Source organism: Gorilla gorilla, chromosome 10 (assembly GCF_029281585.2).
Source record: "Gorilla gorilla gorilla isolate KB3781 chromosome 10, NHGRI_mGorGor1-v2.1_pri, whole genome shotgun sequence".
Lineage (NCBI taxonomy): Eukaryota > Metazoa > Chordata > Mammalia > Primates > Hominidae > Gorilla > Gorilla gorilla.
Genome location: NC_073234.2, coordinates 43,232,615 through 43,304,703, shown reverse-complemented (window position 1 = coordinate 43,304,703; position 72,089 = coordinate 43,232,615). Strand labels below are relative to the sequence as shown.

At 40.5% G+C, this 72,089-nt stretch overlaps 1 long non-coding RNA gene across 1 annotated transcript; it reads right to left on the bottom strand.

The window, feature by feature from the left end:
* Positions 1 to 35,547: 35,547 nt before the first annotated feature.
* LOC129526056 (uncharacterized) lies at positions 35,548 to 52,305 on the bottom strand. The gene is made up of 4 exons (XR_008670648.2): positions 52,133 to 52,305; positions 44,909 to 44,939; positions 43,806 to 43,937; positions 35,548 to 35,774 (listed from the first exon to the last, which is right to left on the bottom strand). It is a non-coding gene; the product is annotated as an uncharacterized lncRNA (long non-coding RNA).
* Between the last annotated feature and the right edge of the window lie 19,784 nt (positions 52,306 to 72,089).

Sequence of the window (72,089 nt, the reverse complement as noted above, 5' to 3'; positions counted from 1 at the left end):
GAGAAGTGTCTTTTTATGTCCTTCACCCACTTTTTGATGGGGTTGTTTGTTTTTTTCTTGTAAATTTGTTTGAGTTCATTGTAGATTCTGGATATTAGCCCTTTGTCAGATGAGTAGGTTGCAAAAATTTTCTCCCATGTTGTAGGTTGCCTGTTCACTCTGATGGTAGTTTCTTTTGCTGTGCAGAAGCTCTTTAGTTTAATTAGATCCCATTTGTCAATTTTGTCTTTTGTTGCCATTGCTTTTGGTGTTTTAGACATGAAGTCCTTGCCCATGCCTATGTCCTGAATGGTAATGCCTAGGTTTTCTTCTAGGGTTTTTATGGTTTTAGGCCTAACGTTTAAGTCTTTAATCCATCTTGAATTGATTTTTGTATAAGGTGTAAGGAAGGGATCCAGTTTCAGCTTTCTACATATGGCTAGCCAGTTTTCCCAGCACCATTTATTAAATAGGGAATCCTTTCCCCATTGCTTGTTTTTCTCAGGTTTGTCAAAGATCAGGTAGTTGTAGATATGCGGTGTTATTTCTGAGGGCTCTGTTCTGTTCCATTGATCTATATCTCTGTTTTGGTACCAGTACCATGCTGTTTTGGTGACTGTAGCCTTGTAGTATAGTTTGAAGTCAGGTAGTGTGATGCCTCTGGCTTTGTTCTTTTGGCTTAGGATTGACTTGGTGATGCGGGCTCTTTTATGGTTCCATATGAACTTTAAAGTAGTTTTTTCCAATGCTGTGAAGAAAGTCCTTGGTAGCTTGATGGGGATGGCATTGAATCTGTAAATTACCTTGGGCAGTATGGCCATTTTCATGATATTGATTCTTCCTACCCATGAGCATGGAATATTCTTCCATTTGTTTGTATCCTCTTTTATTTCATTGAGCAGTGGTTTGTAGTTCTCCTTGAAGAGGTCCTTCACATCCCTTGTAAGTTGGATTCCTAGGTATTTTGTTCTCTTTGAAGCAATTGTGAATGGGAGTTCACTCATGATTTGGCTCTCTGTTAGTCTGTTATTGGTGTATAAGAATGCTTGTAATTTTTGTACATTGATTTTGTATCCTGAGACTTCGCTGAAGTTGCTTATCAGCTTAAGGAGATTTTGGGCTGATATACAATCATGTCGTCTGCAAACAGGGACAATTTGACTTCCTCTTTTCCTAATTGAATACCCTTTATTTCCTTCTCCTGCCTAATTGCCCTGGCCAGAAATTCCAACACTATGTTGAATAGGAGTGGTGGGAGAGGGCATCCCTGTCTTGTGCCAGTTTTCAAAGGGAATGCTTCCAGTTTTTGCCCATTCAGTATGATATTGGCTGTGGATTTGTCATAGAAAGCTCTTATTATTTTGAAATATGTCCCATCAATACCTAATTTATTGAGAGTTTTTAGCATGAAGCGTTGTTGAATTTTGTCTAAGGCCTTTTCTGCATCTATTGAGATAATCATGTGGTTTTTGTCTTTGGTTCTGTTTATATGCTGGATTACATTTATTGATTTGCATATATTGAACCAGGCTTGCATCCCAGGGATGAAGCCCACTTGATCATGGTGGATAAGCTTTTTGATGTGCTGCTGGATTCAGTTTGCCAGTATTTTATTGCAGATTTTTGCATCAATGTTCATCAAGGATATTGGTCTAAAATTCTCTTTTTTGGTTGTGTCTCTGCCCGGCTTTGGTATCAGGGTGATGCTGGCCTCATCAAATGAGTTAGAGAGGATTCCCTCTTTTTCTATTGATTAGAATAGTTTCAGAAGGAATGGTACCAGTTCCTCTTTGTACCTCTGGTAGAATTCAGCTGTGAATCCATCTGGTCCTGGACTCCTTTTGGTTGGTAAACTATTGATTATTGCCACAATTTCAGATCCTGTTATTGGTCTATTCAGAGATTCAACTTCTTCCTGGTTTAGCCTTGGGAGAGTGTATGTGTCGAGGAATTTATCCATTTCTTCTGGATTTCCCAGTTTATTTGTGTAGAGGTGTTTATAGTATTCTCTGATGGTAGTTTGTATTTCTGTGGGGTTGGTGGTGATATCCCCTTTATCATTTTTTATTGCATCTATTTGATTCTTCTCTCTTTTTTTCTTTATTAGTCTTGCTAGCGGTCTATCAATTTTGTTGATCCTTTCAAAAAACCAGCTCCTGGATTCATTAATTTTTTGACGGGCTTTTTGTGTCTGTATTTCCTTCAGTTCTGCTCTGATTTTAGTTATTTCTTGCCTTCTGCTAGCTTTTGAATGTGTTTGCTCTTGCTTTTCTAGTTATTTTAATTGTGATGTTAAGGTGTCAATTTTAGATCTTTCTTGCTTTCTCTTGTGGGCATTTAGTGCTATAAATTTCCCTCTATACACTGCTTTAAATGTGTCTCAGAGATTCTGGTATGTTGTGCCTTTGTTCTCACTGGTTTCAAAGAACATCTTTCTTTCTGCCTTCATTTTGTTATGTACCCAGTAGCCATTCAGGAGCAGGTTGTTCAGTTTCCATGTAGTTGAGCGGTTTTGAGTGAGATTCTTAATCCTGAGTTCTAGTTTGATTGCACTGTGGTCTGAGAGATAGTTTGTTATAATTTCTGTTCTTTTACATTTGCTGAGGAGAGCTTTACTTCCCAGTATGTGGTCAATTTTGGAATAGGTGTGGTGTGGTGCTGAAAAAAATGTATATTCTGTTGATTTGGGGTGGAGAGTTCTCTAGATGTCTATTAGGTCTGCTTGGTGCAGAGCTGAGTTCAATTCCTGGATATCCTTGTTGACTTTCTGTCTCATTGGTCTGTCTAATGTTGACAGTGGGGTGTTAAAGTCTCCCATTATTATTGTGTGGGAGTCTAAGTCTCTTTGTAGGTCACTCAGGACTTGCTTTATGAATCTTGGTGCTCCTGTATTGGGTGCATATATATTTAGGATAGTTAGCTCTTCTTGTTGAATTGATCCCTTTATGATTATGTAATGGCCTTCTTTGTCTCTTTTGATCTTTGTTGGTTTAAAGTCTGTTTTATCAGAGACTAGAATTGCAACCCCTGCCTTTTTTTGTTTTCCATTTGCTTGGTAGATCTTCCTCCATTCTTTTATTTTGAGCCTATGTGTGTCTCTGCACCTGAGTTGGGTTTCCTGAATACAGCACACTGATGGGTCTTGACTCTTTATCCAATTTGCCAGTCTGTGTCTTTTAATTGGAGCCTTTAGTCCATTTACATTTAAAGTTAATATTGTTATGTGTGAATTTGATCCTGTCATCGTGATGTTAGCTGGTTATTTTGCTCGTTAGTTGATGCAGTTTCTTCCTAGTCTCGATGGTCTTTACATTTTGGCATGATTTTGCAGTGGCTGGTACCGGTTGTTCCTTTCCATGTTTAGCACTTCCTTCAGGAGCTCTTTTAGGGCAGGCCTAGTGGTGACAAAATCTCTCAGCATTTGCTTGTCTGTAAAGGATTTTATTTCTCCTTCACTTATGAAGCTTAGTTTGGCTGGATCTGAAATTCTGGGTTGAAAATTCTTTTCTTTGAGAATGTTGAATATTGGGCCCCACTCTCTTCTGGCTTGTAGAGTTTCTGCCGAGAGATCCGCTGTTAGTCTGATGGGCTTCCCCTTGAGGGAAGCCCCTGACCTTTCTCTCTGGCTGCCCTTAACATTTTTTCCTTCATTTCAACTTTGGTGAATCTGACAATTATGTCTCTTGGAGTTACTCTTCTGGAGGAGTATCTTTTTGGTGTTCTCTGTATTTCCTGAATCTGAATGTTGGCCTGCCTTGCTAGATTGGGGAAGTTCTCCTGGATAATATCCTGCAGAGTGTTTTCCAACTTGGTTCCATTCTCCCCGTCACTTTCAGGTACACCAATCAGATGTAGATTTGGTCTTTTCACATAGTCCCATATTTCTTGGAGGCTTTGTTCGATTCTTTTTATTCTTTTTTCTCTAAACTTCCCTTCTTGCTTCATTTCATTCATTTCATCTTCCATCACTGATACCCTTTCTTCCAGTTGATCGCACCAGCTCCTGAGGCTTCTGCATTCTTCACGTAGTTCTCGAGCGCTGGTTTTCAGCTCCATCAGCTCCTTTAAGCACTTCTCTGTATTGGTTATTCTAGTTATACATTCTTCTAAATTTTTTTCAAAGTTTTCAACTTCTTTGCCTTTGGTTTGAAAGTCCTCCCGTAGCTCAGAGTAATTTGATCGTCTGAAGCCTTCTTCTCTCAGCTCGTCAAAGTCATTCTCCATCCAGCTTTGTTCTGTTGCTGGTGAGGAACTGCGTTCCTTTGGAGGAGGAGAGGTGCTCTGCTTTTTAGAGTTTCCAGTTTTTCTGTTCTGTTTTTTCCCCATCTCTGTGGTTTTATCTACTTTTGGTCTTTGATGATGGTGATGTACAGATAGGTTTTTGGTGTGGATGTCCTTTCTGTTTGTTAGTTTTCCTTCTAACAGACAGGACCCTCAGCTGCAGGTCTGTTGGAGTACTGGGCCCTGTGAGGTGTCAGTCTGCCCGTGCTGTGGGGTGCCTCCCAGTTAGGCTGCTCGGGGGTCAGGGGTCAAGGACCCACGTGAGGAGGCAGTCTGTCCTTTCTCAGATCTCCAGCTGCGTGCTGGGAGAACCACTGCTCTCTTCAAAGCTGTCAGACAGGGACATTTAAGTCTGCAGAGGTTACTGCTGTCTTTTTGTTTGTCTGTGCCCTGCCCCCAGAGGTGCAGCCTACAGAGGCAGGCAGGCCTACTTGAGCTGTGGTGGGCTCCACCCAGTTCGCGCTTCCGGGCTGCTTTGTTTACCTAAGCAAGCCCGGGCAATGGCGGGCGCCCCTCCCCCAGCCTCGCTGCCGCCTTGCAGTTTGATCTCAGACTGCTGTGCTAGCAATCAGTGAGAATTTGTGGGCATAGGACCCTCCGAGCCAGGTGCAGGATGTAATCTCCTGGTGCGCCATTTTTTAAGCCCATCGGAAAAGCGCAGTATTTGGGTGGGAGTGACCCGATTTTACAGGTGCTGTCTGTCACCTCTTTCTTTGACTAGGAAAGGGAACTCCCTGACCCCTTGTGCTTCCCGAGTGAGGCAATGCCTCCCCCTGCTTTGCCTCGCGCATGGTGTGCACACCCACTGACCTGCACTCACTGTCTGGCACTCCCTAGTGATATGAACCCGGTACCTCAGATGGAAATGCAGAAATCACCGGTCTTCTGTGTCGCTCAGGCTGGGAGCTGTAGACTGGAGCTGTTCCTATTCGGCCATCTTGGCTCCTCCCCTCTTCAACATTCTTAAAGAAAAGAATTTTCAACCCAGAATTTCATATCCAGGCAAACTAAGCTTCATAAGTGAAGGGGAAATAAAATCCTTTACAGACAAGCAAATGCTGAGAGATTTTGTCACCACCAGGCCTGCCCTACAAGAGCTCCTGAAGGAAGCACTAAACATGGAAAGGAACAACTGGTACCAGCCACTGCAAAAACATGCCAAATTGTAAAGACCATCAATGCTAGGAAGAAACTGCATCAATGAACGAGCAAAGTAACCAGCTAACATCATAATGACAGGATCAAATTCACACATAACAATATTAACCTTAAATGTAAATGGGCCAAATGCTCCAATTAAAGGACACAGGCTGCCAAATTGGGTAAAGAGTCAAGACCCATCACTGTGTTGTATTCAGGAGACCCATCTCACCTGCAGAGACACACATAGGCTCAAAATAAAGGGATGGAGGAAGATCTACCAAGCAAATGGAAAATAAAAAAAGGCAGGGGTTGCAATCCTAGTCTCTGATAAAACAGACTTTAAACCAACAAAGATCAAAAGAGACAAAGAAGGCCATTACATAATGGTAAAGGGATCAATTCAACAAGAAGAGCTAACTATCCTAAATATATATGCACCCAATACAGGAGCACCCAGATTCATAAAGCAAGTCCTGAGTGACCTACTAAGAGACTTAGACTTCCACACAATAATAATGGGAGACTTTAACACCCCACTGTCAACATTAGACAGACCAATGAGACAGAAAGTCAACAAGGATATCCAGGAATTGAACTCAGCTCTGCACCAAGTGGACCTAATAGACATCTACTGAACTCTCCACCCTCAATCAACAGAATATATATTCTTCTCAGCACCACATCACACTTATTCCAAAATTGACCACATAGTTGGAAGTAAAGCACTCCTCACCAAATGTAAAAGAACAGAAATTATAACAAACTGTCTCTCAGACCACAGTGCAATCAAACTAGAACTCACTATTAAGAAACTCACTCAAAACCGCTCAACTACATGGAAACTGAACAACCTGCTCCTGAATGACTACTGGGTACATAACGAAATGAAGGCAGAAAGAAAGATGTTCTTTGAAACCAGTGAGAACAAAGGCACAACATACCAGAATCTCTGAGACACATTTAAAGCAGTGTATAGAGGGAAATTTATAGCACTAAATGCCCACAAGAGAAAGCAGGAGAGATCTAAAATTGACACCCTAACATCACAATTAAAATAACTAGAGAAGCAAGAGCAAACACATTCAAAAGCTAGCAAAAGGCAAGGAATAACTAAGATCCGAGCAGGACTGAAGGAGATAGAGACACAAAAAGCCCTTCAAAAAATCAATGAATCCAGAAGCTGGTTTTTTGAAAAGATCAACAAAATTGATAGACCACTAGCAAGACTAATAAAGAAGAAAAGAGAGAAGAATCAAATAGATGCAATAAAAAATGATAAAGGGGATATCACCACCGATCCCACAGAAATACAAACTACCACCAGAGAATACTATAAACACCTCTACGCAAATAAACTAGGAAATCTAGAAGAAATGGATAAATTCCTGGACACATACACCCTCCCAAGACTAAACCAGGAAGAAGTTGAATCCCTGAATAGACCAATAAGAGACTCTGAAATTGAGGCAATAATTAATAGCTTACCAACCAAAAAAAGTCCAGGACCAGATGGATTCACTGCTGAATTCTACCAGGGGTACAAGGATGAGCTGGTACCATTCCTTCTGAAACTATTCCAATCAATAGAAAAAGAGGGAATCCTCCCTAACTCATTTGATGAGGCCAGAATCATCCTGATACCATAGCCTGGCAGAGACACAGCAAAAAAAGAGAATTTTAGACCAATATCCCTGATGAACATTGATGCAAATATCCTCAATAAAATACTGGCAAATGAAATCCAGCAGCACATCAAAAAGCTTATCCACCATGATCAAGTGGGCTTCATCCCTGGGATGCAAGGCTGGTTCAACGTATGCAAATCAATAAACGTAATCCAGCATATAAACAGAACCAATGACAAAAACCACATGATAATCTCAATAGATGCAGAAAAGTCCTTGACAAAATTCAACAGCCCTTCATGGTAAAAACTCTCAATAAATTGGGTATTGATGGGACGTATCTCAAAATAATAAGAGCTATTTATGTCAAACCCACAGCCAATATCATACTGAATGGGCAAAAAGTGGAAGCATTCCATTTGAAAACTGGAACAAGACAGCGATGCCCTCTCTCACCACTCCTATTCAACAGTGTTGGAAGTTCTGGCCAGAGCAATCAGGCAGGAGAAAAAAATAAAGGGTATTCAGTTAGGAAATGAGGAAGTCAAATTGTCCCTGTTTGCAGATGACATGATTGTATATTTAGAAAACCCCACTGTCTCAGCCCAAAATCTCCTTAAGCTGATAAGGAACTTGAGGAAATTCTCAGGATACAACATCAATGTGCAAAAATCACAAGCATTCTTATACACCAATAACAGACAAACAGAGAGCCAAATCATGAGTGAAATCCCATTCACAATTGCTTCAAAGAGAATAAAATACCTAGGAATCCAACTTACAAGGGATGTGAAGGACCTCTTCAAGGAGAACTACAAACCACTGATCAATGAAATAAAAGAGGACACAAACAAATGGAAGAACATTCCATGCTCATGGATAGGAAGAATCAATATCGTGAAAATGGCCATACTGCCCAAGGTAATTTACAGATTCAATGCCATCCCCATCAAGCTACCAATGACTTTCTTCACAGCATTGGAAAAAACTACTTTAAAGTTCATATGGAACCAAAAAAGAGCCCGCATTGCCAAGTCAATCCTAAGCCGAAAGGACAAAGCTGGAGGCATCACACTAGCTGACTTCAAACTATACTGCAAGGCTACAGTAACCAAAACAGCATGGTACTGGTACGAAAACAGAGATATAGACTAATGGAACAAAACAGAGCCCTCAGAAATAGTACCACACATCTACAACCATCTGATCTTTGACAAATTTGACAAAAACAAGAAATGGGGAAAGGATTCCCTATTTAATAAATGGTGCTGGGAAAACTGGCTAGCCATATGTAGAAAGCTGAAACTGGATCCCTTCCTTACACCTTACACAAAAATTAATTCAAGATGGATTAAAGACTTAAACGTTAGGCCTAAAACCATAAAAACCCTAGAAGAAAACCTAGGCAATACCATTCAGGACATAGGCATGGGCAAGGACTTCATGTCTAAAACACCAAAAGCAATGGCAACAAAAGCCATAATTAACAAATGAGATTTAATTAAACTAAAGAGCTTCTGCACAGCAAAAGAAACTACCATCACAGTGAACAGGCAACCTACAGAATGGAAGAAAATTTTTGCAATCTACCCATCTGACAAAGGGCTAATATCCAGATTCTACAAAGTACTCAAAGAAACTTACAAGAAGAAAACAAACAAACCCATCAAAAAGTGGGTGAAGGATATGAACAGACACTTCTCAGAAGAAGACATTTATGTGGCCAACAGACACATGAAAAAATGCTCATCATCACTGGCCATCAGAGAAATGCAAATCAAAACCACAATGAGATACCATCTCACAGCAGTTAGAATGGCGATCATTAAAAAGTCAGGAAACAACAGGTGCTGGAGAGGATGTGGAGAAATAGGAACACTTTTACACTGTTAGTGGGACTGTAAAGTAGTCCAACCATTGTGGAAGACAGTGTGGTGATTCCTCAAGGATCTAGAACTAGAAATACCATTTGACCCAGCCATCCCATTACTGGGTATATACCCAAAGGATTATAAATCATGCTGCTTTAAAGACACATGCACACGTATGTTCACTGCAGCACTATTCACAATAGTAAAGACTTGGAACCAACCCAAATGTCCATCAATGATAGACTGGATTAAGAAAATGTGGCACATATACACCATGGAATAGTATGCAGCCATAAAACAGGATGAGTTCATGTCCTTTGTAGGGACATGGATGAAGCTGGAAACCATCATTCTTGGCAAAGTATCACAAGGACAAAAACCCAAACACGCGTGTTCTCACTCATAGGTGGGAATTGAACACAGGAAGGGGAACATCACACACCGGGCCTGTCGTGGGATGGGGGTGGGGGGAGGGATAGCATTAGGGGATACACCTAATGTAAATGATGAGTTAATGGGTACAGCACACCAACATGGCACATGTATGCATATGTAACAAACCTGCATGTTGTGCACATGTACCCTAGAACTTAAAATATAATAAAAAAAAAAAAAAGAAGGAAGTCCTGCAAAGGGCCCAAATTTCCCTTCAGAATCTCCACCACAGTACTCATCTATATTTTCAGTCCTTAATTAAATCTGCTTTCTGCTGTGCTTTTCATTCACCATTTAGTAAAAATGAAAACCTTTCTTAATAAATTTCAGAGATGGGAGATTAAATTACTTACATAAATGCTAATATGGCAATGGAATTTTTTACTAAATTTTTTCTTGTAAATACATGATATGGCATCAATATAAATGAGTATGAATGAGTTTATTGGGCTAACCTGGGTACCTATCTGCATCTGTAATACCATTTTTATGAGCAAATGCATTCTATCTTCAAGCAAACAGACTTGCAAGCTGATTTCTGGAAATCTAGTTTTGGAAAGTTGAACACTGTGTAATTCAATAAAAATATTCTAATGAGAATAAAAGCTAGACAGAGGCATAATAATGCTTTTCCTAATTTTTCTACCTTTCTTTTAGTTACCTTTTAGTTATATGAATAGTCTACAGCAAAATAGCTAAGTGAGGTTAAAGTAGAAGTTAGCTGGTCATTCTGGCATGAGTGAATATGTAGAACTTAGAGGGTACCTTTGCTTAAAGTCAGTTTTCTTTCAGGAATTCATTTTAATATTGTGATACTAGAGACCATGTGAAAAAAATATGAAAAAACTCAAACAAGAAAATAATCTTTAAAGAAAATTTGAGAACCTTCATTTCCAAACTTTTATAAGTAGTTTTTACCAAAAACATGCTCATTAAGCTTTGCCAGGCCACTGTCAGTAGTGGATACATGATTAAATCCACCACGTGGCATTTCTTACGCTACATGAGTTATGGGATGCAGAATGACAGAATTTATGCAACCTTATGAAACATGCCAGCACAATGTAGCACTTAAGCTAAGATATTTTAATGACCCAATTTGTCCAGACTGCTTGAGGATAAAAAGTGATTTCACAGGATTTGCTACTATTAATCACAGCAGCTTCTAGTATTTAGTACATAGTGGGCAGGTGTTTTCAGGATTATACTAATAACAAGAAAAATAACAATGTTTTTTAATAGTCAAATTATAATGAGAGACAATTAATGTAACATTTTAAATTAGTATAAAAGGGCAGGGTTAGCATAGTATAAAGTATATAATTAATGTATTAAATGCAGATGAAATAATCTTAATTCATTTAGCAATTACTCATTCTGCTTGCAATAAGTAACAGATTCAGACGGAACTTAACTGGAAGAAAATAAAAGGCATTGTTGCTTAACTCCTGGTGTCTAGGAAGGAGGGAGAATACACATATATTTTAAGAGACCTCTGAAAAAAGTTCATTTACAAAAATGCCAGGACTCAGGTTTATTATTATTCTCCTGGGGCACACACTTTGAAATGATATTTTCACACAAGGTAGAATCTGAAATTTGAATCCTGTCAGAGCCACAAAATGCGGAAAGTCCAGTTCTCACAGGGAATAACATTTAAATATTAAATGTCTGTGTCCAAGGCAGAGATGACAAGAATAAAAATGAGTCAATTTCAGGTAAAATCTCTGTCCTCTTTGTTTTTTAAACTGGGTCAAATTGGCATTTTTTGTTCAGTTTGGCCTGAAAGAATACAAAATAAATATGATAAGAGTTTGCAACTGTAATGTTTATATAGTTAAAAAGATTCTCAATTTCACTGAAGGCTCTCCTTTGCTTGGAAGCTTAGGATTGTTATTTATAGGCTGTGAAACCAAAATGAATGGTCCATCAGTCAAAGTGGAAGCTTAGTGCAGTGGAAAAAACCAAAGACTTGATTGACTGAATTTTTCACTTTGCAACAAATTGTTTTGGTGTCAGAGAGGTCTTATAGTCATTGCTGTTTCGTTCTTCCCTTCATTTTTAGGATTGATGTCTTACACACGTCAGTCACTGGATATCCTGAAGAGCTTCAGCCTTATGGGTCTACTGTTTCCTTAAATATTTAAATAAAAATAGCCAGAGTCCCCACATCCTTTGTGTTAAGAGTATTTGAGGAGCACACAATAAACAGCCTCTTTTTTTTTTTAACTCAAGTTCTAAATTAGTGGAGAAAAAAATGCAAGTGGTTGTATATCAAGTGTACATTCAAATGATTGCTGACAGAGGCCAAAATGTCACCCAGAAAGAGGTCCAGGTTGCTGTGCAAAGTGCTCTGCTATATTACCTAGCCCATCCAATGGTGCTCGAAGTGTCTGAATAGATTGGGATGTGTGTGGAGACTGTGGCAGGCTGCTCCAGGTGAATTACAGTGCCTGTCTTTAGAATTTTGGAGCAAAGCTCTACCATCCTTTTTAGATGGCTATTCTTTGAGAAACTGCTTATGGATTGCTCCTTGGCCTTGGCAGAGACTCAACACTTGGTCATGGGCCACCAAATGAACAGGAGCTGTGGACAATAAACTGGGTGTTTTTGGCCCTCTCAAAAAAATAAAAATGTTGGGTATGCAGTACAGCTTAAGTAGATCCTGAAAGCATGAGTAAGTTGCTTGGCAAGTTGCCCAGATGCCCCTCCTCATGTTATGTTGCCTCCTCTCTCTCAACCCACATAGCCCTCCAAATCTGAGGGTTCTGCATTATAGAGTCAACCAACTGAGGATTAAAAACTATTTTGAAAAAAAAAATAACAATACAATAATAAAAGTCATACTAAGAAAGAAATAGCAACTATTTACACAGCATTTACATTGTATTAGTTATTATAAGTAATCTGGAGATGATTTAAAGTATACAGGAGGATGTGCAAAAGTTGTATGCAAATACTATTCTATTTTATATAAGGGACTTCCACATCTGTGGATTTTGGTATTTGATGAAGGGCTCCTAGAACCAATCCCCCATGGATATCTAAGGACAAATATATATGGCTTTTAGGGGGTTGCCTATGGCAAATATTGACTGAGGAAGAAAACAATTCAGGCCTGGTTTATAGATTGGTATGCTATGCTGGCACATCCTAAAAATGGATAGCTCAGCACTACTGCCCCACTCTGGGGTGGCTTTGAACTATGGTAGTGAAGGGAGCTCCTATTGTTGGACAGTACTTCAAGGAGTACACCTACTTATTAATTTTTCCTGGAAGAGGAGATGGCCCCAGGTACAGCCTTATACTGGCAGGCAGTGGCTAATGGTTTGACTAGATAGTTCGTGTTATGGACTGACTGTTTGCCTCCCCCCCAAGAAAGAACACAACTAGACAATTGGTGACAAGGAGGTGTGTGGATAGATCTTTCTGAATGGGCATAGAGAGTGAAGACCTTTGTTCCATTTGACTGCTCATCAAACAGCAACCTCAGTAAAAGAGGATTTTAATAATCAGATGAACAAGATGCGCTGCTCTGTGGACATCAAGCAGGCTTTCTCTGCAGCCATTCCATCCATGCCCAATGGACTCATGAACAAAGTGGCCATGGCAGCAGGGGTAGAAGTTACACATGGACTCAGCAACATGGACTTCCACTCACTATGGCTGATCTGTCTATAGTCACTGTTGAATGCCCAACCTGCCAACAGCAGAGTACAACTTTGAGCCCCTGACATGGTACCATTCCCCAGCAGGCTGAAATACCTGCTGGTAGGTTGGTTGCAATGGACCACATCCATCTTAGAAGAGGCGGTGCTTTGTTCTCACTGAAAGAGACATTTACTCTAAATATGGATTTGTTTTCCTTGCCCTCAAGGCTTTTGTCAAAATCACCATCTGTGGACTTACATAGTATGATTCACATCAAGGTATTCTTATAACACTGCTTCTGACCAAGGAACTTACTTAACAGCAATTGTGGACTCATGCTGATGGAATCTACTGATATTACCATGTTCCCTGTTACCATGAAGTAGCTGGTCTGATAGAATGCTGAAATAGCCTTTCAAAAATTTAGTTTCCATACCGGCTGGGAAGGAACATCTCACAGGTTTGAGGTAAAGTCTTCAGGATGTGGCAAATACTGTAAATCAGTGACCAATATACAATGCTCTCTTTCACAGAGGTAGGATCCATGGATTCAGCAAAGCTGTGTGAGATGGGAGTTATTCCTTTCACTATTACCCACAGTGAGCCACTATGTGTGGAAGTTCAGTGTGGGGTACCAGGCACTCTTGAAGTTCATGCCTGTTGTCCCTGATCTGTTGCTCATCCTGTTAGCACAAGGCAGCAGCCAAGCCCACAGCTCCCCAACCCCTGCTGGATCACCTCCTTTAGCTTCTCCAGATCCTAAGCTGGGTGTGTGGATGGCTCTGTGGTGAAGTGTTCCAGCTCCTTCTGTGCCATTGAGGCTGGAGATAGAGAGAGGGAGATGAGGGTTCCAGCTGGTCTTTGTAGGTTCCAGTTTGTCCTTGTCCTGCGTTTTAAATGTCCAGCTGTTCTTACCAACTGCTGGTACTGAGAAACTCTACAGAGCCTGCAGGGCTATAACAGACAAGGACCGACAGCCTCCCATAGGGTTCCTCAACAGCTCCTACAATTACATAAGGTGGAGTTCCTACAGCAAATCTCATATAGTGGCTCTGCTTGTCTGACAAAGCCTAAATGACACAGCATCTGTCCACTAACTGAAGATTCTCGGGGAGGACTTCATCCTCTTGGTCGTTTATTGGCCTAATTTTCTGCTCCTCAGAGTTTTCAAATTTACTCTCACCTTGACTCTTGTGTCTGTTCCCCTTTCTATGCCCCAAGTCAACCAAAATGTGGAACACAATGCCTTTTCCTTAGTTTACCTCAAATACCACTCATAAAAGCAAGGAATTTCACAGAGGTTCTGTGGTAAAAATGGGAGTTGCATTAGAGCAAAATACCTACAGCAGAAGATTACTTAAAATTGAGTATTAGTTGCCCCATTTTGAAAAGTCCAGTTCCTTGGCCTCCTGCCAACTATCAGTTTTCTTTCTCTTCCCTCGTCTGTCTCCCTAATCTGTCCTTCCGCATCTTTCTGGCAACTCAAAACTCCTTTCATTAAAAAAAAAAGTAGAATAATTCAGCTCTCTCATTGTCTTCTTCTTGATCATTGATATGGTTTGGCTGTGTTCCCACCAAAATCTCATCTTGAATTCCCACATGTTGTGGGAGGGGCCTAGAGGGAGGTAATTGAATCATAGGGGCAAGTCTTTCCCATACTGTTGTCGTGATAGTGAGTAAGTCTCACGAGATCTGATGGTTTTAAAAAGAGGAGTTCCTCTGCACAAGCTCTCTCTTTCTTTGCCTGCTGCCATCCATGTAAAAGATGACTTGCTCCTCCTTGCCTTCCACCATGATTGTGAGGCTTCCTCAGCCGCGTGGAACTGTAAATCCAATTAAACCTCTTTCTTTTGTAAATTGCCCAGTCTTGGGTATGTCTTTATCAGCAGTGTGAAAACAGACTAGTACAATCATGTTATTGCATGCTTTCATTTTTATAACCAAAGGCCGTCAAAGAAAAGACATCTTTCTCCTGAAGAGGAAGTTTACTGCCAGTTGTAAAACATAGGCCCTTCCCTCCCCTCTGTATCTTGAACTATCTTGCAGTAGATCTCAGTAGAGAGGGATGCCATATTCTATACCATCCTGTCACAGATTTACTCAAAATCAATTTTATAAAACCAAAACCTTAAAAGAAAGATTGGCAAAAACAATTGTATTAGGAGAAGTAAGTCCTGCTAAGAAACAGCTTTGAGAAAGTTTTGAATTACAGGCAGTTTATAACAGCTGTGGATTGCAACATTTTCCCTGGTGAGTTGTTTAGAGTGTCATTGTGTATAAATTTCAAGCTATATTTCTGGAAGCTTTCATTTAGAAAGTTGATCTTTTACTTCTTTAAGGGTATAAAAGGAAATTGCAGGGTGTGCCTTGGTATGTGAACTACGGGCAAATTGCAGCATGTCAGTCTCTCCTTTGGAGACATGTATGTTTGCCAGTTTTTAAAATACAATTTAAGGAAGCAACAGAATTGTAGTGAGATGGATATTTAAATTCAGAGATGGGAGAAAATACAGAAGGAAATGGAGGAAGGTAGAAGAGTTATTTTTTAAAAATGTATCAAGACATGAATACAAGCCCTTAATCTTAACAAAAGGACTAGTTGTAGCCATGCTGAATTAATCATTCTAATTAGATTTCCAAGATATTTGAGAAAAGACTCTCCATATTAAGAGACTGATAGTTTTTCATTGACACTTTGCTATTTTTGTATTACTGGTCCAGAGCCTCATAAGTTTAGAATTTTTAATTCAATAAATTAGAATAAAAAGTGAAAGAGAAAATTACTTCTTTTTGACTCGAGAGAGTCTAATCGCAGGTTTTTATGTTCTCAGTGTATGGATGTCTTATCTATCTACTTTTTTTTTCTTTTCTCTCTCTCCCTCTCTCTTTTTTTTTTTCTATGTGCAAGATAGGAAGAAGTGTTTTGAGGGAGAGCACACTTGTGGGAAATGCCTTCAGCAGCAGCTATGCAAGAGAACAGATGACAGAAGGTCTTGTAGGTTTGGTATCCACAGTGCTTTTGACAACCAGTTGACTTGATGTTTCCAGTGATATGGCCAGAGCACCAGGATTCAGGGTATGACCCAACCACTATCAGATTCTACTTCTGGAGTTCATTTCCTTGGACATTGCTCAGAAGCAGTAGTTTCTTAACCTTTTTTGGTTCATGGAGGTGTATGAGGTCATAGACCCTTTCCAGAGAAAAATGCACATATGTATACAGAAAAATTTGCCAGCAATATTAGAAGATTATAGGCCCCATGAAACCTACCTGAGGACTATATGCTATAACTCCCATTCTAAATCACTGTCTTTTGGAGAATTGTAAAGGCCTTTCTATTCCACGTTGAGGTTCCTTTTCTGATCTAAGCCTGAGTGTCACTCAATTCTTCTATGACTTAGCAGAGGATGATATAGATTCTTATACCTCGCAGTTGTTTAACACAAGGCTAGATAAATTCTAAAGTGAGGACAGCCACAGAGATGCCACATTTGTGTCTTATTTACTGTTATATTCCAGAAACGTAGTGGGTACTCAAGAAGTAATTGTTGAAACTTTTGCCTTAGAGTATAATGTGGTGGTAAAGTGAGGTGAGAAATTAAAGTGGGCTTTGCGTACTCTTGGAGCAAGAGGAGTGCTCAAATGATAGGTAGGATGTGCAACTGGGTCTCCAATAAACCAATTAACTAAGGACTCCTTGCCTTCCTTTAGTATTGCTGGCCACAAGAGGAAACTTGGGGCTGCATAAAAATTTGAGCTGTGGGTAAGGCTGCTGGAGGACCTGCCTGCCAAAGAGAATTCTGCATTTGTCTTCTTTGTTTCCTCTTGCTTAAGGAAGAAGAATCCTTACCTCTGAGAGGAGAGCAGATTTATGTAATAAGGGGAAGAGATTGCTGGAGGTGGAAGAAAGAGAAAAACCACAGGATTAGTGGATTAAGAGAAGTTTTTGGAGAGAGACACTCTGGAGAACACACACTTGCAAATATGCATTTCAGATGATTTCTTCAGGATTGATTTCCCAGAGTGAAATTACCTGGTCAAATGGGGTAGATGTTTTTAAGACTTGATGACAAAGTGCTTTTGAGAGAAGCCAATCATTTAACCCCCTCTGTTTTCCATTCCTGAAACATAAGAAGGTGCTCATATGTTGTCAGTATTTTTTACATTTTATAACCAAGGAAACAACATTTTGGAGAATGTAAATACTTGCACAAGTTGGTAAATACTCTATTTGTTCAATTCCAAATGACATGTTTTCCCTTACACAGCACCATGGTTCAGTGTTGAGATCCACAGAAAACGTGACAAGGTTGGCCTTTGACTCAGGCCTAGCAGCCCTGAGAATAGGGATGGGGACTGAGAGAGAGAGACAGCACGAGCTAGAGAGAGCTGTGGATCCAGGCTTCAAGGATGCAATGAAGCCTGCAAACACCTTTCTCTCACAAGGCTCAAGAACATCCAGTCACCTCCCTGACCACACTTCTCAGATCTGCTTTCATCTGACTTTCATATTCTCAAGGTTAACCTTGTCAGGCTTGATGATCAACAAGATTACAATGAGTATTCATAGAAATTGGTACAGAAGTTAATGTCCAGATCCACATGAAACGCAGGCAGAAATGAAGACAGTGACACTTACCAATCTTGACAGAAGGGACAAAAGCTTAAACTCTACAAGGAAACATTTGTAACCCTCATCAGCACGGTGCTGCATATTGTAGACAATACATGCACTTTAAAAACCACAGGATCTAAGCATTATGGAAATGACAATGACAACTTAAGGAGAGCTGTTGTCACTGGGGAAGGATGCTTAGAAATACGCACTGCTTTTCAACATCATTAGGACATCTCAAAGTCCTTGGTTTTAGGTAATTTCTTTTGTAAGTTTATAAGGTATAGCTCTCAAATTGTTTCCAAGTCTTATTAATTCCTGGATATTTATGAGCAATTATTCATTAAGTGGAAAAACGAAAGGAGGGGAGGGAAGACAAATGAGTTTCCAGTTTTTACAAATATTGTTTCCTTTTTTGTTCTGATTCCTGAAAATAATAATATGGGATACATTCATGCAGTCCAGAGCATGATCTCTATAGAAGGCACAGAGAAGAATAGATAAGCATATGTATACAAAGTGAACAAATTCCCCTTAATGAATATTCAAAGCCTGTCCACCAAAAATTCCCAGTTTTCTGGTTTCAGTAGGTTTTGGAGGTTTGATTTTGTAGGTCAGACCTGGTAGGTAGGGCAGGGACTGAGTTATCTGTGCTTTTGTTTTTCACTAGTGTGGGCCTGCCTTATCAATGCATCCCTAGAGCCAATTAAGGACAAGATGAATTTTTGGGGCCTCTCCAGTCACCTTTCTTAAGCGTCCACAAAAAAGGTAACTTCTAGTGCCTTTACCTGACCTTGCTTGAAAACAGTCAGGAGAATGCTATGGTCTGAATGTATATGTCCACCCAAAATTCATAAGTTGAAAACCTAATCACCAATGTGATGGTATTAGGTGGGGTCTTGGGGAGATGATTTGGTCATGAAGTTGAAGCCCTCATGAATGGCATTAGTACCTTTATAAAAGAGGCCTCAAATACCTGTCTTGCCCCTTTCTACCATGTCAGTTTACAGCAAGAAGACAGCCCTCACCAGACACTTAATCTGCTAGTGCCTTGATTTTGGACTTCCCAGCCTTCAGAACTATGAGAAGTAAACGTTGTTTATAAGCTATCCAGTCTATGGTATTTTGTGATAGTAATCTACATGGACTAAGACAGAGGCTGTTACCAAAATTATAGGAAATATATTTAGAAAAGAAATTATTTTAAAATGCCAGATATTTATTCATATGGAGAAAAGACTCTTCTCTTAGAGAATTATTATGGCCCACAAAAGCTGTACTTATTCATATATACGATTTTTCATTTAATGTCGACAGCAACTCTACGAGATAGACATTATTATTATCTCTCTTTTATGGGTGAGGAAACTGTGGCTTGGAGGGGTTTAGGTGACTTGCTCCTGGCTACACACCTAGTGAGCAATGAAGAGAGGAGGACTCACACATAGATATTCTGAGATGAGATTGTTTGCTCTTTGTGTTACTTCACGTTCCTTTGGTTTAAGCCAGGGTGTATTATTGAAGTAATCATGGTTATATTTATATTTCATCATTAGTATCCCTCATCATCCGTGAAGTGGCTTTCATCTTGTAGGTCAAATATTGGGAGGTATTTCCAGTTAAAAATTAAAAAGTCAAGAAGTCTAAAAGTGCAACTCTGAGCTTTGGCCGTTTGGATGTGAAAACAGCCCAGTCTCATCAAAATTAAATGAGAAAAAAGTGAGCAATGTATCAAGTAGGAATGCATTTGGCTGTAAGTGATAGAAAAATAGAAGAATCTGGTCAGAGTAGCTCAACCAAATAAGAATATATTATTTTTTTCATAACAAGAAGTTTAGAGGTGGGCAGTCCATGGTAGGGAATAGCCCCACATGCATCAGAGTCCGTGCTACTCAAATCCTTCCACTCCGCCATCCTTAGCATGGGACTTCTGCCTTCAGGTTTGCTGCCTAATGATTGTAAATTGGGTTTTCCATCTTTAACTCCATATCCACATTCCATACTGGTAGAATATGGGCCCAATCTGTTTGCCTTTGAGTCTTTCTTCTTGTTTGGAAAGGGATGTTCTCTCTGAAGACTTCCTTGTGTCAATTGGCCAGGGCTGGGTCTCAGGACCACCCTAACTACAAGGGAGTGTAGGAAGGTGAATATTTTCAGCTAGGCCCAATTTCATACTGGAAAAAACATGGATTATGTTAGAAAGAAAAAATAAAAGAATGAATGTAAAGTGAATTTTTTGGAGGGATTGGGAGTGAGAGTTGTGAATGGATAGTAATGATTAAAAATCATTTAAACCAAATGCTCAGTTGAGATAGGCTTCTGAGGAGGAAACTAGAACCTTGTACTTGGGTGTGTTCTAATGAATGAGGAACTAGTTGGGACAGCCTAGGCAGGTAACTGCATTGAAGAGCAGGCAGAGCTAAGTGGCTGAAATGGTGGTGAGAGATAATGACAGCGAGGTGGAGCTCAATTACAAAATGGCCAGAAAAGATTAGGATAGAGAGAAGATGCCAAAATTTATAGGGTCATACTTTTTAAAAAAATTATACTTTAAGTCCTGGGATACATGTGCAGAATGTGCAGATTTGTTACATAGGTATACACGTGTCATGGTGGTTTGCTGCACCCATCAACCCATCATCTACATTAGGTATTTCTCCTAATGCTATCCCTCCCTTAGCCCCCCACCCCCCAACAGGCCCCGGTGTGTGATGTTTCCCTCCCTGTGTCCATGTATTCTCATTGTTCAACTCCCATTTATGAGTGAGAACATGCAGTGTTTAGTTATCTGTTCTTGTGTTAGTTTGCTGAGAATGATGGTTTTCAGCTTCATCCATGTCCCTGCAAAGGACATGAACTCATCCTTTTTATGGCTGCGTAGTGTTCCATGGTGTATATGTCTCACCTTGTCTTTTTTTGTTTGTTTTGTTTTCTTTTATTATTATTATTATTATTATTATACTTTAAGTTTTAGGGTACATGTGCACAATGTGCAGGTTAGTTACATACGTATACACGTGCCATTCGGGTGCGCTGCACCCACTAACTCATCATCTAGCATTAGGTATATATCCCAATGCTATCCCTCCCCCTCCCCCCAACCCACAACAGTCCCCAGAATGTGATGTTCCCCTTCCTGTGTCCATGTGTTCTCATTGTTCAATTCCCACCTATGAGTGAGAATTTGTGGTGTTTGGTTTTTTGTTCTTGTGATAGTTTACTGAGAATGATGATTTCCAATTTCATCCATGTCCCTACAAAGGACATGAACTCATCATTTTTTATGGCTGCATAGTATTCCGTGGTGTATATGTGCCACATTTTCTCAATCCAGTCTATCATTGTTGGACATTTGGGTTGGTTCCAAGTCTTTGCTATTGTGAATAATGCCGCAATAAACATACGTGTGCATGTGTCTTTATAGCAGCATGATTTATAGTCCTTTGGGTATATACCCAGTAATGGGATGGCTGGGTCAAATCCTTTTCTTTATGCAGTCTATCATTGATGGGCATTTGGGTTGGTTCCAAGTCTTTGCTATTGTGAATAGTGCTGCTATAAACATGTATGCCTGTGTCTTTATAGTAGCATGATTTATAATCCTTTGGGTATATACCCAGTAATGGGATTGCTGGGTCAAATGGTATTTCTGGTTCTAGATCCCTGAGGAATTGCCACACTGACTTCCACAAGGGTTGAACTGATTTACACTCTCACCAACAGTGTAAAAGTGTTCCTATTTCTCCATATCCTCTCTAGCATCTGTTGTTTCCTGACTTTTTAATGATTGCCATTCTAACTGGCATGAGATGGTATCTCGTTGTGGTTTTGATTTGCATTTCTCTAATGACCAGTGATGATGAGCTTTTTTTCATACGTTTTTGGCCGCACAAATGCCTTCTTTTGAGAAGTGTCTGTTCATATCCTTTGCCCACTTTCTGATGGGGTTGTTCTTTTCTTGTATATTTGTTTAAGTTCTTTGTAGATTCTGGATATTAGCCCTTTGTCAGATGGGTAGATTGCAAAAATTTTCTCGCATTCTCTAGGTTGCCTGTTCACTCTGATGATAGTTTCTTTTGCTGTACAAGAGCTCTTTAGTTTAATTAGATCCCATTTGTCAATGTTGGTTTTTGTTGTAATTGCTTTTGGTGTTCTAGTCATGAAGTCTTTGCCCATGCCTATGTCCTGAATGGTATTGCCTAGGTTTTCTTCTAGGTTTTTATTGTTTTAAGTCTTACGTTTAAATCTTTAATCCATCTTGAGTTAATTTTTGTATAAGGTGTAAGGAAGGGGTCCAGTTTCAATTTTCTGCATATGGCTAGCCAGTTTTCCCAACATTATTTATTAAATAGGGAATCCTTTCCCCATTGCTTGTTTTTTCAGGTTTGTCAAAGATCAGATGGTTGTAGATGTGTGGCATTACTTCTGAGTCCTCTGTTCTGTTCGATTGGCCTATATCTCTGTTTTGGTACCAGTACCATGTTGTTTTAGTTACTGTAGCCTTGCAGTATAGTTTGAAGTCAGGTAGCATGATGCCTTCAGTTTTGTTCTTTTTACTTAGGATTGTCTTGGCTATATGGGCTCCTTTTTGGTTCCAATGAAATTTAATGTAGTTTTTTCTAATTTTGTGAAGAAAGTCAATGGTAGCTTGATGGAGATAGCATTGAATCTATAAATTACTTCGGGCAGTATGGCCATTTTCATGATATTGATTCTTACCACCCATGAGCATGGAATGTTTTTCCATTTGTTTGTGTCCACTCTTATTTCCTGGAGCAGTGGTTTGTAGTTCTCCTTGAGGAGATCCTTCACATCCCTTGTAAGTTGTATTCCTAGTTATTTTATTCTCTTTGTAGCAATTGTGAATGGGAATTCACTTATGGTTTGGCTCTCTATTATTGTTATATCGGAATGCTTGTGATTTTTGTACATTGATTTTGTATCCTGAGACTTTGCTGACATTACTTCTCAGCTTAAGGAGATTTTGGGTTGAGACCATGGAGTTTTCTAAATATACAATTATGTCATCTGCAAACAGAGACAATTTGACTTCCTCTCTTCCTATTTGAATACCCTTTATTTCTTTCTTTTGTGTGATTGTCCTGGACAGAACTTCCAATACTATGTTGAATAGGAGTGGTGAGAGAGGGCATCCTTGTCTTGTGCTGGTTTTCAAAGGGAATGCTTCTAGCTTTTGCCCATTCAGTATGATATTGGCTGTGGGTTTGTCGTAAATTGCTCTTATTATTTTGAGATACTTTCCATTATTACCTAGTTCATTGAGAGTTTTTAGCATGAAGGGGTGTTGAATTTTATCGAAGGCCTTTTCTGCATCTGTTGAGATAATCATGTGGTTTTTCTCATTGGTTCTGTTTATGTGATAGATTATGTTTATTGATTTGGGTATGTTGAACCAGCCTTGCATCTCAGGGATGAAGCCAATTTGATCATGGTGGATAAGCTTTTTGATGTGCTACTGGATTTGGTTTGCCTGTATTTTATTGGGGATTTTTGCATTGATGTTCATCAGGGATATTGGCCTAAAATTTCCTTTTTTGATGTGTCTCTGCCAGGTTTTGGTATCAGGATGATGCTGGCCTCATAAAACAAGTTAGGCAGGAGTCCGTCTTTTTCTATTGTTTGGAATAGTTTCAGAAGGAATGGTACTAGCTCCTCTTTGTACCTCTGGTAGAATTCGGCTGTGAATACATCTGGTTCTGGGCTTTTTTTGGTTGCTAGGCTATTAATGCCTCAATTTCAGAACTTGTTATTGGTGTATTCTGGGATTTGACTTCTTCCTGGTTTAGTCTTGGGAGGGTGTACATTTCCAGGAGTTTATCAATTTCTTCTAGATTTTCTAGTTTATTTGCATAGAGATGTTTATAATATTCTCTGATGGTAGTTTGTATTTCTGCGGGATCAGTGGTGATCTCCCCTTTATCATTTTTTATTTTGTCTATTTGATTCGTCACTCTTTTCTTCTTTATTAGTCTGGCTAGCGGTCTATTTTGTTAATCTTTTCGAAAAACCAGCTCCTGGATTCTTTGATTTTTTGAAGGGTTTTTTGTGTCCCTATCTCCTTCAGTCCTGCTGTGATCTTAGTTATTTCTTGTCTCCTGCTAGCTTTTGAATGTGTTTGCTCTTGCTTCTCTAGTTCTTTTAATTGTGATTTTAGGGTGTTGATTTTAGATCTTTCCCACTTTCTCTTGTGGGCATTTAGTTCTATAAATTTCCCTGTAAACACTGGTTTAGCTGTGTCCCAGAGATTCTGGTACATTGTATTTTCATTCTCATTGGTTTTAAAGAACTTATTTATTTCTGCCTTAATATCGTTATTTACCCAGTTGTCATTCAGGAGCAGGTTGTTCAATTTCCATGTAGTTGTGCAGTTTTCAGACAGTTTCTTAATCCTGAGTTCTAATTTGATTGAACTGCGGTCTAAGAGATTGTTTGTTAGGATTTCTGTTCTCTTGCATTTGCTGAGGAGTGTTTTGCTTCCAATTATGTGGTCAATTTTAGAATAAATGCTAAGAAGTATGTATATTCTGTTGATTTGGGGTGGAGAGTTCTGTAGATGTCTATTAGGTTTGGTTGGTCCAGAGCTGAGTTCAACTCCTGAATATCCTTGTTAATTTTCTGTCCTGTTGATCTGTCTAATACAGATAGTGGGGTGTTAAAGTCTCCCACTATTATTGTGTGGGAGTCTAAGTCTCTTTGTAGGTCTCTAAGAACTTACTTTATGAATCTGGGTGCTCCTGTATTGGGTGCATATATATTTAGGATAGTTAGCTCTTCTTGTTGCATTGCTCCCCTTACCATTATGTAATGGCCTTCTTTGTCTCTTTTGAACTTTGCTGGTTTAAAGTCTGTTTTATCAGAGACTAGGATTGCAATCCCTGCTTTTTTATGCTTTCCATTTGCTTGGTAGATCTTCCTCCATCCCTTTATTTTGGGCCTATGTGTGTCTCTGCATGTGAGATGGGTCTTCTGGATACAGCACACTGATGGGTCTTGATTCTTTATCCAATTTGGCAGCCTGTGTCTTTTAATTGGGGCATTTAGCCCATTTACATTTAAGGTTAATATTGTGATGTGTAAATTTGATCCTGTCATTGTGATGGTAGCTGGTAATTTTGCCCATTAGTTGATGCAGTTTCTTCATAGTTTCAATGGTCTTTACAATTTAGTATGTTTTTTGCAGTGGCTGCTACCAGTTTTTCCTTTCCATGTTTACTGCTTTCTTCAGGAGCTCTTGTAAGGCAGGCCTAGTGGTGACAAAATCCTTCAGCATTTGCTTGTCTGTAAAGGAGTTTATTTCTCCTTTGCTTATGAAGCTTAGTTTGGCTGGATATGAAATTCTGGGTTGAAAATTCTTTTCTTTAAGAATGTTGAATATTGGCCCCCACTCTCTTCTGGCTTGTAGGGTTTCTGCAGAGAGATCCGTTGTTAGTCTGATGGGCTTCCCTTTGTGCATAACCTGACCTTTCTTTCTGGCTGCCGTTAACATTTTTTCCTTCATTTCAACCTTGGTGAATCTGACAATTATGTGTCTTGGGGTTGCTTGTCTCGAGGAGTATCTTTGTGGTGTTCTCTGTATTTCCTGAATTTGAATGTTGGCCTGTCTTGCTAGGTCTGGGAAGTTCTCCTGGATAGTATCCTGAAGAGTATTTTCCACCTTGGTTCCGTTCTCCCCATCACTTTCAGGTATATGAATCAAATGTAGGTTTAGTCTTTTCACATAGTTCCATATTTCTTGAAGGCTTTGTTCATTCCTTTTCATTCTTTTTTCTCTAATCTTGTCTTCATGCCTTATTTCATTAAGTTGATCTTCAATCTCTGATATCCTTTCTTCCGCTTGATTGATTCGGTTATTGATACTTGTGCATGCTTCATTAAGTTCTCGTGCTGTGTTTTTCAGCTCCACCAGGTCATTTATTTTCTTCTCTAAACTGGTTATTCTGGTTAGCAATTCCTCTAACCTTTTTTCAAGGTTCTTAGCTTCCTTGCATTGGGTTAGAACATGCTCCTTTAGCTTGGAGGAGTTGGTTATTACCCACCTTCTGAAGCCTACTTCTGTCAATTCATCAAACTCATTCTTTGTCCAGTTTTGTCACCTTGCTGGTGAGGAGTTGTGATCCTTTGGAGAAGAGGCATTCTGGTTTTTGAAAATTTTAGCCTATTTGCACTGGTTTTTCCTAATCTTTATGGATTTATCTACCTTTGGTCTTTGATGTTGTTGACCTTTGGATGGAGTTTCTGTGTGGATGTTCTTTTTGTTGCTGTTGATGCTATTCCTTTCTGTTTGTTAGTTTTCCTTCTAATAGTCAGTCCCTTCTGCTGCAGGTCTGCTGGAGTTTGCTGGAGGTCCACTCCAGACCCTGTTTTTCTGAGTATCACCAGCAGAGGCTGCAGAACAGCAAAGAATGCTGCCTGTTCCTTCCTCTGGAAGCTTCATCCCAGAGGGGAACACACCAGATGCCAGCCAGAGCTCTCCTGTATGAGGTGTCTGTTGATCACTGCTGGGAGGTGTCTCCCAGTCAGGAGGCATGGGGGTCAGGGACCAACTTGAGGAGGCAGTCTGTCTCTTAGCAGAGCTTGATTGCTGTGCTGGGAGATCTGCTGCTCTCTTCAAAGCCGGTAGGCAGGAATGCTTAAGTCTGCTGAAGCTACACCCACAGCCGCCCCTTCCCCCAGGTGCTCTGTCCCAGGGAGATGGGAGTTTTATCTATAAGCCCCTGACTGGGGCTGCTCCTTTCTTTCAGAGATGCCCTGCCCAGAGAGGGGGAATCTAGAAAGGCAGTCTGGCTACAGTGGCTTCGCCAAGCTGTGGTGGGCTCCACCGAATTTGAACTTCCCAGGGGCTTTGTTTACACTGTGAGGGGAAAACTTCCTACTCAAGCCTCAGTAATGGCGGGCTCCCCTCCCCGTACCAAGCTCAAGCATCCCAGGTCAACTTCGGACTGTGTGCTGGCAGCGAGAATTTCAAGCTAGTGGATCTCAGCTTGCTGGGCTTTATGGGAGTGAGATCTGCTGAGCTAGACCACTTGGTGCCCTGGCTTCAGCCCCCTTTCCATGGGAGCGAACAATTATGTCTCACTGGCATTCCAGGTGCTACTGGGGTATGAAAAACTCCTCCAGCTAGCTCGGTGTCTGCCCAAATGGCCACCCAGTTTTGTGCTTGAAACCCAGGACCCTGGTGGTGTAGGCTTCTGAGGGAATCTCCTCATCTGCAGGTTGTGAAGACCATGGGAAATGGATAGTGTCTGGGCTGGATTGCACAGTTCCTAACAGCACATTCCCTCATGGCTTCCCTTGGCTAGGGGAGGGAGTTCCCTGACCCCTTGCCCTTCATGAGTGAGGTGATGCCCCATCCTGCTTCAGCTCGCCCTCTGTGGGCTGCACCCACTGTCTAGGCAGTCCCAATGAGATGAGCTGGGTACCTCAGTTGCAAATGCAGAAATCACCTGCCCTCTGTGTTGATCTCGCTGGGAACTGCAAATGGTAGCTGTTCCTATTCAGCCATATAGCCAGCCACCGTGGGGTCATACTTTTAAAGCCAAGTCAAATAGTCAGTTTCTGGAAGCCTAGACACTACTTTTCCAAGAGGAAGAACTTGCTTGTCTTAAAGTGGCCTTGTTTGCAAGCCACCTACTTACACCACAACTCGGAGTGTCTCAGGAAGCTGGAGTATTGCTTAGCAGAAAACCCCCACATGCTGCCATTTTTTGGTAGTACTGTTGATTATTTCAAGAGCAACACAGTGCTAGTGCTGGATTTTGAGCAAGACTATAATTATCCAATGTCCCTTCTGTTAGGGAGATTATGTGACAATCCCATGGCTTGTGGAATGTGCATCTTGGGGTTTTTGTCTTAGCCACTAATTGGCTTCACTTTTCCCTTTTGTTCTCTGTAACAACATTAGGCTTCTGCAGTACTGCTGGCCAGTTATTGGTGATACATCTGTGGCCATAGAATGGGGAGGCTGCCTGGGGTCTTAATCTGTGACTCTGTTCGCTTTAGGCTCATGTTAAGGCCATTAGAGTTATATAGAAGTACGCTAGAGTCCACTGCTACTGGAGCTCTTGCCCTAGAGTGAAAACTGGGGCCACGAGGATACAGCCCCACTGACAAGCTGGCTGGGGCCTGTCCTGTGAGTAATATATGAGAGCATCAAGCCGCAGGCTGGGTTTAAAGATGATCAGCAGCACCATGCTGAAGGAGAAGCCAGGAAGGAGAACTCAGGCATAGAAGCCAAGTGGAAGAGGAGAGTGCTGTGGTTAGTTAAGCTAATAAAATGGAATAAACAGAGAAGATACATTTTGTAGAAGCCAAAGTCTAGGGATATCAGAACTCTTGGGGGTCAAGGCAAGGGATGGGCACTAGGCCCCAGAAGGCACAGTTCTGAGACAGAGTCAGGTTGCATGAGTGTCAGCTAGGGTGGCAGTGGTGGTCGGTACTGGGCCAAGTGGGGAGGGGTGCTAAGAGAAGGTTGTTGAAAATGCACACATCTGGTTCTCCCAGTCCTAAGGCTTATCTGTCTTACAATAGTGGTCTGAGACTGGCCACTGTGAAAATGTGGTACCTGGACCTGATCAGCAAAGGCTTGACACTTGGAATTTCTCAAAAGGGATTGTTGAAACCCATTTCCATTACCAGAAAACTGTTTTCTAATCTACTTGGTGCAAGGTGTGGTCCAATCTCTGTACGCCTTTTCTTTTCCATTGTTTAAAATGGAGATATTTCCTAGTTTGTAGCCTGGAAGAGATGTTATGAGTCCAAATGAGATTATGTAGTTCTTGGAATTCCACTGAGGAAATAGCTATGTAAATTCGATGTGTTGTTATTCATGACATGTATGGTTGAGCTGAAGACTCTAGCTACTACCCAACCATGCAAGCCATAAAATTAGACTTCCTATACTGTGCACAGTAATTCTCTTTCTTACAATAGAAACCGCAAACCAATTTTGCCTTACAGAAATGTGCTCTCATCCAAAATTTTTAATGCACATTTTAAAAACCAGCTCAGTTTTACTGTGGAGTCACATCTGAGGAAAGTGACATAGTCAGGGAAATGTCTGTCTTACATACAGGAAGAACATACATATTTTATAAGCTTACCAGGAGCTGATTATGAAGATCACTCATCAAAATGATCTAACAACTTTCATTTTCACATCACTAGTTCAATTAAGAAATAATTCCCAATAATATGAATCCAAATATATTTTCATTTCTGGATATATATGCATCCATGCTGTGGGCTTTATTTGATTTTTTTTATTACTCTTTAGTTCTTTAACAGTTGCATTTTTTTTCTTTGCAAGTACATAGTGGGTAATTTATGTTGTTTTGATAGTTTGTTTCTTTGATATAATTTGCAATTCTGCACCCAGAGTTGTAATATACAGTATATTACAAGGCAGAGTTGTAATATACTACAGCTTATCTAAGCTACAGTTTAGATAAATGACATGGAAATACAGAGGTTATCATGTAAAATGATCCATATTTCAAAATAGGGACTTCTGTAAAATGAAAAAAAATATATTGCTATTAATCACACTTTTTATATGACTTTTTTCCTTGACTGAGATTTGTTGCATTTACTATTGTAACATATTTCCAAAACACATTAGTTAAATGGGGCTGAAAATCATGCATGCATATTTTAGGGAAAAAACGTGCAGCTATATTTTCAATCTTAAGCTATAAACTATGGCTTTTTTTGATGATTAAAATATTCTGGCCGATTTAAAATGAGCTACATAATAAAAGTGATGTGCAATAATAATTTTACAATGCTTAATAATATAAAGTACTTTATCTGAAAGACGCCTTTAAAAATATTTTATGCATAATTCAAGCACTTTTGTTCTCTTCTGTAAAGAAAATAAGTGAGTGATATGCAAGTGAAGTAAGAAATTGAAAAGAATTTAAAAAATAAAAACTGGACAGATTTCTGCCTGTGCTCAAATTAAGAAGTAGTGACATGTTAAAATGTTTTATGCTATTGGCAACTGGGGGAAGTAGGGCAGAGTGACACAATAGAAAACATTAGGCCCAAACTTTCTCTAATGTAGGTTTTCTGGCTTTAAAAAAAGGGGTACAAAGGGTCATTGAAGTTTGTTGAATATGCTTCTTATTGTCAATTCATGTCGCTAAAGAGAGTTTGCCCTTGCTCACACAAGAGAGGAGCTTTCAGATCTTCAACCAGATACCTGCCAGGAGTATCTTTAACATGCAAACTAGCCCAGGGAGTTTGCCTGCCTACCAGTCACCATCAAAGCACAAGCACCTGAAGAAAGAGTGCACACGTTCTCCTAGTGCTGCCCCTGAGCTATCCCTAAAGAAAACGCAGGAAAACCAGGCTAGGAAATTGTAATGTGTTTATTAATGAAGGCTGGGCTATTGTTCACTTAGAATCATCCAAAAGTTTAAAATAATTTTGAAAGGGGCTTACGGTATAAAAAGAGGTGTGGAAAATCAGCCCCAGTAGGAACCAATTAATTACTAATCCACAGAGGAAACCATGCTTCACATTTTTTTTTTTAATCTGAAGACATGGTAAACTATGGGTAGATTTTTAAAAATTACATATGAACCGATGACTGGATTGTGAAATGTAATAAAGTGCCAGAATACCCAGTTGCTTTGGAACAGAATTCTGTATGTTGTTTGTAGGTTTTGTCTACCTAACAACACAATTTTGTTTGGGTGAATTTTTGTTTGTACTTGATAAAGGTTTTGGTTGTATTGTCTGGCTCATTTGAGTTGGGCAGCCTGATCTTTTGTTCTGACTTAACCTCCCATGAACACATTTCTAAAAGGATGGTTTTACTATTTATAAATTTGGTGCTTCTCAGAGATCATTTAGAAATTAATGTAATTAAAAAAGCATAAATAAAACAGGAACCTGTTGACCTGACCTAGATACAATCTTACCAGAAGGCAGGGTTGTTGTGTGGTTTGTTTTTGTTTTTGTGGGGTTTTTTTTTTGGTGGGAGGTATTTACTTGATTATAGCCTTAGAAAATTCAGACAGAGCTTTGAGAACAGTGTCCTGAAACCTTGTTTGTAAGAAAAGTTGGTTATTCTGGCTTCTATGGTCTCACCCTATTCTAAAATCTTTCATGATAAGCATGTCCTAATAGGTCAAGGTAAAGCTTTGCTGCCCTGGTAATGGGTGGGAAAGACACAGAGAAAAAGAGTGCATAGATATGCTTCCATTTCCCTCTATGCTTTCTTGCCTTCTGGATTTGGCCTTCTCCTTGATCTCCAACATCTTTGTGTTGAAGGGCCGACAGAGTAAACTGTGGGACTCAATAAACATTCGTTACTTGATTTATTTTAGAGAAAATTTGAATATAGCCTAAATAGACACAAGATTTTGTTTTGTTGGGGCAATATTTACAGAGTGTCCCACATAACGTAAAGAGTAAAATGTATTTTAATGTAGGTTGTCTTTGGTTCATCCTTCTATAAATTAAAACTAGACATTTCTGTTGAGAATCACTTTGTTCCCTCTACTCTTTGTGTGTGACATTCACTTGTGAAATGACAAGACTTTCTAAAATCCTTAGCCAAGTTTAAATCAACTCAGAAAAATCACTTGTTTAATACTGTCTTTTTTTTTTTTTTTTGCCATCTGCTGTCATTTGTTCTGGTTTTATTTTTTTACCCAGAGCAACTCCTTAGAAGAGCGTTACATGGGTAGGAATGTTTGTTGGTTGATTGATTATGACTGGAGAGTATGTGTTCTGAAGTTGGAGGTTAAATAAAGCCAACACCACAGGTCTACATAGAATATATGTGTGGTTGATTTGATAGAGAAAAAACCCAATTCACTACAGAGAGGGCCAGGTGGGATGCCTTGAGGGCCTTGGACAACACTTTTGATTTCTAATCTACACAGATTACTTTGGAACTGACTATAAACTAGTTAAATGATTGGCTGGTGACAAAAAAAAAAAGATGAAGAAAGTAATGAATGCGTACTAAATGGCACAGAAGATTTAGAGGGATTTGTGTTAGCTTTGTAACCAGACTGACATATGGGAAATAAAATTTATTGTTACTAAACATTGAACATTACTCTTGAGCACTAAAATAATGAACACAGTAAAAATAAATAGCATTGAACTAACTAGAGCAGTAAGACTTTCAAAAGAACCCTCCAGAGAGAGGAAGGAAGGGTTTTTCTTTCACATTGTGTAGATAATATAAAGCCACACATCACCTATGCAATAGCATTAGGCTAATTATTCCCAGAGAGCTGGTCAGAGTGTTTAGTTATGCCCAATTGATTGACTCTTTCCTCTTAAATTCCTAAGGAAGCATCAATATTTCTTAAAATATACATGTCAAGATTTCAAATCCCCAAGCTTTTAAAAACATAGCAAAAAATCATAATACAGTTTGGATTAGAAAATGATTAGAAAGATTTCAACTTAGCATCTGTGTTGAGTGTTGAATAAACCCATTAGACCTTGAGATATTGCCTTGGAAAACCTAAATGACAACAAAAAGTATTCATTTAGGGAGTAGCCTTCCTGAAAAGAGTTAGAAACTCTTATCACTAGAGACATTCAAAATGGCCATAAAATGTGTCAAGGAAATTATTTTCTCTCTGATGTTATTCTGAGCATGCATAATGAAAAAAATTCTTTTTATCAGTGTGTTTTTTACTAGCATACATAATGAAAAAAATTATTTCATCAGTGTGTTTTTTGCTCTCAGTTTACCATTAAGTGCATTACAAATCAGTTTTGAATTTCACAGTAAACACAGTCATGTTTTTCAGGGTCTCCTCAATAGGTCCATATAGTCATAGATTAATTGCTTAGGACAGTATCAGGTTTGTCACTTACCCAGGTACTGAGTTTCGAACTGTACCTCTCTTTAGGAATAAGATTAGTTTTTTTTTGTTGTTGTTGTTGTTTTTTCTCCCTACTAACTGCATTTGTCCCTCTTCATCAAAGCACACTCTGAATAGCCATGCTTTTGCATCTTACTGATGCACAGAGGTTGATCAGTTGGATTGAAAGACAGAGCTCGAAAGGTGTTGTAATGCTTCGTTGGCAGCACCAGATCAAGGTGGTATGCTGTGGAGGGTATTCTAGCTTTAGCTGTGCCACTAAAAAGCAGCTGGACTTTAGGTCAGTTGATTGGCATCCATAGATCTTGGTTTCTTCATTCGCAAATGAAAAAAAAAAGTTTTTGCCCCTGTTCCAGGATGCTCTCAAAACTGTTTTTTATCCATCCAACCACCAGGCTTTATTCCATCCAAGGGAGAACAATATAAACGAACAGTGCTGCTTCTGGAGGTCTCATCTAATGAGGGGCTGAAAAACTCATAAGGGGCCAGAGAGTAAATATTTCAGATTTTGTGAGGCAAAATTGAGTGAATTATTTAGGTATTTATGTAACATTTAAAAATGTAACCATTAGAAAATGTAAAACCCATTCTTGCGGGTGGTATAAAAACAAGTGGTGGGTTAGATTTGGCCTTGCTGTGGTTGTCCACCCCTGCTCTGGAGGAATAATATACACAGATAATCACACCCCAATGTGCAGGATAGAAGTAAGAGGCAAAAAAAATTCATCTGAACGATTTCCTTCCTTGACCAGACACTTTAGTTAAGACAGCCTTTCTTGGTTGTGCAAGAGCCCTTTACTTCACTGGGGGCCATGGAGATCCCTCCTGCCCATTCTTTTCATCTCTCTTCTTATCTTTCTTTCTCTTTGTTTTCTTTGACCTCAAACTACCATTCCCATTTGCTTGAAGAGCTTTTTTATTGAGACAAGATGAGGAGGCCTGGGGGAAGGGTGGAAGGGAAGGAGGAGGCCAGCAAGAATTTTAATTTCCCGAGCGCCAACATAATTACAGAGCAGATACAATTGCCTCCAAATCTTTTGTGCTGCTTTATATGCATTCATTATTTTCCTCATCTTTTTGTCACCAGTCAGCCATTTAACTAGTTTACAGTCAGTTCCAGGGAAATTTATGTAGATTAGAAATCATCGACCTTAACTGAAGCCCTGAAGACATCTTACGTGTTAGCACATCGATAGATATTGTATTTTAATAAATTCAGTTTCTCTATCAGAAACTTTGTGTCAGCTGCAAGCCTCTCTTATCACAGAGGCATCTGAACTGCCCTAAGTATGAAATATGGACAATCAGAAAGCCTCATCTCAGATTGTTCTGGAGGTTTACTCCAGAGAGAGTCCATCATTTTGGAAATTCATTTAAATAGGTAGAAGGAAAATATCAAGAGCCTAAAAAATGCATGTAATGCTATTGCATTTTCCTTTTCTATGATTAATTTAAGTTCCCCTGGGAAATGTTACCCTTTGAAGTTGTAGATGAATTAGAATTTTTCTCTCAGAATTATTAACACATACCATTTCTGACAAGTAGTGTGTTTCCTTTAACAATCTTTGATTTTTCTCACATTTAAATGCAGTTAATATTGAATAAATGGCCTGTTGTCTTTCTTAGTATTTATTGTTAATGTGACTTGAACACTTGCAGAATTTCCTTTTTGAAATGTGTAAAGATATGTACATGTTCCAAGATAAGATTTTATCTAAAACATTCTGACCAGTATTGAGTATGTATCAAAAATGATGTGCTTCTTAATTTGAAGTCCAGTAAAGACAAAATGAAAAGTGGTGGGATAAGGCTGGTAAATTGCAGCTTAAGCCCAAACAATGACTATTATGGAATATAAACATGTATAAGCTTGTCTGTCAAACTGGTGGAGCACTGCTGCAACGAAGCCTTTTTTGATCACTACAGGTACTGGATGAGCACTCATTCAGAGAGAAGGAGACAGGCTTGAAAAGCTTCATCCATTATCAAAACCATAGTCACAGCCAGTGTATGTGTGGATGACACAGGGGACAGATGCCCGCCACTTAGCCTTATACCTGGCCAGTCCCCCATGGACTTAAATCTGGGCTGTAGAAGAGAGATGACCTTGACTAGATTTTCTGTGTATGGAAGGTGATACGGCGGAATCAGAATCTGTGGCGGACACTGTTAGTTGCCCTCCTAACCCCAAGAGCCATTTCCCCTCCTTTTTGTAAACACAATCTTGTTTTCTCTGAGGGGGAGGGGGTAGCCTTATGCCCCACTGTGAGGGCTAAAATCATGATTGGTTTAAGTCATTAATGGCAATTTCATTACTTTGACAGTCTCCCTTTCCCAGGGGTCCCAGAGCTATGATGACCATGTGACCTAGTTCTACTCAATGCTGTGCAAGGAGAAGGCTGCAGCTGGGCTTCTGGGAGAAACTCTCCTACCATTTTGCCCACCTGATATTGTGTGAAGATGTGCAGCTTATATCTGTGGCAGTCATCTTGTGATCAAGAGATGGCATGTCCAAGAATGAAAAGCTCACAGTTGAGAATGGCATGGTTGAGGCAGAAAGAAATTAGATGATGGATGGTGCTGTGGAGCTGCCGCACCAAACTTGGAGCTCCACATCTTCAGAATTCTTATAGCACGAGATCAGTAAATGCTTTTATTGCTTAAGCCACTGTGAGCTGGGTTTTCTCTTTCTTTCAGCTGCTTGAAATCAAATGAGTGTAACATCAAAATGGATTAATGCATTTGTTTAATTCACCACAAAGCTTGGAGGACTTTCAGTAATTCGAGGGCCCCAGCCGAAGAGGTAGCAGAATTCAGGAAGAGTGAGCGTGTTAAGCCAGAGCATCAGTACCCAGAATAAGCAGTGAAGTGCCAGTGGAGGCAGCAGTGCCCAGAGGCTATGGCAATAAAGTCTGGCAATCCTGGCAGAAGAGGTAGATGTGCCAGACTGAAGTAACGTGAGTGGGGAAGCCCAGCAGATGTAGTGGTCCCTGGTTGACACTGGGGTGCCTCATGTTGCAGAAATAGAAATAAAGAAACTATGGCACAGAGTAGCTTTCTGGATAGCTGATTTTACTTGTTTGTAGGCATATTTGAGGCATCATTTTGTATATTAAAGAGGGTAATCTGCTGCCCAGAATGTTTAAAGGCTCAAACACAACAGGAGTTTGTGTTCTGCTCGTATAACAGTGTGGTGGCCAGTGGATGGTTCTCTCTCTTTCTGGTGAATCAGGGGCTTTGGAGACTTCCATTTGGAGATTCTGAAGTTCCTTGGGACCTGGTTGTCATAGCATTCGGCTGGTAGAAGAAAAAAGAGCATGGGGGAGATATGCCTGCTTCTTAAAAATCTCAGTCTAGAAGTGGTACAAATTACCCCCCTTCTACTTCACAGTGGAAAGGAGTTATATGTTTCTACCTAACTGCAAATGGAGTGGGCAATGGGTTTCCCTGGCTTGGCAGCTGCTCCAGGTTATATCTTGAAATAGGAGAATGAAATATGATAGGCAATCTCTGCCAGCCGGGTACTCCTGGAAATATGATACTCGTTTTGCGGTGGGATTGGGGTGGGGCAGATACTTTGCAGAATCCTAGGGTTCTGAGCTAGTTAGTGGGGTAAGCTGGTGACACAGAGGTAACAAGGCCAGTGATTTACCCATGGATCTTCTAAGTGTTGCCAATTAGAGTAGTTTAGGCAGAAGGGGGCATATCCCCCCTATTCCTTGGAATTATTTGCTTGACTATATCAAATTACTGAATAATTGAAAAACCCTCTCTTTTGTCTAACTACAATCATGTGTTGCTTAACGACAAGGATACATTCTGAGAAAAGTGTTCAATAAGTGATTTTGTAATTGTGTGAACATCACAGAGTGTGCTTACAGAAACCTAGATGGTGTAGCCTACTACATGCCTATGCTATAACCTATTGTTCCTAGGTTACAAACCTGTACAGCATATTACTGTACTCAATACTGTAGGCAATTATAACATGATATATTTGCATATCTAAACATATTTAAACATAGAAATGGTACAGTGAAAACATGGTATGATCTTAGGGGACCACAGTCATATGTGCAGTCTATCACTGACCAAAACATTGTTATGCAGGGCACGACTATATTTAGATCTGGTATGGCCATAGTACTGAATTTCATTTATGATTTAACATAAACCAAATACCGACAGTCTAAACTCTAATATATACACCTGCCAGTCCTTTTATTATTGGGAGCAAAGCACTTAAAAGCATGTGCTAGTTTTTTCTTTTTAAAAGTATTTCTGATGACTGCATGGCCTAGGACTACTAAGAAATAGAATTTCAAAATGAGCATCAGACTTATTTTTCAAGTGCCTTGTCATAAATGCATTGCTACTCATGTAATAAAGTAATTTTCCCTTGTGAGATAAATATAGCACTAAAGAAGAATGAGCCTTGTCTGATAAATGGCTTTTATTAATATTCTAATGTTTTTATTTTGTTCTAGAATTATGATTAGTTTCAAGAGAGTAGCAAACAGGTTATGATCAGAGTTGAGTATTATTGCTATCCAGATATATTTGGTTAATGCCTGCTGTTTATTTCAAAAACAAAATGTTCCATTAAGAAAAATCAATGATAATGGTTAGACTTTATTAGCAAGAAATTATACCTGTTATGTAAGCCTTGCTAATTATAAGTGCTTGGATTCATTTGGGTGATATAACGGATGAAAAAGGCCATTTATTAGGAGAAGTACTTGGCATTTGTATCAGCATAATAAAACTAAAATAATAAAACACAACCCAAGGAAAGAAAAAAATGTTACTGAGGAATGGAATTTGCCCAGGAATGAATTATACCAGGAGACAGTATGGAGTGTGGGATTAACACTGAGTGCTTCATCCTGGATATCAATTTCCTATGACACCTCAAACAGCCTGTCCTTGTCTTCTCCTCCTTCCACTTTACTTCTTACTTTTTCTGGCTGAGCTCATGCATGTACATGCTTCAGCTTCTATTGATTCCTAAGTATTTGTAACTTCAGCGCTGACCTCTTGCCCATGGTTCAGTCTGCCCTCTGGCCATCTCTGCCTGGATGTCTCCTAGGAACCTGAACTCTACGTGTTCAAATAGAGTTTATCTCTCGTGCTCTTCTTGAATATCATAGTGACAGCCCTCACTCCTCCCTCCCTCACACCCATATCCAATCAGCCACACCTTTTTGTTTCCAGCCAGAAATTTCTCTCTCATGTCTAGATTCTACATTTGCTCCCACTCCCACCGCCTTAGTCTGGGCCATCATCACCTTTTGTTTTAATGACTATAACCTATACATCTAACCAGCAGGCTCATAAGATGTAGTCACTAAAGCAATTTTATTTTTTGTCTTCTGTAGTCCTTTATTTTAAAATTGTTCTCTCAACTTTTAATTTTCAAATATTTCAAATCGGCAGAAAAGTTGAAATAACAAAACAATAAACACATATATAAACCTCACCTTCTAGATTGATCAGTTGCTAACACTTTGTGAGCTTTCTTTCTCTGTGTGAATCTCTCGCTCTCTCTCCCTGTCCCCACTCCTCTGTCACTCTCTCCTGTAATCCATTTTCCACATCTCTGCACAGAACCCAGCCCTGCTTTGGCTCCTTAAAGATGGTGGCTTGGGAATGGTGTGGACACTGTCCTTCCCATATGTTTCTAAAAGTCTAACTCCAATAGTAAAAGATGTTTCGTTTCAGACAGAAGCAGAGGGAGACAGCAGAAGAAAAGGGTTACTATGATGAGAAATGTAATGAACCTTGGCAAGCCATGTGCTTGTATGTCTGTGTGTCAGCGTTTGCAAGGAGTCCATTTTCTTAGATGCAGGTTGGCCACGTGAGGGCTCAGGGTGGGGATAGAATGTTGTGTGAGACTGTGGACCTCAGAGAAATGTCCTCATGGATGATACTGGCATATATGGCTGGGCCCAGATACCTCCTTGAAGTGGCTGGCTCTTTGTTAGTGGACACTGAAAGCAGAAGGTGTGAACAAACTTGTTTCTGAACTCAACACTTGGAGATTCTCAGAATGGGTAAGACTTTAAGGCTGAGGAGGTGACGGTGGCTACAAAAACCTTATGAATGCAAGTAGAGGACATAAAATAGCAAGATGTGAGCACTGTTGTTATGGTGGCCTCACAGGCTAGTGAAGCCTGAGGACATTTGGATTACATAGGGATAGGAAAAAAACATATTGAAAGAAATACATATATTTCAATGAGAACACTTCCTTTACCCTATAGTTTTCCATGGCCCTAATTGTGTACAAGTTTTTCATCATTCCACCCTTGCATTTTGATGGTATATATGTGATATAAACATGTGACAATCTGTTTGGCCAGTAGATCTACAAAGCCATTGAGGATTATTAGTGCTGATTTTATTTTAATAGAATAAAGTATTTTTTTGTCTGAATTAACTACTCTGCCTTTCAAGTCATTAAAGCAAAACTCAAATCCTTACTGTTTCAAAAATGTTGCTAATTGGCTTATTTGTTAAAAAACATCTGTTTGTCATCAGAGGCAACTGAGGCAATATGTTGCAAATTGTATTTTCCAAAGATGATGACAATGGTCTCTCCTACCCCTTGTTCTCTTATAATGTGACTGTGACATTTCACTTATAAAATAGTGGAGCCAGTGTCCCTCCTCTTGAACGTGGGTGGATATTGTGATTGCACTGATCAATAGCATGTGGTGGAAATGACTCTCTGTGACTTCCAAAGGTAGATCATGAAAATGCCACGCACCTCTGCTTTGCTCTGTTGGCACATTTGTTCTTGGCATCTAACCACCATGCTATAAGAAAGCCCAGCTAGCTCACTTGCAGAGTCCATATGGAAAGGCCATGTACAGGTATTTCAGCCAACAGCCTAGCTGAGATCCCAGCTGACCACCAGCATCAACCACCAGACACATGAGCAGGCCAGATGATTCCACTCCTCGGCGGTTGAGTAACCCTCAGTCTTTGAGTCTTCCTCCTTGAATACACAGCTATCAGAGGTCAAAGACAAGCCCTCCTTCTGTGCTCTGTTCAAATTTTTGACCCACAGAATCTGTGAGCATAATAAAATGGCTGTTCTATACCACTGAGTTTTAGGGTGTTTGCTATGCAGCAGTAGCAACTGGAACAGCATATTTCACCTTTTTCTGGTTTGGTAACAACTCAGTGATTTTTGATCATCTAGAAATGTTTTATAAATGAATCTATTTGAAGACATTTTCTTTATCCTATATCATCAAGGTCCTAATTTGAGAAATATCTCTGTGAAGTCTTTCAATTCAAGCATGCCTGGGTAGTCAGAAGAGCCTGCCTGTCAGGTAATTTCTCTAGGAGTCTTTGTATGGAAGACCAACAAACCTTTTGAGAAAGAACTCAACCTGAGTAAAGAGACTCTCTGCTCAAGAAGTTGGTGCCAGGGTAATAGTCTAATGTTCCAGGGCTGGTCAACTTTGAGAATAGTCCAGTACCATCACTTGACTTGCCTTCCAGCCCAGCCACCATACACCTATCCCTGAATCCCACAGAGAGAGGAATTACAGTGCAAGAAAGAGGAAAAGAAAAGAGTGCTTCAGTTGCTCTTCCATGGGGCCTTGGGAATATAAGTCAATGGGTTCAGCAGCACTGGTATCAACTGCCTTGGCCACATAAGGAGGCATCTGACCTAGGATGTTGGGCATTGGGTGCCCCATTGTTGATTTTGGTGGACTTGGCAGAAAACCAGAGGAGAGGGGCAAATAGTGCTTGCTGTGTGGAAGCTGGGAGGACCATATTCACCCATTTATTAATTCACTCTGTGGTGGGCAGTCTTCACTGTCCATGACTTATGTTTTTCTTTTCTGTAATAACAAAATTATAGTTGGCATGTGGCTGCCAAGCTATCCTATGTTTTTAAGCTTCCCTTGTAGTTAGGTGTTGTCATGTGGAATGTGAGAAGTGATTTGTGCTTCTTGCAACGCTGGGACTTTATACACCCGGTATGCATCTTCATGCTCACTTTTTCCTCTCTACTGGCTGGAATTTATCAACTCAACCTTTGGGTCTCTGAATGACTCATATCATGGGTCTCTGAATGACTACGTGGAGCAAAGCCACCCACTGACATGGAATGCTCACCACTAATTTTTAGGTAAATAACAAGCTATCTTTTCTCAATCTTTGAATTATTGTTGAGTTTCTTTGTTTTATCATTTTATCCTTAACCTAAATATGCTTATCTATCCAACAAATATTTACTGAACTATATATTAGGTTCTGTGAAAGTTGATGAGGATACAATGGCAAGCTTAAAATTCACCAGGGGAAGCAGACAAAATATAATTACAATTGTGATACATGCTAAATCCTCTAGAGGAGAGGTACATGGTGAAATGAGTGTATATAGTCAGGAGAATTGATGCAGTCGTGGGCATTAACAAAGTCCTCTGTGAAAAAAATAATAATTGATTGAAGTCTTCGGGAAGAGTGAGATTAATTTGTGGGTGGGAGGCAATAAGCAGAGATCCTTCTAGTCAGAAGGGATAGCATATCCAAGGGCCTTGGGGTAGCAGTTTGCATGGTCAGGCTGGTCTTGAACTCCTGATCTCGTGATCCGCCTGCCTTGGCCTCCCAAAATGCTGGGATTACAGGCGTGAGCCACCACGCCGGGCCAGATCACATAGTCTTTGAGGTCTAGTTCAGTCTGCCGTCCTCTGCATTGGCAAGGGCCTACTGAACGCTTTCCATAGTGAGTGTAGGTCACCCTCTGGCTTGTTCCACACACAAATGTGAGTGTGGAGCGTGCAATCCTTATAACGAGAAGAATCCAGGAATACTATATTCCATTAATAACAAAGATTTGTGTAAAAATGGCAATTTGATCCCGACATAAAATGCTTGCCAGTTGTTTCTATTTCCCCTTTCCTGCCTTTTGTAGCCGTCCAGATCTTCTGACTGCATCATGGTGTGGATCTGTTTACGCTAGCAACTCTCCTGGCTTCTGAGGAGGCATTTCTGTTTTAAAAAGAGGGGTTTGCTGAGGGCAGCTATCACAGCAGGAGAGTGACTGGAAATAATTGCTAGCTGTGACAAGTGAAAGAAACTGAACTAGAGAAAGCGGAAAAGAGGATTTACTGGTTAATGGAACTGGAAGGGAGGGGCGATGTCAACATTAGGGACAACTGGAACCAGGGACTTGAACATTGTGAGGAATTCTCTTCCTGCTTGTCTTGGCTTCTTTGAGCATCAGCTTGTCTGCGCACATTGGCTTCTCATGTGGCCGGAGCCATGGTTGCTACAGCGCTAGCCTCCCACGTTTACAGTTCCAAGACTAGAGAGGAAAGGTACTCTCTCCTAAGCTCAAGTTTGAAAAAAACAGAGGAGAATCCTGATTGGCTGGATTGAGGGGGGGTCACGTGTTTATTCCTGGCCCAATCACAGTGACCAAAGTGTGAGACTTTATGATTGGTCCAACTGGATCAAGTGCCCACCTCTTGGCACATGTTGGAAACGCTCACCAGAACCACCTGGTTTGAAAAGGCATCTACCTAAAGATGCTGTTCTGGGCACTGTTTTAATACATTTTTTTCCGTGAAGTTTTACTTCCCTCTATTTCCTTATATTTATATATTTGTAAAATGACATCAAAGACAGAGCCTTTCTTAGGTCCTAATCTCTCTACCGAGTGGTAGCGTCTGAATAACAAAGGGGAGTGGCCAATGTCTCTTTTAACAAGGAGGGTGTGCTTATGGCAGGCGCCCCGGGAGCCCAGGGCAGGGCTCAGGCCGGGTAGCCCTGAGAAGCAGGGCCTATTGAATATGTGTGAAATGCAGAACACTCAGTAAATGGGCTGCAGTGGAAATCCCGCATCTGTGATACTGGAGGGGTTTGTGTATTTCTGGCTGCTGGTAGATAAGAACCAGAGATTTCTGTGTGCTGAAAACTAGAGCACAGAAAGATTGGTGCTTGTTATATGAGGTGAGAGATGGAAAGAGAGAGAAACTGTGCCAATCTTGTTTCTGAACCTGTGCTCACCACCTTCCTTTCTTTTTTGGCATGTCTCTCAACTCGGAAGTTTGCTTGGGGACTTCCCCAGCCAGTTCTGTGCTCCTCAAGGCAGGAAACCATGCTTGCCAATCTTTTGGACTCATTTTTAATCGGCTTGGAAATTTAATCAGAATAATGCCAGGTGCATGCAATTGTAAAAAAAAAATCGATTAATTAGCTACCCACAGGCTTGCCTTCTCAAGTTAAATTTAAATCCTGAGGAGAAAATGACATACAGCTCTGTTCTATACCTCCAGGTATGGAAACCACCGCCTGGGATTAAAGCATCAGTGAAGATGCTGCTTAGGAGGAATTCAGATTTTAGAGAAGAAAGGAGGTCATGAGAGCTCATTACTGGATCACTGAACTGGTAAGAATTATAAAGAGCTTGCCTTTTTCTTTTCTTGTATATGTGCACTACATTCATTTTTTTGGTGTGACAACAATGTTTATAAAGGAGCAAACATCACTTTGCTAATGACAGTTGACATTTCTAGTCATCCAATAAACAAGGATGCTTAATTTCAAGAGATGTGCATCAAGATGGTACCAATGGGTACACAGTGTAGACTCTTTGGGGAACTGAACACTCAGAATGGACACAGGTTTAATTTAGCTCAAAACACACTTAACATATGCAGTAGGACAGTTTGTCTGCAATGCCTAACTATTCTTTATGCCCTATGACTTTGGTTCATTTATCTCCCCAGAATTCGATCAGGAGTAGCCTCTTGCCACAGTGGTGGCAAGTCTGCTGCCAAGCGGCTAGCCTATTACTAGGAACCTTGCTAAAATAAAGATCTTGATTCAATAGTGCAGGGGTGGAATCTGAGACTCCGCATTTCTAACTAGTTTCCAGGTGATGCCAAGGCTGCTGGTCCCAGGGTCACACTTTGAGTAGCAAGGGACCAAGTTACAGAGACAGGGGGATTTAAGAGCCCAGACACCTTAATTGTGTAGCTGATGTGAATATCTGGGAGCTTCTGGTGCAGAGGATCCCAGACAAGCGGTAATTTGTCCTCTGAGTCCTGTTTTTCCCATTTTTATTTTCCCCCTGCACTTCCATGGATTCCACAAGAGATGTGTCCTTTGAACAGAGCCCCTTTTCTGAGCTAATTTGCGGGGATTCTATCCTATTCTTGCAGCCAGATGAGCGCTTGCTAGTTCAAGAAACAGATACATCAGTATTTAGAGGAGTCCACAGGTTAGGCGTGTATGAGGTACAAATAACCAGACTCTGCCTCCCCTTGACTATGGCCTGGCAGCTTTCTCTTTCTTCCTTACCTCTCCATCAGCTGAACACTTCAAGTCTGTGCCTTCAGGGAAGACCTTCTTTTGACCTTGTTAATTTGCTCATTTCTCTAATCAACTCGTTTAGTTAAGAGATGTAGTTTCAAAATGGAAACACCTCCAATACTGCAAAGTGAAGAAAGCAGAACATTTAGCTGTTTCATATAAAAACAATCTGAAAATACAGTAAATGAATCCACGGTTAAAATGCTAAACAGTAAATTTATTTGCAAAGTGAATCACACATCAGTTGTGCTTTTACTGTAGCCCAGAATAATTTCTAGTTATGGCAACACTAAATAGAAAATAGCTTGTATTCTATTATTTAAAATATTCATGAAGTGGGGAGAGGACCAGAAAGAACTGAATGTATAAATGTGACTTTTGTGGGGCTGTTTTAATGCTTGGGCTTGTATGGCATCCATGCCCAGTTTGGCTCAGGCAGTGAAAATGAAATGGACAAATATATTTGGTGACATAAATAACAGTAAAGTTAATAGGTTTTACTCAGCACTTGGCATGTAAATGCAAAAGGAACCCAAATCCTCTGGGGTCACTCAAGATATACTGAGCACCTGCTTTTACGCAGGCAACTGTACTAAGTTTGGTGGGAGTTCAAAAGTGAGCAAAATGCTGCTTCTTTCCCTTTGGCTCTTATAGTCTGGGAAAAATGACAAGCAATGTTTTTTTCTCCTCCCTCCATTTTCTATTAGCTGACAACTACATGGATCCTCTTTTCCTTATCTCTAGTGGTGAAGTTTTAGTGTCAGCATCAGGCCAAGGAGTGAGGTATTTTGAACAGACATTTTCAGTGTTCCTCAGATCCCATGATGCAGATGACAGTCCCCTCTTAAGGCCAGCCCCTTAGGAGTCCATCTTTTCAGTTTACTCCACCTTTCCTAATCAGAGCCATTCTTTGCTCAGATAACCACAGACACTTCTGGAGAAACAGCCCTTTCCCTACTCTTTCAACCCCTACAACCTCCCTGAGAAATTTCTGCCTTGGCCTCTGCAAAGGACCCACCTGACAAAGCGATATTAGGAGGCATATTGCAAAAAGGACACAGCCTGTGAACTGGGGGAGCCCTGCTACTCACCAGCCACTCTCCCAGCACAGCTTCCTCAAAACTTTTTTGTTTGAAAAGATGTTGCGTCATGGTGAATAAGAGCATCAATGTGCCAGGGCCAGGAGTGCCATAAACTAAATGGTGTCCCATCCCTAAATTCATATGTTGGAGCCCTAACCCTTCATGTGGGCTATACTGGAGAGAGGGCCTTGAAGAAAGTAATGAAGGTTAAATGGGGTCATAAGGCTGGAGCCTGACCCGGGAGAACGGGTGCTCTTAGAAGAAAAGGAAGAGATAGCAGAGTTCTCTCTCACCATGCGAGGGCACCGTGGGAAGGCAGACATCTGCAAGCCAGAAACAGAGCCCTCACCAGAACCCAGTCGTGCTGGCTGGCTGATCTTGGACTTTTAGCCTCCAGAACTGTGAGAAAATAAATTTCTGTTGTTTAAGCCAGCAGTCCCCAACTTTTTTGACACCAGGGACCAGTTTTGTGGAAGACAGCGTTTCCATGGACTCGTGGAGGGGGTGAGATGGTTTTGGGATGATTCATGCACATTACATTTACTGTACACTTTATTTCTATTATTATTACATTGTAATACATAATGAAATAATTATACAGCTCACCATAATGTAGAATCAGTGGGAGCCCTGAGCTTGTTTTCCTGCAACTAGACGGTCCTATCTGGGGATGATGAGAGACAGTGACAGATCATCAGGCATTAGATTCTCATAAGTAATGCACAACCTAGATCCCTTGCATGCACAATTTACCATAGGGTTTGCACTCCTATGAGAATCTAATGCTGCTGCTGATCTGACAGGTGGCGGAGCTCAGCTGGTAATTCATGCAGTGGGGAGTGGCTGCAAATACAGATGAAGCTTAGCGTACTTGCGTGCAGCTCATCTCCTGCTGTGTGACCCAGTTCCTAACAGGCCATGCAGGGACTGGTACCGGTTTGTGGCCCTGGGGGTTGGGGGACCCCTGGTTTAAGCCACCAGTCTGTGGTACTTTGTTAGGGCAGCAAGAAATGACTAATTAATACAAGGGAGACTTAGGGATGGGGAGGCAAGCCGAGGTGGGCAGAAGGAGAGAGTGAGGCAGCTGTGCATGCTGCAGGTTGGGAACTGAGATGGCTCCCAGTAGAGGTCAGCTTCAGTCATTTCTTCAAACAGTTTAAAATCCACATCTGAGAACCGTTTCACTTCTTATGGATGGGCAGCAAGAAAAGCTGCCTGCAACAAGATTTAATTGTGGGACTTCTGGTAAGACCATTATTTTGTTTTAAACTACAAAGAACATGCAGCTGTTATGATACAGATAGTGAAAGAGTCACATAAAAATAGGCATTTGGCCTCTGAACCACAGTCTTATGGCAGTTTAAGTTTGAATGCTGAAATTAATTTTTGACAGCCCCAATAAACTGCACATTGAGACCACACTTCCCAACGACTGATCTGATCATTAGAGTTTCTATTTCTCAGGAATTATTAGGAGGAAAACCAACTATATCCAAGCTACTGGGAGATGCACAACCACTGATAATTAGAAAAAATAAAATCGATGACTAAATGAATGTGCAGTTTACACGCAAACGTAACCTTTTATTCTTTCCAATTAGGCTTTCTCCTGTAGGCTTGGCAGATGAGGCTGTGTTATAAATAGAAGTGGTATTTTGTAGGGTTCTTCAAACTGAAGTGTACATGAGGTCAAATTATAATCAAGGTAATATATATAAGTAATGAGCTGAGTCCACATTCCCAGGCATTTATACATTTAGTGGTAATAAATGGGCAAAGATGAAAAGAGAGCTTCCGGACAAACGCAGCAAAATAGTTACTTGTGTGGTTGGAGCACAGCAACTTATCTCTTTGTAATGAATGCTTGCCAGTGATAATTGACTTCATTTGTTAATTGTATTCATGATATTAATGAGATCATTAGCATAACAGTCACATCCTATTCTCCTGTGGTCAAAGTCTAGGGAATTACAAGTTTTGCACACCTTGTTGCTATGCATATACTTATGCATGCCAATGATGTACAAATTCAAATGCCATCTGTGCTGACTTTTACAAGGACACCCCGAAATAATTCCTTGCCTGTTTTTAAGGGGGCTTTCTGAGAATTTGGGAGACATCTTTTGTTCTCAGGATAATGAGTTTCATATTTATGAGAAAGATCCAAATTTAGCTCCTGTCATCTTTTTCTCCCCTGAATTTTACTTATTAGTAAGACTTAGCCATGACCTAAGAACCTGGGAGGAGGAGGAGAAAGTGGCAACAGCCAAGTCTCAGTAAGAGAGGAAAGGGAAGTGATGGGGCACAGGAACATCAAAATATGGCAGCCTGACATTTGAGAAAACTGCAGAAGAGGAATGTCTCCCTCACCTTCCCCTTCCCCGTCTCCCCTGAAGCAGGTCATAAAACCCAGGAAGGGCACTCTCTGACTTTCTTGGATCCTTCTTCTCTAAAGCAGGTCATAACATCCTCATTCAGGAAGTACCCTCCCTATACCCAGAAGAAAGGAACACCCTTATCTCTGAAGACACACAGAAGAATCTGAACAAACAAACCTGCCTTACTAAGTTCCTCCAAGTTTATTCCCATTAGGTCATAACTCCTTTGTCCAATCATACTTCCCCATGACTGTCCATTCTTCAACAAAGTCAAGTGTAAAAATATACAGGTTTTCCTGTTCCTCTGGGTCATTTCTGAAGGCCCTCGTGTCACATAAAACTTATATTAGATAAACGTGTGCTTTTTTTTTGGTTAATCAGCCTTTTCTTATAGGTGCCTCAGCCATGAACCTGGTGAAGAATGAGAAAAGAAATCTTTCTTCCCCTACAGAAGTAAGTGAAAGTTCACCCCTTCTGGCTTGGGGTATTGTGGGAAGAAAAAGATAGAGGCTTGGGAGGCAGTGGGGAGATGGGTATGTGGGATAAGTACTCAAGAATGGGGTGGAGGAGATTTGTTTCAGTTTAGGTGTGAGACTCTAGAAGGGAACTGGATTACTCTCTTCTCCCAGACAACTCTTGTACCAATTCATGTGGTGAGGTGTGGAGGAGACCCAGATGTGCCCATGTACCTCTCCCAGCCCCAGGAGGGATAGTGAAAAGGACTGGACAAGATCCAAACAAGCCTGCTTTAGAACCCAGCAAGACACGAGGAAGGTGACCCCCAGCAGCTGGTTGAAGGATGTGGCAGAGCTTGAGTGAGTAGCCAGGGAGAATCGCCAGGCCATTGTGGAGATGCAAGGGGCCAGCCCGGCCCAGTCCAGCCCAGCCTAGCTTCTGCAGGAGACACTAACACTCCTCCAGATATTGGCTGCTCCATGAGGGTCACTCTCCAGGAGCAGCCCAGTCTAGGCATTCTGCTGCAAGGGATGCCATGTGGAATCAAGGACCTTTCCCTTCCTTGAACATCATCCTGGGGAAGAGAAGGAAGGAAGGAAGGAAGGAAGATCAGGCATCTGAAAGACTGAATGACATTAGGCAAGTCACCTAAATGCACTGCAAGGATAACGCCAGCATATGGGCCCTGCCAGGCAGCTGAGAACATGGAGTGGCTTTTATCCCAAAGACATCACATTACTTAAGGACTCTGTTCAGATTTTGGGATGGCCTGTAATTTTAGAATTGAACTAAAATCTCTAGTTCCCTCTTTCTGCTTGCAAGGGGAATGGGGAATTTAGAGAGATTAAGTTATAAGAAAATACTGAAACTTCATTTTCTCTGGATTTATGAAGGTAGTGTAAGTGAATTGCAACCCTGCTACATATGAAATTGCTATCAAGAGGCAACTTCCTTTGGTCCTGTTACCTCTCCAGGGCCATTCCAATTATTTATAATAATTGCTCAGTATAATTATGTATGAAAAGGCCAGCAGGTCTGGAAATGGCTCCGTGACTGCTCTGACACCATGAACTAGTTCTCAGGCACCATCTGAAGTTCCTGAGATGTGGCCCTCCCCTGATTATCCCTGTGGTGTCTCCTTACCTGACCCTTTCTTCCTGATTCTGCTTGGTACATGGGATTCCTCTGCTTTCCCCTATGACCTTGACATATGCCTGGTGGGGAAGCCACGCCATGTCCTCAGCTGCCTGGCAGGGCCCATATGCTGGCCTTATCCTTGCGGTGCATTTTTCAGATGGGCACAAGGAGGCTAGGTGACTTGCCTAATGTCATGCAGTTGGTGGCAAAGCCAAGGTTTGAACTCATGTCAGGTTTCATGGTCTCTGTGCCTAACTCTACCCTCTCCTTTGAATCCTGTACTCTTCCAGATGCAGCTTTTCCTGCACCCATTTGGTTGGAAAGGAAGCTAGTACACTGACAACTTAGCACAATATTTCAACCGACATGGATACATTTTGCTTTGATGCCAACTTCATTGATATCTAATTTATTCACTGTTAAATTGTATTATCCATTTTTTTATGATCAAAGTCTAAAATTCAGGGCAGGACTCTCAGGCAGTGGGTGGAACTTGTTCAGATTGTGGCCACTCCAATGATGGATAAGTCCCTTGTTGTGATCCCCAAATCCACGGAGGAAAGGTACAAGAATGAGCTTGTTCTCACAATGCTGAGCAGTTAGAGTAAATAACTCCAAATGAGGTGTTTTCTGTATACCTCTCCTTGCATTCTTGGGTTGACAGTCCCAAATGAGGAAGTGAGAAGGTGTTTTTTTTTTTAGTGTCCAAGAGCACTCCCTCCACAGCTTGATGGAAACCAAGTAGTGCTTTACAGAAGATCTTCAGATCCCCCTGATCCAAGAGTGTCACATCCCAAACTGAAGAGTCCCTGACCAAATGGGCCTTCAGCTCATGGTTGTAAAAGACAATCCAAACTTTGTGAGGTTTCTCATACAGGACCCTGCCAAATCCTTTCACACTATCCCTACAGATAGGAGGTTTAGTAAGAAGGGTCTGAGAGAATGTGTGGGCCAAATGAGTCTGCTATTCTACCCCCAACCCTATTGTTGTTGCTTTCACTGGGTGCTGGTGTGTTTAGTGGGTCCCTGGCCATCATCATGTAATAGGGGCCTCTCAGGCTGGTCCTGCTGGGCTACTCCATGTCCAAACATTTCCCTGTCTCCCCATTACCACCTTCTCTGAGTCTTTTTACCTATTTTGATGGATGGAAGCTGTGATAGTTAATTTTATGTGCCAACTTCGCTGGGCCACAGTGCCCAGATACATGGTCAAACATTATTCTGGGTGTTTCTGTGAGGCTGTTTTTGGATAAGATAAACATTTATATAGTTATTTATTCTGAGAGACAGAATCTCGCTCTGTCAACCAGACTAGAGTGCAGTGGCGTGATCTTGGCTCACTGCAACCTCTGCCTCCTGGGTTTGAGCGATTCTCCTGCCTCAGCTTCCCAAGTAGCTGAGACCACAGGTGTGTGCCACCACGCCTAGCTAATTTTTGTATTTTTAGTAGAGACAGGGTTTCACTGTATGTTGGCTTGGCTGGTCTTGAACTCCTCACCTCAAGTATCTGCCTGCCTCAGCCTCCTGAAGTGCTGGGATTACAGGCGTGAGCCACCGTGCTAGGCCAATATTAACATTTAAACTGGGGGACTTTGAGTCAAGCAGGTTGCCCTCCCAAATTTTGGTGGGCCTTATCCAATCAGCTGAAGGCCTAAATAGAACAAAAAATTGACCTCCCCTGAGCGAGAGGGAATTCTGCCATGGCCTTTGGACGTGAACTGCAATATCAGCTTTTCCTGGGTCTCCAGCCTGATGGTCCACCTTGCAGATTTCAAACTTGCCAGCTTAATTACACAAGCCAGTTTCTTAACATAAATCTCTTTCTATGTGAATTTGTACCCTATTAGTTTTGTTTCTCTGTAGAACCCTCAGTAATAGAGATGTATATAGCTTAAAACAATGGTTGTAAAAGAATTGTACTGGGGCCGGGCGCGGTGGCTCACGCCTGTAATCCCAGCACTTTGGGAGGCCGAGGCAGGCGGATCATGAGGTCAGGAGATCGAGAACATCCTGGCTAACACGGTGAAACCCCGTCTCTACTAAAAATACAAAAAATTAGCCGAGTGTTGTGGCAGGCGCCTGTAGTCCTAGCTACCCGGGAGGCTGAGGCGGGAGAATGGCGTGAACCCTGGAGGCGGAGTTTGCAGTGAGCTGAGATCCCGCCACCGCACTCCAGCCTGGGCGACAGAGTGACACTCCGTCTCAAAAAAAAAAAAAAGTACTTCAGTGCAGTGGTTAAGAATGTGGACTCTGAAATCAGATGCCTGTGTTAAGATCCCTGCTCTTCTGTGAGATCTAGGATAAGATACTCAACCTCTCTGTGTCTGTTTACTCATGAGATAATATTAATACATGCAAGGCACTTAGCACAGTGCCTGGCAGATAGTAAGTGCTCAACAAATTACATAACTGGTTAGTGGTGGAGCTGGGATTTGAACTCAGGTAGTCTGCTCCAGATCATGAGCCCTTACCATTATGTGATATGTCCCAAGGAAAAAAAACCAAACTGCTTTTCCTTCTGTCATCCTCATTGCAGAATACTTCCCCTCTGGTCACCAAAATATGTAGGGATTTCTCCCCACCAGCCAGAATCAGTTTTCCAGTGGACACCAGCTGGATGTTCGATAATTCAACTCTGACACTGTCTATCCAGAGTTAGCATCAGATCCAACAGCTTAGCCCCACAAGACTGCCCCACACTTCAGATGCCAAGCACAAGTCCTAGGCTGTGACCTGTATTTCTGACCAACTGGCTTTATATAAATTGGGGGTTCTAGCTGCCCTTTCCCTGGATTCGATTAGTTAACTAGAGTGACTCACAGAACTCGGGGAAAAACACTTATATTTACTTATTGTCTCAGTCTGTTAGGGCTGCTATAAAAGATACCTTAGATTGGGTAATTTATAAATAATAAACACATTTTTTTTTTTTACAGTTCTAGAGAATGGGAAGTTCAAGATCAAGGCACCAGCAGATTCAGTGTCCGGTGAGGGCTACTCTCTGCTTCCAACATGGCATTTTCTTGCTGCATCCTCACATGGTAGAAGGGGCCGAAAGGGCTGGGCACTCCCTTCATTTTCTTTTATAAGGGCATTAATCCCATTCATAAGGGTACAACCCTCTTGACTTAATCACTTCGCCAAAGATCCCACCTTTTAACACTATTACGTTTGAGTTTAAGTTCCAGCATATGAATTTTGGAGGGACACATACATCCAAACCATAATACCTATTTATTATAAAGGATATTACAAAGGATACAGATGAACAGCCAGATGGAAGGGATGCACAGTGCAAAGTATGTGGGCAGGCATGTGGAGCTTCCATGCCCTCTCCAGGCACCTCCACATGCTCAGCATTCCAGAAGTTCTCCAAATCCCATCCTTTTGAGATTTTATGGAGGCTTCATTATTTAGGCATGACTGATGACATCATTGGCCATTGGGGATAGACTCAACCTCAGTACCTCTCCCCTTCCAGGAAGTCAGGGAGTGAGGCTGAAAGTTCCAACCCTCCAATCACATTGTTGGTTTCCCTAGCGACCAGCCTCCACCAACTGTTACCTCATTAGAACAGAAGATGCTCCTATTGCCCAAGAAATTCCAAGGGATTTTGGACCTCTGTGCCAGAAGCTCCTATCACTCAGGAAATTACAGAGGTCTTAGGAGATCTGTGTCAGGAACAGTGTTAGAGACCAAATATTAGCTCCAGAAATGGGGACAGAGACCAAATATATATTTCTTCTTGTATCACAATATTACACTTCCTCTCTCTTGTTCTGATGCTGTTTTTCTTCTCTTGAGGACCCCTTTGTAACTTGAACTTGTTGGGGTCCACTTTCTCCCCACTCCCTTCAATTTCAGTAGATCCACTTTAATCTCTTTGGGGTTTCCTAAAATATTTTATTATTTTTATTAAAAAAATTAAAATTCATATTATATTTAATTGGCCAATCATAACTGTATATCAAAGTACTTTATTTAAATAAAGGTTTCTGTGGCTAAAATATTTGAAAAATGCTGACATAACATATTATTTTGCCAGATAACATATTTGAATTAAAAATGTTTATAGTTCTCCAAACCTCAGTGACTTCTAGTAAAACCTACAAAACATAACTTAGTGAGAGGTTAAGGCCAGTCTAGGCTGGACCTCCATGGGCTGAACTCTGAGGGCATTGCTAGACAGGCCCTTAGGTTTGCAGACTTGGAGCACCTTTTCCATCCCTACCCCAATCAAACAAATAAAATATATATTATTATGTAAGAATACATGTTTATCTTCAAAACCAGCAGCATAGCATCTTCAAATCTCTCTCTGCTTTTGCTGTCACATCACCTTCTCTCACTTTGACCCTCCTGCTTCCCTTTATAAACACCCCTGTCATGACACTGATCCCACTTGGATAACCAGGACAATTTTTCCATCTCAAGATTCTTAATCACATCTGCAAAGTCTCTTTTGCCATCACAGGTAATATATTAACAGATTCTAGTAATTAGGCATGGACATTTTTGGGGGACTGTTTTTTTTTTAGCCATACAGGACTTACGCTAGGGTCTGGATAATAGATGGGAAGAAAGAAAGAAATATATTGGACATGAAGGGAATGATTAAAGCAAGCTCAGAAAGTCATAAGTTGAAAAATATGAGCATACAGATGAGCTCCACCCGGTTACAATGGGAGGCTTGCTGTCTTCTTCACTTCCTCATCTCTATTCCTAAAACTTTACAATATATGTGGATGTGACTTCTATGTCTGCAAACAATAATTCATATAAAGTTTGAAGCAATGAGTTAATAAATTTGCTCAAAGCCATACAGCTTGTTCATAAGATTACAACACAAAGTTAATGGGGTGCTAAGCTGTTGCTTAGCTCGTAAGTCCCACTAACAATGCTCGTACTGCTTGTAGCATTATTTATGTACCTATAACACAAATAAAAATGTAATTCTGAACAACTAAATACATATAAATACAGCAAGCTCCATGCATCTCTTTTGATATACCTGTATTCCTCTATCATATATTTGAAAATCTTCTCTATTTTCTTGTTTCTTCCTTTCTTTCTCTTTCCACGGTCCCAGCTTGAGTCCTAGGTTTTCTCCCTCACCCCAGGATTTAAACATGTCTGGGGCACTGCTGAGTCATGGAGCCAGAGCTGTCCGAGTCCATTTTTTTTTTTAACCACTGTACGTACAGTCAGCATAGTGCCTGACACCTGATGGGCCCTCAATACTTGTTGAACAAATTAGGGAATGATCCTATTTGCAGCAGAAACTGTGCAGTCCCATGAGAAAGAACTCAACCCAAGGGAACAGGGAGTCAGGCACACAATTTTGGTGCAATATGAAAATTCCAGGCCAGGTGCAGTGGCTCACGGCTGTAATCCCAGCATTTGGGGAAGCTGAGATGGGAAGATTGCTTGAGCCCAGGAGTTGGAGACCAGCCTGGGCAACATGGTGAAACCTGGTCTCTACAAAAAATAAAAAATTAGCTGGATGTGGTGGCATGTGTCTGCACTCCCAGGTACTTGGGAGGCTGTGGTGGGAGGATTGCTTGAGCCCAGGAAGTGGAGGCTGCAGTGAGCTCTAGCCTGGGTGACAGAGCAAGACCCTGTCTCAAAAAAAAAAAAAAAAAATTGCAGGCAAGGAGATCACTTGGAGTCCAGTTTTTGATCTGTCACTCAGTTTGCCCTCTGCCCCACTGTGAACTGTGTCCTTGGAAGGAGAAGCTGAAATTAGAATTCATTAAAGAATTTGGATGACACAGGAGCACCTGGGAACACTGCTTTGGAGACTGTGGTGTTAGACACTCAGCCCAAAGTGGCCACATCTTAAGTTGTAGGGATGCAGGTGGTGCTGCTGTGTTGGGGCACCATTGACCTAGCATCATGCTTTGTAGCTTTGGCCTAGCAGGGTAGCATTAAGGTGCTGTAGTTTTGGCTAAGTGACTCTGAGGAGCACAGTGGGAGCCTGACACCAGCAACAACCATAAGGCTCCTTCTATGAGTCTTGGGAGCCCCAGCTTCAGTTATTACTACATGGCTACTGGGAGGCCTGAGCTCTTGGTCACACACAGGACATCTCCATGGCTCCTGGGAACAGTTGGGAAGACACCAAGGGGAAGTGAAGGGGCCACAATAGTGTGTGAAGGAAAAATCAGAGAAATACTGTTCACTTTAATGCGATCTTATTTTTACCTTTCAGACCAGGCTTGGAAAAACACAGGTAATGCATAAACAAGATAGGTATTGGATGTGCAAATAATATTTACTCATAATAGCAATATAGGTAGATTAAATTTTATATATTATATATTAACATTAATATACACACATAAGCAGTATTACATATATTATAACCATCAGATATATGCCTGTGTATGTGTGTGTTGTGTGTAAACATTTGCATAAACAGAAATCAATTGGTGATTGGAGTTTTTTATTTATTTATTTATTTATTATTATACTTTAAGTTTTAGGGTACATGTGCACATTGTGCAGGTTAGTTGCATACGTATACATGTGCCATGCTGGTGTGCTGCACCCACTAACTCGTCATCTAGCATTAGGTATTAGGTATATCTCCCAATGCTATCCCTCCCCCCTCCCCCCACCCCACAACAGTCCCCAGAGTGTGATGTTCCCCTTCCTGTGTCCATGTGATCTCATTGTTCAATTCCCACCTGTGAGTGAGAATATGCGGTGTTTGGTTTTTTGTTCTTGTGATAGTTTACTGAGAATGATGATTTCCAATTTCATCCATGTCCCTACAAAGGACATGAACTCATCATTTTTTATGGCTGCATAGTATTCCATGGTGTATATGTGCCACGTTTTCTTAATCCAGTCTATCATTGTTGGACATTTGGGTTGGTTCCAAGTCTTTGCTAGTGTGAATAGTGCCGCAATAAACATACGTGTGCATGTGTCTTTATAGCAGCATGATTTATAGTCCTTTGGGTATATACCCAGTAATGGGATGGCTGGGTCAAATGGTATTTCTAGTTCTAGATCCCTGAGGAATTGCCACACCGACTTCCACAGTGGTTGAACTAGTTTACAGTCCCACCAACAGTGTAAAAGTGTTCCTATTTCTCCACATCCTCTCCAGCACCTGTTGTTTCCTGACTTTTTAATGATCGCCATTCTAACTGGTGTGAGATGGTATCCCATTGTGGTTTTGATTTGCATTTCTCTGATGGCCAGTGATGGTGAGCATTTTTTCATGTGTGTTTTGGCTGCATAAATGTCTTCTTTTGAGAAGTGTCTGTTCATGTCCTTTGCCCACTTTTTGATGGGGTTGTTTTTTTTTTCTTGTAAATTTGTTTGAGTTCATTGTAGATTCTGGATATTAGCCCTTTGTCAGATGAGTAGGTTGCAAAAATTTTCTCCCATTTTGTAGGTTGCCTGTTCACTCTGATGGTGGTTTCTTTTGCTGTGCAGAAGCTCTTTAGTTTAATTATATCCCATTTGTCAATTTTGTCTTTTGTTGCCATTGCTTTTGGTGTTTTAGACATGAAGTCCTTGCCCATGCCTATGTCCTGAATGGTAATGCCTAGGTTTTCTTCTAGGGTTTTTATGGTTTTAGGTCTAACGTTTAAGTCTTTAATCCATCTTGAATTGATTTTTGTATAAGGTGTAAGGAAGGGATCCAGTTTCAGCTTTCTACATATGGCTAGCCAGTTTTCCCAGCACCATTTATTAAATAGGGAATCCTTTCCCCATTGCTTGTTTTTGTCAGGTTTGTCAAAGATCAGATAGTTGTAGGTGTGCGGCGTTATTTCTGAGGGCTCTGTTCTGTTCCATTGATCTATATCTCTGTTTTGGTACCAGTACCATGCTGTTTTGGTGACTGTAGCCTTGTAGTATAGTTTGAAGTCAGGTAGTGTGATGCCTCCAGCTTTGTCCTTTCGGCTTAGGATTGACTTGGCAATGTGGGCTCTTTTTTGGTTCCATATGAACTTTAAAGTAGTTTTTTCCAATTCTGTGAAGAAAGTCCTTGGTAGCTTGATGGGGATGGCATTGAATCTGTAAATTACCTTGGGCAGTATGGCCATTTTCATGATACTGATTCTTCCTACCCATGAGCATGGAATGTTCTTCCATTTGTTTGTATCCTCTTTTATTTCATTGATCAGTGGTTTGTAGTTCTCCTTGAAGAGGTCCTTCACATCCCTTGTAAGTTGGATTCCTAGGTATTTTATTCTCTTTGAAGCGATTGTGAATGGGAATTCACTCATGATTTGGCTCTCTCTTTGTCTGTTGTTGGTGTATGGGAATGCTTGTGATTTTTGCACATTGATTTTGTATCCTGAGACTTTGCTGAAGTTGCTTATCAGCTTAAGGAGATTTTGGGCTGAGACAATGGGGTTTTCTAGATATACAATCATGTCATCTGCAAACAGGAACAATTTGACTTCCTCTTTTCCTAATTGAATACCCTTTATTTCCTTCTCCTGCCTAATTGCCCTGGCCAGAAGTTCCAACACTATGTTGAATAGGAGTGGTGAGAGAGGGCATCCCTGTCTTGTGCCAGTTTTCAAAGGGAATGCTTCCAGTTTTTGCCCATTCAGTATGATATTGGCTGTGGGTTTGTCATAGATAGCTCTTATTATTTTGAAATATGTCCCATCAATACCTAATTTATTGAGAGTTTTTAGCATGAAGGGTTGTTGAATTTTGTCTAAGGCCTTTTCTGCATCTATTGAGATAATCATGTGGTTTTTGTCTTTGGTTCTGTTTATATGCTGGATTACATTTATTGATTTGCATATATTGAACCAGGCTTGCATCCCAGGGATGAAGCCCACTTGATCATGGTGGATAAGCTTTTTGATGTGCTGCTGGATTCGGTTTGCCAGTATTTTATTGAGGATTTTTGCATCAGTGTTCATCAAGGATATTGGTCTAAAATTCTCTTTTTTGGTTGTGTCTCTACCCGGCTTTGGTATCAGAATGATGCTGGCCTCATAAAATGAGTTAGGAAGGACTCCCTCTTTTTCTGTTGATTGGAATAGTTTCAGAAGGAATGGTACCAGTTCCTCCTTGTACCTCTGGTAGAATTCGGCTGTGAATCCATCTGGTCCTGGACTCTTTTTGGTTGGTAAGCTATTGATTATTGCCACAATTTCAGATCCTGTTATTGGTCAATTCAGAGATTCAACTTCTTTCTGGTTTAGTCTTGGGAGAGTGTATGTGTCAAGGAATTTATCCATTTCTTCTAGATTTTCTAGTTTATTTGCGTAGAGGTGTTCGTAGTATTCTCTGATGGTAGTTTGTATTTCTGTGGGATCAGTGGTGATATCCCCTTTATCATTTTTTATTGCATCTATTTGATTCTTCTCTCTTTTTTTCTTTATTAATCTTGCTAGCGGTCTATCAATTTTATTGATCCTTTCAAAAAACCAGCTCCTGGATTCATTAATTTTTTGACGGGTTTTTTTGTGTCCCTATTTGCTTCAGTTCTGCTCTGATTTTAGTTATTTCTTGCCTTCTTTTAGCTTTTGAATGTGTTTGCTCTTGCTTTTCTAGTTCTTTTAATTGTGATGTTAGGGTGTCAATTTTGGATCTTTCCTGCTTTCTCTTGTGGGCATTTAGTGCTATAAATTTCCCTCTACACACTGCTTTGAATGTGTCCCAGAGATTCTGGTATGTTGTGTCTTTGTTCTCGTTGGTTTCAAAGAACATCTTTCTGCCTTCATTTCGTTATGTACCCAGTAGTCATTCAGGAGCAGGTTGTTCAGTTTCCATGTAGTTGAGCAGTTTTGAGTGAGATTCTTAATCCTGAGTTCTAGTTTGATTGCAGTGTGGTCTGAGAGATAGTTTGTTATAATTTCTGTTCTTTTACATTTGCTGAGGAGAGCTTTACTTCCCAGTATGTGGTCAATTTTGGAATAGGTGTGGTGTGGTGCTGAAAAAAATGTATATTCTGTTGATTTGGGGTGGAGAGTTCTCTAGATGTCTATTAGGTCTGCTTGGTGCAGAGCTGAGTTCAATTCCTGGGTATCCTTGTTGACTTTCTGTCTCATTGATCTGTCTAATGTTGACAGTGGGGTGTTAAAGTCTCCCATTATTAATGTGTGGGAGTCTAAGTCTCTTTGTAGGTCACTCAGGACTTGCTTTATGAATCTGGGTGCTCCTGTATTGGGTGCATATATATTTAGGATAGTTAGCTCTTCTTGTTGAATTGATCCCTTTACCATTATGTAATGGCCTTCTTTGTCTCTTTTGATTTCTGTTGGTTTAAAGTCTGTTTTATCAGAGACTAGGATTGCAACCCCTGCCTTTTTTTGTTTTCCATTGGCTTGGTAGATCTTCCTCCATCCTTTTATTTTGAGCCTATGTGTGTCTCTGCATGTGAGATGGGTTTCCTGAATACAGCACACTGATGGGTCTTGACTATCCAATTTGCCAGTCTGTGTCTTTTAATTGGAGGCTTTAGTCCATTGACATTTAAAGTTAATATTGTTATGTGTGAATTTGATCCTGTCATTATGATGTTAGCTGGTTATTTTGCTCGTTAGTTGATGCAGTTTCTTCCTAGTCTCGATGGTCTTTACATTTTGGCATGATTTTGCAGTGGCTGGTACTGGTTGTTCCTTTCCATGTTTAGTGCTTCCTTCAGGAGCTCTTTTAGGGCAGGCCTGGTGGTGACGAAATCTCTCAGCATTTGCTTGTCTGTAAAGGATTTTATTTCTCCTTCACTTATGAAGCTTAGTTTGGCTGGATATGAAATTCTGGGTTGAAAATTCTTTTCTTTAAGAATGTTGAATATTGGCCCCCACTCTCTTCTGGCTTGTAGGGTTTCTGCCGAGAGATCCGCTGTTAGTCTGATGGGCTTCCCTTTGAGGGTAACCCGACCTTTCTCTCTGGCTGCCCTTAACATTTTTTCCTTCATTTCAACTTTGGTGAATCTGACAATTATGTGTCTTGGAGTTGCTCTTCTCGAGGAGTATCTTTGTGGCGTTCTCTGTATTTCCTGAATCTGAATGTTGGCCTGCCTTGCTAGATTGGGGAAGTTCTCCTGGATAATATCCTGCAGAGTGTTTTCCAACTTGGTTCCATTCTCCCCATCACTTTCAGGTACACCAATCAGACGTAGATTTGGTCTTTTCACATAGTCCCATATTTCTTGGAGGCTTTGCTCGTTTCTTTTTGTTCTTTTTTCTCTAAACTTTCCTTCTTGCTTCATTTCATTCGTTTCATCTTCCATTGCTGATACCCTTTCTTCCAGTTCATCACATCGGCTCCTGAGGCTTCTGCATTCTTCACGTAGTTCTTGAGCCTTGGTTTTCAGCTCCATCAGCTCCTTTAAGCACTTCTCTGTATTGGTTATTCTAGTTATACATTCTTCTAAATTTTTTTCAAAGTTTTCAACTTCTTTGCCTTTGGTTTGAATGTCCTCCCGTAGCTCAGAGTAATTTGATCGTCTGAAGCCTTCTTCTCTCGACTCGTCAAAGTCATTCTCCGTCCAGCTTTGTTCCATTGCTGGTGAGGAGCTGCCTTCCTTTGGAGGAGGAGAGGCGCTCTGCTTTTTAGAGTTTCCAGTTTTTCTGTTCTGTTTTTTCCCCATCTCTGTGGTTTTATCTACTTTTGGTCTTTGATGATGGTGATGTACAGATGGGTTTTTGGTGTGGATGTCCTTTCTGTTTGTTAGTTTTCCTTCTAACAGACAGGACCCTCAGCTGCAGGTCTGTTGGAGTACTGGGCCCTGTGAGGTGTCAGTCTGCCCGTGCTGTGGGGTGCCTCCCAGTTAGGCTGCTCGGGGGTCAGGGGTCAAGGACCCACGTGAGGAGGCAGTCTGTCCATTCTCAGATCTCCAGCTGCGTGCTGGGAGAACCACTGCTCTCTTCAAAGCTGTCAGACAGGGACATTTAAGTCTGCAGAGGTTACTGCTGTCTTTTTGTTTGTCTGTGCCCTGCCCCCAGAGGTGGAGCCTACAGAGGCAGGCAGGCCTCCTTGAGCTGTGGTGGTCTCCACCCAGTTCGCGCTTCCCGGCTGCTTTGTTTACCTAAGGAAGCCCGGGCAATGGCGGGCGCCCCTCCCCCAGCCTCGCTGCCGCCTTGCAGTTTGATCTGAGACTGCTGTGCTAGCAATCAGCAAGACTCCGTGGGGTAGGACCCTCCGAGCCAGGTGTGGGATATAATCTCATGGTGCGCCGTTTTTTAAGCCCGTTGGAAAAGCGCAGTATTCGGGTGGGAGTGACCCAATTTTCCAGGTGCCGTCCGTCACCCCTTTCTTTGATTAGGAAAGGGAACTCCCTGACCCCTTGTGCTTCCCAAGTGAGGCAATGCCTTGCCCTGCTTTGGCTCACGCATGGTGCACGCACCCACTGACCTGCGCCCACTGTCTGGCACTCCCTAGTGATATGAACCCGGTACCTCAGATGGAAATGCAGAAATCACCCGTCTTCTGTGTCACTCAGGGTGGGAGCTGTAGACCGGAGCTGTTCCTATTCAGCCATCTTGGCTCCTCGGTGATTGGAGTTTTTATTGTCATCGATACTGTTCATGTCACATGATCGGTCACATGCAGAAAAATATGAAAGCAGTAAAGGTCATTAAAAAGCAACAAATGGCCCAACCTAATTTGAATATGGTCAGGCTAATATCATAAAGCCCATTGCACTTGTGGAGAGCGTAAAAAATAGCACCAGAAGATATTGTAAGGCAGTCAGGTGTTTTTTTTTTATTGTTGCTTTTTCTTTCCTTTTTTTTTTTTTTTTTTTTCAGTAAGAAAGGATAGAAGAAAAATAGTAAAAACTACATTGGGTGCCAGGATTTATTGTGTTTATTCAAAGTAAAGTTAACACTCTTAATGGCTCTAACTGTTTCTGTGAGCCTGAAAAGAAATATATAATACCTTTTCACAGATGAGATGCCCAAAAGTAGTATATTGGTTCCTTACTAAGAAGTTAATAGAACCTTTAATATCAAGAATTACAGAATATCATGAATGGTATTTCCATAGTTAATTCAGAAAAATGTGGCCTTTTGTTTTGTTTTGTTTTTCTGTTTCTTTCCTAATTTCCAGGGAAAGAAGTAAGAGTTTTAATTTTGAGGTGTGTTTTGGAGGGAGGATATTTGTCTGGCAGAGGGAAGACAACCCCGTCACTGTGTTTTGAATTTGGGAGGTCAGTGTGTTTATGTGAGTGTGTGGATGTGTGTAACTATTTGTGACTGTAGGGTATTTGGAGATTTTATATCATAAAGGTAGAGGAGGAGAATGGCTTGTGTGTGGTTTGATCCCCAAGAGTGTGAAGAGGAATGGAGGGCTGGAGATTCTGAGGGTGACAGAGACATGAGCCTTCCGGAGCAGGGCACCCAGATGTGGCAGAACCTCGTGTAGTGTGTTAGTTTTCTATTGCTGCTTAGAATAGATTACCATAAACTTAATGACTTAAAGCAATACAAATTTGTTACCTTACAGTTGTTCTGTATGCCAGAATTCTAGCGGGCTCACTTGAGGATCTTCAGGCTAAAATCAAGGTGTTGGCAGGCCTGCTTTCCTTTCTGGAGGCTCTCAGGGAGAATCTGTTTCCTTGTTCATTCATGTTGTTGGCAGAATTCAGTTCCTTGTGGTTGTAGGACTGAGGTCCCCAATTCCTTGTTGGCTGCCGTCTAAAGGCTGTTAGCTTTCAGAGGCTGCCTGCATTCCTTGGCTCCTGGTTCTATGCCTCCATCTTCAAAGCCAGCAATGGCAGGGTGAGTCCCTCTCAGGTTTTGAATCTTTCCTGCCTCTTTGTCCACCTCACCTCTGACGAACTGTTCTGCCTTCCTCTTTCGTTTTTAAGGGCTCATGTGAATACATTGGAGCTGCTGGGTAATCCAGGATAATCTCCCTATTTTAAGGTCTGCAACCTTAATTTTATCTGCAAAGACCCTTTTGCCATATAATGTAACACACACAGGAGTAACACCAGGGGGTAAAGATCTTGGGAGTCAAAATTTTGCCTGCCACACATGGGAATTACTATTTGGGTTACTTTTTAGACCGAGGCCTTAAGAACCTCAGTGATCATCCCTTTGGCCAAACTTGGTACAGAGGGTACAAAGTTGTCAGTGGAGCTGGAGACTCTTGAATAAATCTCAAGGGCCTGGGAAGGAGTCACAGCAGTGGTGGCCTCATAAGCCCCAGGATTCTTCTGTGATCCAAAGATAGAGGATTCTGAAAAATGACTGGTATTGGACTTCTGGCCAAACTTGGAGAGCTGGGGTATGTAGCAGTTATGATGCTTTTAGCTACAAATAACAAAAGCTTGGGTTCAGCTGGCTTAATAATAATAACCTCTGTTATTGTAGACAACACAAAGTGCAAAGGTCTGGGGGCTAAAGAGTTGGTTAACCCTGTGGCTCAAAAATGCCACCAGAGACCTAGATTCTTCTCTCTTTCTTCTCTGCCATCTTCAACTGACTGGTCTTGTCTTCAGGCTGTGGTCCCTTGTGGCTTTAAGTTGCTGCCTTGTTTTCACATCTAGAGATGCCTGTATCCAATGGAGAAGAGACCATCTCATTCTGTGTCTCCTTGAAAGACGGAAGGAAATGTTTCCCAGAAGCTTTCTGCTTTCCTGTGTGTCTCAGGCCAGAATTGCACCCCATCCTCCTTCTGATAAGGTGCTCTGTTGGGACTACTCAGGATTCACTCACCTGGGCTAGAGCTGGGGTGGCAAATGATGGACAACTGAACAAAAATCAGGGCTCAGCTAGGGAGAACATTGGAATGGATGTTGTGCAGGCCACCAGTGGTGTCCCTGACAGGGAGAGGGTCAGATATAATTTGATTTGGGAAAATGAAGAAAAATAAATATGACATTTATTACATTCTGTTTCCACACAGCATCAGTGATCACATTAATCTTACTGCCATGAGCAGGGAGACCTGGTCAGAGAGTTTAAGAGACTTGCTCAGAGCTACACAGCAGGTAAATGGAGGGTCATGTCTTGGACCCAGGTTTTCTAACTCAAATCTTCTCTTTCCACTACCCTGAAATTGTGTTGTAATAATTGAATAGATCCTTTTTTAATACCAAAATTATACCATATTCTTCAACTATGAATTTGATTTCTGGCAAAAACATGCCTATTTCTAAACCGCCTATTATAGTTTTGCCTAGGTCTTAAACAGATATCAAATTAATACATTGGAAGGAGATAAATTTCTCCCTGCCTCAAACACTGTATATTCACATTAGGAGAGATGACTGCAGGAGAAGAGACAGTCAAGACATTTGTGGATCTTTAGTTTGGCATTCAGTGGGACATTGATTTAAACTTCTCATTTTTTTTCTCAAGAAAAAAAATTTAACAAGAAGAGGCAAAACTACTAAATTTAAAATTGCATTTAAAAATGCCATCCTCAAATAAACAAAAACAAAGCTGTAGGCAAATGGATTTTCTAAACTCTTTGCCTCAAATCACATCTAGCTGAGAAGAAAATGGGAGAAGTTTTAGCATAAAATGTAATTATTTGGGAGCCAATACGATGCAGAAAACAAAGGTTAAGTAAGAAAGGACATTCTGAGCCAGAATAGTAATAAGTAGAAGTAGCAAGTCGGTGTATTTCAGCAAGAATACATATGATTTTTTTTTTAAGAGACAGGCTCTCGCTATGTTGCTGAAGCTGGACTTGAACTCTGGGCTCAAGCGAGCCTCCTGCTTCAACCTCCTGAGTAGCTGGGGGCATGTGCCACTGCACCCAGCTCTTGTATGGAATTTTTATGTGGAATGTGTAATACATAAACTATTCAAATCACTGAATGCTTGTGAGGTATCCATTGCACCTGGAAATTAAACCAGGCTATCTCTTCATATAAAAGTGGAGAAAGCACTAAACAGGCTAAAGAAAATTACCTCTTTACCCTTGCCTCCTGTTTTCTGTTAGTCTTATATGAAGCTTTTAAGGGATAGTCAACTGCACAAAAGCAACATCTGCTTGACAGATTTCCTTTAGTCCTGGAGCCCACCATTCCGTTCTATCTCACTGAACATGTTTATTGGAAAGTATGAGCAGAATCCAGTGGAAGCACAGATGCATTTATTTAACTCGCTGCTTGTTTCTTTGGAACTGCTCTTTTAAAATGGAGGCAAGAGTTTTGGGGCTGGTTACAATGAGTGGCAATGTCCACTTGTGGGAAATATTGAATGATGGATAATGTAACAGCTGCAATGAGTATTTGGCAGAATGGAAAATGTTCTAGATTTAGCTCCCTTGCATGCATGTCCAGGGAATGATTAGCAGGTTGGCACGATGAGGTCAGTGTCATTTATCAGCCAAAACACTCTCCGAGGTCAGAAAGTTAACTTTTGATTGTCTGTTGTGTTTTTAAAGATCTGCTGGCACAGGTCTTTGGGTTTTCCTTTTGAAGGTCATTTTCTGAATTAATGGGGTTCTAACTGTGTCTATGGCTAGGAAAATGGATTTCAGTGAAAATCAAGAAGATTGTATTTTTTAAAAAGACATTTATTGATTAGGAATATATATAAATTGTTAAGATACCTTTCTTTTCCCATATTGGTAGCAACTATCAGGTTGCACATATATAATTGCCAATAGTTGACAGTTTTTACCTTAAAGAAGGCAATTTTGTATGGTCCAACTGAATATATACTATATTTCAATTCAATCTAATACTTTAACAAATATTAAGTTCCTGCTGAGGTACTATGTTAAGTGTTGAAGCTACAAGGATGAACAAAATAGTCATGGGTCTTGTCTTCACAAAGCTTGCAGTCTAGAAGTGGTGGCAGACAAACCACTGCTTTGATAGCGGAAGGACAGTTACTGTGTGAATTCAGAGCAAGGGAAGCTAATCCATTTTAGAGTGGTCAAAAGAATCTTCCCAGAGGAATGAAAGCTAAGCTGAGCTTGAAGGATGAGTAAGAGTTAAATGGAAGAGTAGAACAGGGGCAAAGAGGCTTCTGGCAATGGGAACAGCAGTGTGAAGACAGGGAGGTAAGAGCAATAGAGCAGGGGTGTGTGACATGACGGGAGCTGAGCGACACTCAGAGTGGAGGGAGGCTGTGTAGACAGATGATGCTGGGAGGGAAGAAAGGCCCCATGGTGAAGAGAAGAATCTGGTAATTCTGTAATAAAATACTTACCTCTCTATTCTGAAGGCATCAAGGAACTACTGGACAAGGAGTGACGTGATCGTGATGGTGTTGTATAAAAAGGGCCATGTGGTTGCTGTGTGGAGCATAGGTTGGAATCTGGGAAGTCACCTAGGAGGCTGTTCCTGGAATCCAGGCAATAAAAGATGGTGGCCTGTACTGGGGCAGTGAGCATGGGGATGAAACATGGAAGACTCTGTGAGCTGCTTGGGAGGCAAATTGATGGGTCTTGGTGATTCCACGGTCGGTGGGGAGGGGGCAGGGATGGGTGACAGAGAGATGGGAAGGAAGATTGCTCTCTGAATGTAGAACTGCTTCTGGGTCACTGGAATTTTCAATGGCCGCAGTGGTTTGACTTCTTAAATGACTCAGTGGACTCCAGTATCACAACTTGCCACCAGGTACTGCTCTCTAACATCTGAATTCTAGCTTAAAAACTCTCTAGGAGGTTTTGGGCTATGTAATAATTATTAGATTTTAGCTTTAACAATTCCAAAATGTGTGCATGGAATTTATTTAACATGGAGGAATACCAGCAGAGTTTTGTTACTTAAAATCTGATGATAAAAGTTTCATTTTATAGTTCAATCCTACGGACATTGTAAGACTTTGGTCTTTAACTCAGTTCCGTGTTCCGCTTAGAGATGGTGTGGATTTGAATCCAGTAAAGCTAGAGAAGGGGTGAAGCTGGTTCATTGTTAGAAGACTGATTCTTTTTTTTTTTTTGAGTTTTTACACAAGCCTCTTTTATATTCAATGTTGTTTATTGAGGAGTGAATGAGAGACTACTGCCAGACATGCCAATGACACTTCACATTCAAGAGCTGGAAGCTGGAAAGCTTCCCGGCTAAGTCACTGTATAAGCCTTCTGGGAAAAAGAACCAAAGTGACATCAAATATGCCATCTTCATGCTTGTTGTCTGTCATCAGTTTGTTTCAACTTTTGGGTCCACTGGTTTGCTGGGTAGTAGGAGAAGACTGATTCTTCAAAAAGAAAAAGGGCCTGGATTTTCATTTGACAGACATCAGCTCAATTAGATCAGTGCTTTCAAGATGGCTCTTTCCTCTAGACTAGGAGGAAATGTGAAGAGAACACTTATTTATTGAGTACCTATTTTTTTTCACATACTTTAAATTTTAATTTAGTCCCCACACCAACCTTTTGAGGTAGATCTTTGTATCTCTATGTTATAGAAGAAGAAATCTAGGGCGAGGCAGATTAATTGACGTGCCCAAGGTTACATAGCTGCTAAATAACACAACTGAGGCTTGATTTTAAAGCATACTTTTGCCTTCCACTTTATGGTGTCATCTCTGTCATGTCTCATACCCACAGTATGCCATCATGCCCATCATGCACAGATGCATGATTAAAATAAAAGCTCTTTGATATCCAACTTCAATTTCATTTAACTGTCTTCTAACACATTCGTTTAATCAGCTATGGTAGCGATCTTATTCAAGTAAGGTTAGTAGATTCATGTTGATAATGAGCTTGATAAATGAGTTGGTAAAAGGATATTGTTGCAACTGAAGACATTTTTGAAGTGGTTATTTGCATGTTTTAATGGATAAAAAGTAATTGTTACTATAGGATCCTTTTTGGGGCCTCAGTGCTCAGGGCAGATGGAATCCTGTCAATCAAACTTTCAGATAATAACAATTTAGCCACCAGAGATAAAGGAGCAATGCCCATATTGATATATAGTAGTTTACAGGGCCACTGAACAGAAGCTATTATGGCTGCTTGTAGGACTACTGAGTGGGAAAGCCTGCCATGTTGCTGTTATGGCAGATATGATTATCTGGAGGCTGTCTGCAAGGATAATCCACCTGTAAGTGATTCAGAAGCTATCATATTCTATCAAGGAAAAAAAAATGTGGCTGGAGTCATTTGGGCCTCTTGAACAAAGAGGTCAGAACATGGTCACCCATTTTCAATTTCTTAGCATAGACTGTAATAAAGTCCACATGATTAGAAAAAGATGATGTAGCAAAATTAAGTCAGACAGAAGAGGCTTCAAGAAAAAGAGTATTAGAGATGAAGAGGGTTTCTACATAACAATAAAGTTTCGATTCACCAGGGAGATATAAAAACTTAAACTGATATACACTAATATCATTTTAAAATACATAAAACAAAAGTTGACAGAACTGTAAAGAGACAACCATGCCAGGCATATCTGGTAGGTGAGTGGGAGATTTTAATCTAGTTTTCTCAGTAATTAATAAAGCAGTTAAAAAATCAAAAAGGATATAGAAAATTTTAATAACACTAATTGTGTTATTGGTCCAACAGACATTCACAGATCACTGCACCACCAGTCTTAGGAAATTTTGGAACATACTTTATGTAATTTATGGATTAAAGCAAAAATTATAGTGAAAAACAAAATACTGAGCAATAATGAATATACAACAAATAATTTATAAGATGCATCAAAACAACGCTTTGAGGAAAATGGACAGCCATAAATGTATATATTAAAAAAAGAAGAAAGGCTAAAAATTAAAGAACTAAGCATGCAACTTAAGACATTAGAAAAATAGTAGCAAAACAAATTTCTTCAACAAGGAGGAAGATTATAATAAAGATAGCATATATTAATGAAAAAGAAAATAAAGATACCACAGAAAGACTCAAAAAAGATAATTGTATTTTTGAAAAGATTAATAAAATTAACAGTCTTCCTCTGGGAAGAACAATCAAAAAAGGAGAGAAGGCACAAATAGAAGTTGCTTGGGTGAACAAAACAGCATAACCATAGGTGATGTGGAAATTAAAAAAGAAAGTTTAAAAACATAATGGACAACATTTTGCCTATAGATTTTTTTTAGCCAAAATGGATCCTTTTTTTGTTTGCTTGTTTCTTGTTTTTGTTAGCTTGTTTCTTGTTTTTGTTTTGGAGAAAAATAATTTGTTGACTCATGTAACTGGATGTACAAGAATGGACTTAAGACAAGGCTGAATTCAGGGACTATGTCATTATATCTGCTCCTTTCTCCTTCTCTTGACTCCACTTAAATTTTATTTTTTTTATTCAGGGAAAATATCCATATGCAATTTGTCATCTTTACCATTTCAAAGTGTACTGTTCAGTGATAGTAAATACATTTATAATCTTTTTTTCCCTTATCATCTTCCCCCTTCCCCTTCCGGGCCTCTAGTAACCACCAATCTCTAATTCCGGGAGATTCACTTTTTTAGCTTGCACATATGAGTGAGAACATACAATATGTGTTTTTCTGTGCTTGGCTTATTTCATTTAATATGATGACCTCCAGTTCCATCCATGTTGCTGCAAATGACAGAATTTCATTTTTTATGGCTAAATAATATTCCATTGTGTGTGTGCGTGTATGTACATATACAAACATACATACGTACATATACATACATTTTCTTTATCCATTCACTTGTTGATGATCCCTTAGGTTGATTCCATATTTTGGCTATTTGTGAATAGTGCTGCAATAAACATGAGAATGAGATATCTCTTTGAAATATTTTTCTTTCTTTTTTTTTTGAGATGGAGTCTTGCTCTGTTGCCCAGGCTGGAGTGCAATGGCGCGGTCTGGGCTCACTACAACCTCCACCTCCTGGGTTCAAGTGATTCTCCTGCCTCGGCCTCCTGAGTAGCTTGAATTACAGGTGCCCGCCACCACACCCAGTTAATTTTTGTATTTTCAGTAGAGACGGGGCTTCACTATGTTGGCCAGGCTGGTCTCAAATTGCTGACCTCGTGACCTGCCCGCATTGGCCTCCTAAAGTGTTGGGATTACAGGTGTGAGCCACCGTGCCCGGCATTAATTTTCTTTATTTTGAATATATTCCCAGTAGTGAAATTGCTGGATCATCACATGAAAGTTCTACTTTTAGCTTTTTTGAGAAACCTCCATACTGTTCTCCATATTGGTTGCATGAATTTACATTCCCACCAATAGTGTGTGAGGGTTCCTCTTTTTCCACATCCTTACCAGCATCTATTCCCCGTCTTTTTGATACAAGGCATTTTAAGTAGAGTGAGGTGATATCCTGTTATGGTTTTGATTTGAATTTTCCTAACGATTAATGGTGTTGAGTATTTTTTTCATATACTGTTGGCCATTTGTATGTCTTCTTTTGAGAAATGTTCAGATCTTTTGACCATTTTTTTATTGAATTATTTGTTTTGTTTTGCTTTTTGCTATTGAGACAAAGGTAATTAGCTGGCACAATATGTAAGGATGGATTGTTAAAAAATTCTGTTTAAAAGACAAAAATGTACACTATTACCACTTCTATTCAACTTTATATCTTGTCTAGTCTAGCAGGCCAGAAAAGAGAAATAAAAAGTACAAAAATTTGAGAAGATATAGAAAGATTAGAACTATTTTTAAATGCTATAACTTAACTTCCAAGGGTCTGTAGACAAATTATTAGACTTAATAAGAGTTTTACAAGGTTGCTTGATATGACTATTATACAAAAATCGAATACACTTCCATACATCAACAATGAATAGTTAAAAAACAAAATTTTAACATTTAGCATTTATAATAGTTTACAAAATAAAAGGTACCTAGGTAAAAATCTCATCAAAGATGTGTGAAATCTTTATAGAAAAAATCTTGAAACTTTATTGAAAGACATTTAAAAATGAACAGCCATATCGTTTTCAAAGACAAAAAGACTCAGTATCATTAAGAAGCAATCTATCTCCAAATTAGTCAATAGATTTAATAAAATTTCAGTAAAAAAAGAAAAGTGCTTTTGTGAATCTTGAAAAACTTACTCTAAAATAGAAATTGAGAAGCAAAGAACCAAGAATAGCTAATATATTCCTGAAGAACATGAGGTTGGGGAACTGATTGTACTATAATATTGTAGATGATGTGACATTGGTGCATGGGTAGACAATAGGACAATGCAACAGAATAGAGAGTCCAGAAACAGACACATCTATGTAAGGAGAGATATAATAAAAAAGATGTATTTCAGATCAGTGGTGAAAAATGAACCACTCAGTGGGAAATGTTGTCTTTATGGGAAACAGTGCATTACTACTCTTACCATACACAAAATCAGTTAAGGACCTAAATGTTAAAGATGAAAGTTTAAAACTTTTGGAAAAAAATATTGGAGAATATTTTTATTTCCTCAGGGTTGGAAAGGTTTTTAAAAACAAGACACAGAGAGCATGTACATAAAGGAAATGACTGATAAATTAAACTATACATTATAAATAACTTCTGTTCATTAAAAAGCACACAAATAGGATGAAAAGGTAAGACACAACTTAAGAGAAGATAATTTCAACTCTACGTAACTGGGCAAAGGTTTTTTTTTGCAGTTCATACAGAATTCCTAAAATCAATAAGAAAAATATGGCTCAAGTCATTCAATGATTCTTGAAGTGTCCGTGGCAGACCCCTATAGATAAATACTAGTGTAGGCCTTTAGGGTTTTGAAACAAAGCTCTGCCATCCTCTTCCAATAACCAGTCTTCTTTTGAGAAACACCTGGCTTGCTAGTGGGCCTTAGTAGAAATTAAACATTGACCATGGGTCACTGAGTTACTATGTGATGTGAAGTACCCACCATGAACACTATGAGGAAGTTGCTGTGATTCTGCTGCTGTTCCCGTTATTTGTTTCCTGGTAAGCATGGCCCTGTGTTTTTTTTTTTTCTTTCCATCATGGCAGCTTAGTAGAAGCCTCAAAACCTCTTCTCTAACTTTATGAGTGTTGAGAAGCAGGATGTGGTGGCTCAGACAGTATCAGAGGATTCCTTGAAGCCAGCAGTAGAGGTGGTGGCTACCCAGTTTCCCACTTCCTGATCATGCAGATTGTAGCTCCTTTGGTGGATCAGTTTTGTCCCATTGTTCAGGGAGTTGTTCCTGGAAGTTTAGTGTGTCAGTTCAGGTCGGCTGAGAAGCAGATGTCAAGATGGAAATTTCTCCCAATAAATGTGAGAGATTTATGGAGGAAAATGCCTGTGAAGAATAAAGCCAGGAGGGAGCAGGAGTGGGCAGGGAGATGAGGCTCTCACATCACCCATAAAATGAGAGGGGAAGGAAGGAGGGTTGAGCAGGAAGAGACCTGGATTGCAGTGCAGCTCTGAGA